Source organism: Vigna umbellata, chromosome 8 (assembly GCF_029865625.1).
Source record: "Vigna umbellata cultivar VRB3 chromosome 8, Vumbellata_1.0, whole genome shotgun sequence".
NCBI lineage: Eukaryota > Viridiplantae > Streptophyta > Magnoliopsida > Fabales > Fabaceae > Vigna > Vigna umbellata.
Window position 1 is genome coordinate 25,603,327 of NC_142172.1, and position 71,618 is coordinate 25,674,944.

At 32.1% G+C, this 71,618-nt stretch overlaps 7 protein-coding genes and 3 non-coding genes across 12 annotated transcripts in view; 5 read left to right on the plus strand and 5 right to left on the minus strand.

The window, feature by feature from the left end:
* Positions 1-11,414: 11,414 nt before the first annotated feature.
* On the minus strand, positions 11,415-15,173 carry TLP3 (tubby like protein 3). The gene is made up of 6 exons (XM_047297343.2): positions 14,391-15,173; positions 13,248-13,335; positions 12,919-13,048; positions 12,514-12,693; positions 11,865-12,352; positions 11,415-11,653 (listed from the first exon to the last, which is right to left on the minus strand). The coding sequence occupies exons 1-5, from the start codon at positions 14,721-14,723 to the stop codon at positions 11,881-11,883; spliced, it is 1,203 nt and encodes a 400-aa protein (XP_047153299.1). The 5' UTR covers positions 14,724-15,173; the 3' UTR covers positions 11,415-11,653; positions 11,865-11,880.
* Positions 15,174-24,285: 9,112 nt separating this feature from the next.
* Positions 24,286-27,653, plus strand: LOC124824825 (uncharacterized). 2 transcript variants are annotated; one of them, XM_047297341.2, is made up of 3 exons: positions 24,286-24,438; positions 24,964-25,098; positions 25,878-27,653. In XM_047297341.2, the coding sequence occupies exons 2-3, from the start codon at positions 25,011-25,013 to the stop codon at positions 27,479-27,481; spliced, it is 1,692 nt and encodes a 563-aa protein (XP_047153297.2). In that variant the 5' UTR covers positions 24,286-24,438; positions 24,964-25,010; the 3' UTR covers positions 27,482-27,653. The 2 variants fall into 2 exon arrangements, with proteins under 2 accessions (XP_047153297.2, XP_087953687.1); XM_088097561.1 differs by having other exon boundaries at positions 24,401-24,458.
* Positions 27,654-28,006: 353 nt separating this feature from the next.
* On the minus strand, positions 28,007-28,874 carry LOC124824826 (uncharacterized). The gene has a single exon (XM_047297342.2). It carries the CDS (start codon positions 28,760-28,762, stop codon positions 28,346-28,348), a length of 417 nt encoding a protein of 138 aa, XP_047153298.1. The 5' UTR covers positions 28,763-28,874; the 3' UTR covers positions 28,007-28,345.
* Positions 28,875-33,309: 4,435 nt separating this feature from the next.
* TRNAL-AAG (transfer RNA leucine (anticodon AAG)) lies at positions 33,310-33,390 on the plus strand. The gene has a single exon. It is a non-coding gene; the product is annotated as a tRNA-Leu (tRNA).
* Positions 33,391-33,460: 70 nt separating this feature from the next.
* TRNAL-AAG (transfer RNA leucine (anticodon AAG)) lies at positions 33,461-33,541 on the plus strand. The gene has a single exon. It is a non-coding gene; the product is annotated as a tRNA-Leu (tRNA).
* Positions 33,542-33,828: 287 nt separating this feature from the next.
* Positions 33,829-45,081, minus strand: DEG2 (DEGP protease 2). Its single transcript, XM_047297335.2, has 20 exons — positions 44,613-45,081; positions 43,994-44,044; positions 43,461-43,534; positions 43,321-43,384; positions 42,698-42,742; positions 41,656-41,763; positions 41,025-41,102; positions 40,846-40,912; positions 40,640-40,698; positions 39,893-39,992; positions 39,130-39,209; positions 37,216-37,272; positions 36,345-36,448; positions 35,458-35,545; positions 35,276-35,361; positions 35,141-35,165; positions 34,978-35,049; positions 34,718-34,768; positions 34,568-34,628; positions 33,829-34,477 (listed from the first exon to the last, which is right to left on the minus strand). Exons 1-20 carry the CDS (start codon positions 44,910-44,912, stop codon positions 34,233-34,235), a joined length of 1,815 nt encoding a protein of 604 aa, XP_047153291.1. The 5' UTR covers positions 44,913-45,081; the 3' UTR covers positions 33,829-34,232.
* Positions 45,082-45,865: 784 nt separating this feature from the next.
* TRNAP-AGG (transfer RNA proline (anticodon AGG)) lies at positions 45,866-45,937 on the minus strand. Its single transcript has one exon. It is a non-coding gene; the product is annotated as a tRNA-Pro (tRNA).
* Positions 45,938-47,347: 1,410 nt separating this feature from the next.
* LOC124824821 (U1 small nuclear ribonucleoprotein C-like) lies at positions 47,348-50,089 on the minus strand. Its single transcript, XM_047297334.2, has 7 exons — positions 49,966-50,089; positions 49,816-49,858; positions 49,687-49,729; positions 48,945-48,986; positions 48,591-48,861; positions 47,853-48,125; positions 47,348-47,699 (listed from the first exon to the last, which is right to left on the minus strand). Exons 2-6 carry the CDS (start codon positions 49,821-49,823, stop codon positions 47,866-47,868), a joined length of 624 nt encoding a protein of 207 aa, XP_047153290.2. The 5' UTR covers positions 49,824-49,858; positions 49,966-50,089; the 3' UTR covers positions 47,348-47,699; positions 47,853-47,865.
* A 13,247-nt stretch (positions 50,090-63,336) lies between these two features.
* On the plus strand, positions 63,337-67,825 carry LOC124824819 (Mitochondrial substrate carrier family protein). Its single transcript, XM_047297330.2, has 9 exons — positions 63,337-63,544; positions 63,699-63,812; positions 64,581-64,642; positions 64,728-64,964; positions 65,039-65,209; positions 65,314-65,363; positions 65,747-65,879; positions 67,156-67,193; positions 67,352-67,825. The coding sequence occupies exons 1-9, from the start codon at positions 63,505-63,507 to the stop codon at positions 67,446-67,448; spliced, it is 942 nt and encodes a 313-aa protein (XP_047153286.1). The 5' UTR covers positions 63,337-63,504; the 3' UTR covers positions 67,449-67,825.
* Positions 67,826-70,481: 2,656 nt separating this feature from the next.
* RBP-DR1 (RNA-binding protein-defense related 1) overlaps positions 70,482-71,618 on the plus strand; it is a 4,546-nt gene continuing 3,409 nt past the window's right edge. The window contains exons 1-2 of one of the 2 annotated variants that reach the window (XM_047297329.2): positions 70,482-70,910; positions 70,996-71,078. In XM_047297329.2, coding sequence (XP_047153285.1) covers positions 70,739-70,910; positions 70,996-71,078 — 255 coding nt within the window. In that variant the 5' untranslated portion in view covers positions 70,482-70,738. The remainder of the gene's footprint in view (positions 70,911-70,995; positions 71,079-71,618) is intronic. The other variant, XM_047297328.2, reaches the window with a different exon arrangement.

Here is a 71,618-nt window from a genome sequence, read left to right on the forward strand (position 1 = left end):
TTTAACCATTTTAACTATTAATAATATTGTAATGATTCACATTAAAATAAATATTATATTTAATTTAGAACCTTAAGAAAATTATATAATATTCGACTTTCTTACACTTAATACTTAAATTTATAAATTCCGATAAAAAAAATATAAAAAAAAAGTTTTAAAAAGTCATAACGTAAGAGTTTATGATATATATAATAAACAGTGATCATAAATACCCTTAAAAAAATATTTAACATAAACATAAAAGAATCAATATTGAAATTACTTTTCTCCTACGCGTACGTGGGTATATATAAATGAGATCCAACTAGGACACCAACACTTGAAGTGACTCTGAAATACGTACCTAGTATTTTGGATTGAAAAAAAATATATATATATTTAAGAAATAGTACGAATCATTGTAAGTACAATAAATATTTCACATGTATTTGTATGAAATATAAAAAAGAAATGATTAAATGTAAATAAAAGTATCTAAAGTGTCTGTGAAGCGTAGAACAAGACACGTGATTCCTTGGTGACACAGCTTTTGTTTTGTCTTATTATCGAAGGCGCGGTTTTGTTCTGTAGCTTTTTACGCTCATCACATGTTGCATAGGAGAAGGACAAAGTTTTTTCTTTCTTTCTTCTCCTAAAATCTTTATATATTTTACTTTTTATTTTGCATTGGAAGGAAGTTCTTGACTTCTTGCACTTTCCTTCTTACCTTAATCAATGGGATCTGTACGCAACGCTATAAGAAATTATTGGTTTCCTGAAAATATTTGATTAATCGCTCATTTGCTTCAAACTGCAACCAAAATTCTTCTTCTTAGAAGAACGACCATTACTACATTACCCCATTGGATAATACCAATATTTCAAATGCAATTACACAAATGGTATGCTACTTGAGAAAAAAATAATTTCCTTCGTTCGAGATTCTGCATAAGACATCGTCGGCTTCTTTTACCGCACCTTTTGTTGGACTCTTCAGAAGAAAACAGTTGAAAATATTTAACATAAATACATTAACAGATCATATCAGATATCATTTTCAATTGAAAACTGTAAACTAATTCTGCCGTCAAAATAGGGTTTCGAGGACAAAGTCCGGTTTGGAGTCACTCGGATGATAACCACACCGTCTGACTATAGGTCTAACTAGCTTATCTTATTATCTAAGTAAAATTTTATTTTTATTTCCATTCTTATATGTATTTGTTTATGCTGAATGGGACCGGGTAAAGTTTCTCCTACCTCCGTCTGGAAACACTCCTCCTTCTCCGATCAGTCCTCCTCCCTTCGCTCTCCTCGCATTTGTTCTCAACGCAAATGGGTTGACATGCAGCAAACACTCCGATGCCCAAGTCAGAATGGGCTCTTGCAAGTCTATAATTATCAAAAGAACAGAGAGTTTACCTTCTCCTTTGACTACTATTTATATGATTTCAGAGAATATTACTCATTAATTTACCTCTTAATGGCTTTAAATACTCGACAATGACCGTTACCTCATTAACTACACATTCATGAGCATTCAACTGCTGTCTCCAGTCCACAATTTCATACATCTGTCCGATCGGATATGTTGAGATGAAGAATTCCGATCGGACTTATGATGTTAGAACACCCGATCGGACATGTTAGCCTTGCTTCCACCCGCTTAACCTTATCCAAACCTTTCCGGTCGGTTGCCCGCCCTCGGTAGTAACAGTATTCTTATTGGCAACGAGTCTACGTATTATCCTTTTACTATCATCAATACTGATTAAATATTTTTTCACAAAAAAATATAAATAAAATAATAAATAAAACATGATATTGTTGTAAAAACTCCTAAAGTTACTAACAAAATAAATTTTCTAAGAACAAAATAAAGTAACTATACAACCAGCAAAACATTACACATGATAATCCCCTAAGAACATCTTGCGCACACAAGTAAATCATTGCTCGTTATCTACATACAAACTACCTCCACAAAGATAGCAATTAAAGCGTACAATATGGAGAAGATCATGGAGCAAAAAGATTTTTCCACACTCTATTTTCATAATAATCTCTCATTGCAAAATCAAACAAGAGTGAAAGAAGAAATCTTCCATCTTACTAATGTATCAGAACTGACATAGTATACTATATGAGTTCTATATTAAAAAACTTAACACAAAATGTACTTGATATAATAAAACTATATGAACCAAAACACCTAGTATTTGTAATGAGTTTATCAATCACAATACACTTACGCAATTCTTACTATTATTATTGTGTTTCGTTCACTAAGTCATGTTCATACCCAAATATTACTCTAGATATCATGTATATATATCATACAAGCTTATTCACTTGACACTCATATAGATAATTTCATCAATCGCATGTTATAAAATCACACACCACCTATAAAGAATATAAAAATCATCACAACCTTAGACTAACATTTTTAATTTTAATTATAAAGTTTAACACCATAATGATGCAGTATGTAACCCAATCACACACACCATAAAAATGAACAAAATTGATTTGAAATCAATTTCAATGATAGCAAAACTAAAAAGTGACTTATTTTTACCCATATAACCTAATTCATTCAATCACAAAGGTTGAATTATTATCACTTATTTGTTTACACGTGGTTTGAGTTCAATCCCTTTAATATTTCTAAAATCATATTTTTTTTAGGAGTTTAATTAATGTTATGTTCGTTTGTAATGAATTCATTGTTTACGTGAATTTGCGCAAACAAAACGAATTGTGAATTAAATTCGTGCTGGATTTCACTAATTTAAAAGTGAGTGATTGCAGTATGTTGATTTTTGCATTCTCTCTAATATGCTGCTATTTGGAGGGAATGAAAAGAAATTTTCTTTTTTGTCCAATAGGGTTGCCATGCTGGTCTTGCAGTTGTGCTTTAGCCATTTCAATTTTAGTCAACTCCTCACTTTCTTCTTCTTCAACTATTGAGGACAAATGTTCTTTCGTTTTTGTGATTACGTATACCACTTATGCTGTAAACTTATAACATTATCTTTATCGATTTGATAACTTTATTTAAAAATATCTTGCTTAATTTTATTTATATTATTATAACAAAATTAACAAAATATTATACAAATTTCATGAACGTGGAACTTTATTTCATTATAATTATTACGTGAATTTATCAATTTAGTTAATTATAGTACATCAATTTTAATTATATTTTATTATATAAAACTTGTTAAACATTTTTTTTATTTTCAATAATAGCACTTTTAATAATTTTTTAAACATAATTATTTGACTTTATTTAAATACAATTTTTTTATTTTAAAAATTAATTTTGATTTTTTTCCTCTTAATAATATTTTTTACCAATAAATATATTATTAATAAATATTATTTTATATTATTTTTATCACTAAGGGCATTTTAATAATCTTTATTTTTATCAACTAAAATATTTTTTTTTATTTGTTATATCGATTAAATCCTACACTAACTTTCACAAACTTTACTTCGAAATCTACTTTCACTCACCTCCAAATCTCTTAGAAAAAACAATATTCAATTTACTCTAAAATCTCTTCAAATTCATTCACTATCTCCCTCAAATCCATTCGTCCAAGTGAATACAACCTAAAGGATCTGCTAGATTTAGTCATGACTTCACATAGTGAGTGCAAAATTATTCCACTCATTCCTAGTGGAATGTTTGTTAAGAAGTTTTTCAACCACCCAACCTCACTAATACTGATTTCAAAAGAAACACTCATATTTCATTATTGATCTTGCAATATTGATCTCCATATGTAATTACACATCCCGTAAGTGTAAATACATAACCATTAATGGATTTTGTCCCCTTTGAATTAGAGATCTAGTTAGCAACATTATACCCTTATAGTATAACGGAAAATCCACTGTATTTAATAACATAATCCATCAAACCTCTTAAGTATGTTATAAGCATTACAAGTGCATCCTAATGTTTCTAATTAGGACATTGAGTGCACCTACTCAGTCTACCTACTACATAAGCAATGTTCTGTCTAGAAAAACTCATTAAATGCAATAAGTTCCCAACTATCTCGGCATACTTTAAGAAATAGATTCTCCTTTATTTTTCTTTAATTTAGAGTTAGTATTATAATGGGTGCCCACTAGTTTGAAGTCATAATATCCAAACTTCCTAAGAAGTTTCCCAATGTATTTTTCTTAGGATAATAATATATTATAACCCTTCTTTATGATTCTAAACTCCTAAAATCACATTGGATTCACCCATGTCTTTCATTTCCAAATTAGATCTCAGAACAACTTAGTTATAGATACTATCTCATTGCATTTACCAAAGATAAATATGTCATCCACATACAAACATATGACACATTCACCATTTTCAGATTTAGAGTAAATACATTTATCAACATCATTAGGTGAAAAACCATCAAAAAGTAACACATTGTCAAGTTTTTCATGCCATTGTTTTGGTGCTTGTTTTAACCCATGCAAAGATTTAAAAGTTTACAGACTTTATTCTCTTGATCAAGTACAACATAACTTTCATGTTGAGTCATATAAATTTCCTCCTCTAACTCAAATTAGAAAAGTAGTTTTAACAGTCATTTGGTGTATAACTAGCTTATGGACAACTTTTAGATGTAACAATACTTGAATAAAGGAAATCCTACTATAAGAAGGGCAAAGGTATCAAAGTAATTTATGACTAGCTTATGGATAACTTCTAGAGCTAACAATACTCGAATAGAGGAAATCCTAGTCAGAAGGATAAAAGTATCAAAGTAATCTATGTTAGGTTTTTTAGTAAAACCCCTTTCTACTAATTTCGTCTTATGATAATTGACATTATCATGTTTATTTTATTTGTTTATTTGTATCTTTTATTGGTATTTTTATTATGATCTTTATAAATAATTAAGGGTTTGTTAAATAATCTTAGAAAAAAATAAGTATTTTATCTTTTATTGGAATATTTATTATTATCTGTTTAAATAATTAAGATTTTATTAAATAATTTTATTAAGCTCAAGTCACCCAACAACTTTACCTCGCTCAACGTATTTCAAAAATCATTAAATAAAGTGCGTCAAAGATTTAGAAAACAATATTTTAGGGAATAAGGAATCAATCCTAAAAGAGAGACGACAAAGGCGCATTATAAAGGTTGGAGTCACTCATCATCATCATTATTTTCATCATTTATTCCTTTTCTAGTGTTCAGAATATCTATGAGTAACTAAGTCTCTTATTCATTGAGATTGGATGTAATGTATCTTTATTCTTTGTGATTTTTGTTATTCAATATACTTTGTTTCCATTACTATTGTGTTTTATTCTTGTTCTTAATCTCATGATTATTGATTGCTTATTTTATGGTATCTGATTATTGAAAAATAATTTAGAAACTTGATTAGAATATAACATAAAATAGATTTTACCTCTAAACATAGAGTTTTATCAATTAGTCAATTTAAACATATGAACTTAATGCGAACTTTTGGTAAAAATATCTAAGGGATTATATTTGATTAAGCATCCTTTGGTGTACCTAGAATAGTCATTTATAAATCTTATAAAATAATTTATACCATCTCTAAACATGGTTTGTTTTAGATTAGCTAGATTAGTATCAATTAATCCTATAAGTTCAGTTTGACGTTACCACCCATTTTCTCACGTTGGTCTCAAGGATTTTTTGGAAAATAACAACAATAATTATATCTTCTCCTTTGATTATGTTTTTCTTATGAGGATTTTCGCTCCTAACTCTATTTACCTTAAAAGTGAGGTTAGATGCATTGGATGGAAATTTGTTAAATTAATTTTACTTTTGTGATCAAGTTTTTTATCATAATTTGTTGGAGTTGGTTTGTATTCTACGATATTTGTTTTAGTAGATAATGCCTTAGCCCTTACAACAACACATTCCTTATTGATATCTTCGACTTTCGAAATATATAAGAAAGGTTATGCAAAAATAATATGTGTTCCAAAAATATTGTTTGACTTTTCCTATGTAGAGGTTTCGTTTATGTCCATCCCGATAGTCATTAAGTCCTTAAGATTGTTGCAAAAGTTAACGAAAACATGAACATATTAGACTTCATCGGGCATGTATATCATTGCCTCAAAGACTTATTCACGGTGTGTTGAGAAAGCTCCCCAAGATACAACAAGAACTTCTCAAATTTTCTGAGAAGCTCAGAGCTAGCAAGAAACTTTAAAAAAATAAATAACCCAAGATATAAAAGAAGATAGAAAAGAACAAAGGATGAAAAAATGAAAGAGGATGAGAATGAAAAAGTGTGTTCTTAGGAGGAGCATAGGAACACATATTTATAACTGTAGGAAAGGCTTGCAGTCACGCGTTTTATGGTCCCTTTATCCATGGAAAGATCTTCACTTGAGGAGAAGAACAATATGATCAAGAAAATGTTACACACAATCCCTTAGAAGCATCTTGCAATTGAACTTCATGATCCACGCAAGTAAACCATCACTCATTATATACATAGAAACTTCCTAATAACAAAAGTGTGGAATATGGAGAAGATTATGGAGCAGAGAGATTTTGCAATACTATGTTTATATAATACATATTATCAATAATTTAATGATAAAAGGATGTACAAATTTGTGTCTTACAAATAAGTTATGAAATTAAAGACAAAAGAAAGTTAGAATAACTTTTTTCTAGATTTCCTAATAAAAATATATGTCTTTTAGTAATTTAAAGCACGATATGAGGACGTAGACATGTATTGCATGAATTTAGGGATGTGAATGAGATGAATACATGCATATTGTTGGGAATCCAAGTGTGATTTTAAGTCTCACATTGGGTAGAAATGAGAAAGCACCATATAAAGGTGAAGACCCATTAACCTATTGCCTTAAGGTTTTAGGTAGAGAGTGATATCAATCTCTTATGTGGTTGAATTTAGGTCTCATTGATGTTGTGTCTCCCTATTAAATTTTCTTCTTGAAAAACCAAACAAATGGTATGTTTGTCCCGTTAAGATGAACGGTATGAAGGGGTACTTGTACTTGGGAATGCTTTCAGAGGAGGAGAAGTGTACCAATGTGGAAGGGACTTACCCTTGAGGGGGAGATTTGTTGAGAATCCAAATGTTAGTTTAAGTCCTACATTAGGTAGGAATGAGAAATTGGAACACCATATAAAGGTGAATACCCATTAATCCATTGTCTTAAGGTTTTAGCTAGAGAATTGTGTCAATCTCTTATGTGATTAAGCTTAAGTCTCATTAGTTTTGTATTTCCTCATTGAACCTTTCTCTTGATAAACCTAAGAGATATTCCCTCTTGATACGAGGATTACCTATCAAAATATGAAGAAAATGTAAAAGCTGAAGAAATCACAAACAAAACTTCATTCTTCTTAAGACATGTATAATTATTGTCTTTATGAACTTCTCAAATTTTATGAGAAACTCATAATTAGCAATATCATCTTAAAGAGTAATAATCCATAATATAAGAGAAGAAAAAAAGAGGAAAGATGAGCGAAAAGTGTGTTTTAGAAAGAGGAAAGATGAGTTATTTATGGGGAGGGGAGACACACTCAAGAGCTGGAGAAGCCTAACATCCTCCTTTATCCACAGAGAAAACACTGCACCCCTTGCGATCCTTATGGCTAAAGTCCAAGTCTTCATGCTTCAGAAAACCACCTCAAGATAATAGCGACAAAACTCCTATGTAAAAGAAAGGTGAACACTGAAAAGAAGAGGTTAGTGCGTGATATTTAAAAAAAAGGAGAATCATTGTGTGAATCTTTTACAAAACGTTGGAGTCTACATAATCATCTCAATTTAGGATAGTTAATTAAATTTTGCATTTGTCTTAACTAGAGAGCTGAGGGTTTGTGTTTTCCTTTTACAATACTTAAACAAAAGGAAAATCATTGTGTGAATCTTTTACAAAACGTTGGAGTCTACATAATCATCTCAATTTAGGATAGTTAATTAAATTTTGCATTTGTCTTAACTAGAGAGCTGAGGGTTTGTGTTTTCCTTTTACAATACTTTTTTTTCACAACAATGTCTATTACTAAAAAAGATTGGATATGAATGAACTTAAGACATGAGTTATAACTAATTCAGTATAGTTAATTTTCCAATTATCCGTTCTAAAATAAGATGATCTCTTATTAAATGATTGATCGTCTAGGAAACAATCTAATAAAGTATTTAAAACGGATTTAGCTAGAATTTGAGGAAAAAAATATTAATTTACTTTAAAGTTAATGATTAACAAGCTTATATATTAGATATTAAACGTTTTTATAGTACTTGAAAATACACAAAGTGACATAAAGGAAAAACAAGTAAAAATCCATAAAACAAACCCATACACAACACTTCATTCTAAGTTAAAATTTTTAACTCAGTCCCTAATCATAATAGTGATGAATTTGCAAGTTTAAATATATATATATATATATATATATATATATATATATATATATATATATATATATATATATATATATATATATATAGATATCTATATATATATATATATATATATATATATATATATATATATATATATATAGATAGATAGATAGATAGATACTATTCATTTTAGAGTGTTTCATCCTACACCTCCAACATCTCATCCTGCACCTCCAAAAATTCCATTTTTAACCTTCTGACATATGCACCTCCAACTTTTCAAAAATTTTATTTTTTAATAAATATATTTTTATTTTCTTCTCTCTCTTATTAAAGACACTTTAATAAATACATTTTTATTTTTTTCTCTTTCTTATTAAAGTTCCTCTACACCATTTTAATAATAATCTAATTTAATTTAAAATTTAAATATTATTTAATATAATTTTATATTTTAATAATTATTAAAATATGATTTATATCATAATAATAGTTATATTAAATATATAAAAATCAAATAACTAAAATAAAAATAATAATGATAAAAATAAAAAATAAAATAATAATAACAATAATATAATATTTGCTTTAATATATTCAAATATATTAAATTATATTAAAATATTACAATAAATTAAAGAGTTATTAAATTTTAAATAAAAACAAAATTTTTAAAAACTTATTTATTGGATAGTTTTTTATTTAAAATATAATATATATTTTTATAATAGTTTTATTAAAATTACTAAAAGTAATAATAATAAAAATAATAATAATAATAATAATAATATTTAAAATGACATTTAATATATTTAAATATGTTAAATTATATTAAATTATTAAATTAAATTAAACAATTATTAAAATTAAATAAAAAACAAAATTTTGAAAACTTCGGATATCCATATCCGATTCATATGTTATCGGATTTCTATATCCGATTAACAAATTTTAAATTTATTTTCTATTTAAACTTTAATAATTATTTAATTAAATTAACATTTTAATATAATATAATATATTTAAATATCTTTTATGTGATTTTCAATACTATTTTTATTTTCATTATTATTAACTTTATTTTAGTTATTTTATTTTACTTTTTTAATAAAATTATTATAAAATATAAATAATATTTTAATAATATTAAATTAGAAAAATATAATAAATAATATTATTATTTTTAATTAAGTTAAATATTTAGTAAATTTAAAAAAAAACTATTAACATATTTTACGCTATCCAATAAATAAGTTTTTGAAAATTTTTGTTTTTATTCAAAATTTAATAACTGTTTAATTTATTGTAATATTTTAATATAATTTAATATATTTGAATATATTAAAGCAAATTTTATATTATTGTTATTATTATTTTATTTTTTATTTTTATCATTATTACTTTTATTTTAGTTATTTGATTTTTATATATTTAATATAACTATTATTATGATATAAATCATATTTTAATAATTATTAAAATATAAAATTATATTAAATAATATTTAAATTTTAAATTAAATTAGATTATTATTAAAATGGTGCAGAGGAACTTTAATAAGAAAGAGAAAAAAATAAAAATGTATTTATTAAAGTGTCTTTAATAAGAGAGAGAAGAAAATAAAAATATATTTATTAAAAAATAAAATTTTTGAAAAGTTGAAGGTACATATGTCAGAAGGTTAAAAATGGAACTTTTGGAGGTGCAGGATGAGATGTTGGAGGTGTAGGATGAAACACTCTTCATTTTATTTATCCCATTCAAAGTGAAGTAGAGTCTTCGGCCCGAAATTTTAAAAAAACACCACATTATGCAGCAGCTACAATATAAAGTTTACAAATCTTAACAATATGAAAATAAAAGAAAGATTCAATTTAAACCATGTCAATTTTGTGATAAAGTTTTGGGATAAAGTTTATCAGCCAGATTACAGAAGCTTTAATTTGACAATCGATAAGATATTAAAAATGAATATTATGCAGTTTGAAGAAATGAGTATTATTATTATGAAGAGTTGGAAAGAGGGGCATGAAAAATCATTTTCTACTAATGTTGGCACTTTAAAAAAATATATATTTTAAAACATCAAAATCAATAAAAAAATTTAAAATCACAGGAAAAAGAATAACAAAGAAATTCTGCAGATAATCTAAATTCGGAAGATTCATAGTTATTATTTAATGAGAATATGTTGGAGAGCTACAAACACAACTTACAAATGAAAATATTCCAATACTTAAGTTCCTCTTCAAAATCCCACCACCACATTCGCTAATATATTTTCAATGCAATTCTTTTTATTATGATTTTGTTCTCTTGTTAAGAGGAATCACAGAGGCCCAAATTTAGTGGTGAAGAATGTTAAAATTGGCCTAAAGATATCTTTTTAAGTAGTCACAAGGAGAGAAACAACCCAAATACCAGCCAATGATAGATGTTATTAGTATAAACTCCTTTTAAGAGCAAAGTAAAATAAAATAAATCTTGAAATTAATTTTTTCATAGATTAAACTTAGTTTGTATATAAAATAATTATGAATAATTTTATTCAAACAAACCTTAAAAAAATACTGTATTTTTTCTTTTGTTACACACAGTAGGTCATTAGTCATTACCGTTACATAAATACTCATCTATAATTCTAAATATAAGTGGACACAGTAACCGTGGTAAATGTTTAATTTGCCAGATATTTATTTAATTTTAAAACATTTATTACACTTAACATAAAAAATTTCTTACATCAATAAGTCATTACAAATGAAATTCATAAATATATGCATATCATTTTATGTTTTATATAATTCAATTAATAAATATATTATAAACCACACAAAAATTACCCTTTCTTCCCTTCTTTTTTATCAAGTATCAATGAACACGAGGGAAAAATTAGCACACAGAAATTATAGAATTTACTAGGAAGCCTTTGTCACTTAAAAACCAGGTACATTACAAAAGCCAAAAACATCTACGCAAAACACAGCCTGAAAACTCACAAACCAATGACAACTAAGGTCATCTACAAACTCACGGAAAAAGAAAGAATTTAGTCTACACAAACAACACAAAGTACAAGTCAACATTGGTTAAATATAATGCAAACAAACAGCCATATACAATAGACAAAGGAAAGGTGATTCTGAAACTTAGCAGTACTAAATACAAGAGTAGAAAATCTTTTGCAGGTATTACCCACATTACTGTTTGTGCAACTCCAACCAGCACCAGGATTGGCAAAATATCTGGCAAGTAAAAAGTAACAACTTAGTGAGCATTTCCATTACACAAAGGTCTAAATGTGAACCAAATATTATTTTGCAAATTGTAAGGTGGCTCCAATAACATTGTGTTCCTACTTGCACTTTGATATTTTGTGTATAAACGACAAACATCTCAAAGCATTAAATAAAGTTTCTGATTGATGGCATTTTTTATTAGAATTAGAATACCTACCTGTTTATGGCAGCAATCATTCACAAGCAATCTTGGTGTCAAAGCTGCTAAGGCATATTGCAAATGCTTCAAAGGCCGAGATTGGATACTGATAATCCATGGTGAATACATCCTTACCAACTTTTCCAAACTGTAGAATAACATTTTCCTGAGCCTGCTCAGAAACTCCATTTTTTGGAGAAGCAACCAGCTGGAAATTTTTAACTGAAGCAACTGTCACACGTCCGTTGAAGTTAAGACACCAGAATTGAAGTTGTTCATGCCACCTGGGGGACTTGTTTTGCAGTACCAGCATCCCCTCCTCTTGACAAGTCAAAGGTTCTGACGTGAGAGTATCCATGCGGGTTGATTTTGATCTGAAGAAAGGGATGGATGGAGAAGTATCAATTCTGCTATGAAGAAATTGAGTCTGTGTTGGGGCCACACCTCCAGGTTCAACAGCTGAGGCAGGGATGGCATCCATAACACAGTGCATTATTCTAGGGCCTCTGTTAACATTTTGACAACTAGTCAATAGAGCCACCTCTTGAAAGGAAAGCTGAGAACAATCAATAACATTGGAAAAGTCACCAAACATATTCATTCACTGATTGACAACCCAAATAATTCTCTTTACCCAAAACAGACTTTTTAGTGACAACGCTAATACCTAGAGCCCAAAACATTCAGATCATACGAGACATGAGCAATGGGGTAGTTGCCAGCAGGAACTCTAGGAGAAACTTGCTTGAGACTGACTAGCCTGGAGGAACGAGACTTTGTAACTTTGGCTCCATAAATTGGAGGGTGTGCATCATACACAGTGAATTTGGTGCCCAAAAAGTTTGACCTATTATTAATGAGAAAAAGAGTCAAGTTAGGCCAACAAGACAGTTCATGTTTGGTTTTAAATCACAGAAATACTTTGGAGAATTCCAATGTAATTGCACGTTCAGATGCATGAAGTGGGAAAGAAAGATTTGTTGCTTTGAGAGTAAAAGTATTTTTCAACTCTCCCAACTTTAATCCAAACATGCTCATAGTAACAAGTCATGTCAAATATCAGCTAAAATACCTCAGCTTCCCAATATAGGTATTACTCCCTCTTGAGACATCATCACAGTTAAGAGAAATGATATAGTCAGTGTGAGTTGCACGTCGACACTTGCGTGCAGAAAGAAGGAACTTGCCATCCTCAGTTGAGGCTGGAAGATTATAAAAATCAGCATCACAAAAGCATCAACGTGGAAGGTTATAGAAGAAAAGAAAAGGCCAGCTCTTCACTAAATATTGTACTGCTAATTCAGTACAGCCTAAAAAGAAGGATGATTGTTCATCGAACCCACATGTCACAATGCTTAGAAGGCATTATACACATTAAATTTAGAAGTAGGTAGTGCTCACCTTGGTTTAAACCAAGAAACAGATAATATGTTTTATTACTGTGATTTCGTTTAATATAGCACTGAAGAAGAGAGCCCCTAGGACCAGGCTGCAAGATGACAATAAGAAGCAGATTAATGCTTGCCAATAACTAGAATATTAAACAGTACTAATTATTTCATGTTATGTAACTAATATTACAACATGAAGCCAATCCTTATAATGTTTCAATGTAGAATGGTTTGTGCTTCCTTTGCATAATGTTATTCTGAAGTTATTTTTCCTAGACATCCTAAGGTTGAGGAGGATATAATATAATAGGGTCTGTTAAGAAGAAAAAATGAAATGATTAAAATTCGCTTATGCATAAGTTAATTTGTATAACCTCTCTCATATAGTTTTTCTTGATTTTATTTTTTAATATATGCATAAGCTAATTTTAGCTTATGGAAAAACTTCCATATTCTTCTGTCCTACAAGTTTTTATGGAAAAGTCTGTTCAAACATGTCTACATAAGTATATTCACCTTAACGATAACACAAATAGTTGCAAAAGAGGCACGCAATGTCGGGTGTACAAATAAGGAAAAGCTAACTGAAAAAAGAAGAATTTCATATTTCATACACTTTAACTGACAATTTAGCGATTTCAATCACAAAAGCCTTCAATTAATCAAATTTCAACAATATTTCTTGCTCTCCCACTCAGGGTAAGGAGCGGTTGGAAATTCATCTCGCCAACCACATAACTCAACAGTACTTACCCGACAAATTCAAGTTTTATTGATTGCAGAGCAGCATTAAACAGTAAACAACTTTCATAAAACAAATGTAACTCATCAATCTTCCTTGATCGAAGCAATTCATCTTAAACCACTGAAAAATATAAGTATATTGTCATCATTAAGATCAAACTACTTAAGCTTAAAATGATGTAAGTAAAAATAAAATTGTCTAAGCCCCACTCAAAAGCATAAAAAAAACACAAGCAAGAAGGCAGCCGACTACGTGAATCAAATTGACTAATTCACAAGTCACAAACAAAATACAGCACACAAACCAAAAGTTACAAATTTAAAAACAAACAACCAAAGGAGCCTTGCAAGAATCTAAGCATAGTCTAGATGATCAAAATAAGTGAAAAATGGTGGTGACAAGTGAGACCTGCTTCAAGGAGATTGGAAATGTCAAGTTGCCAGATACTTGCGGGGATTTGACAATTTCCTTCATGATTTCTCTCCAACTGCGGCACACTCCGGCACAGGCGACGACGTGTTTTCGGGCAGGCCAGGAATCCTCAGAAGCCTCAATCCTCATGAGGACATCCCTCAAAAGCTCAGGGGGCATGTTAGCCCAACAACTCTGCTTCAACCCATCAAGCACCACCAAACGATCCTGGACAATGGCATCACTGTGTGACTGTGACCTGGATCTCATACTATACCCAAACTTAAACTCAAATCCCTTCCTCTCCGCGATGATACTCCTAAACGACATCGTCAACCCCTTTTCTTAACACCTCTTGCAGATCATTCCCACTTCCCCAACTCCTCTAAACCCCTCACAAGATTAACAAAACACCCCAAAACATGGAAATGTGAGAAATTTTTCTGGAAAAAAAAAAAACCTCCTTTTGTCGAAGAAACGAAGCACTACGGGAGACACATAGACATTTTAGCTTCAGTTACGGTGAATTTTGACAGAAATGAACACAAGGGATAAGCAACATGAATAAGTGAATAGTTGACTAAGAAAGGCGGAATTGGGAGAAAAAGAGCGTGAATCCCCTCCCCTCGGAAGCATGTGAGGTGGAAGGGAAACCCTTGCGATGATTGTGTTGAAAATAGAAAGGAAGAAAGCAAAGTAAGAAGCGAAAAAGGTAGTGTGAGGAATGTGGGTTGAGACCAAATGGCCTTTATCCAATACCTATCTATGCATTGGGTTTGGTAGGATTGCACCGGGTCGGGACTGGAATGGTAGTACCTATCCATTTCTTTACAAAACTTCCTATACTTCCTCTTTCACTGTTGTGAGAGATATCCACTAATAAAATAGTAAAGACTTCGTAATATTTTTTAATATAATTTAAATCAAATTATAACTAAAATATTAACGTAAATTAATTTTTTTTCAAATAAAAATTTAAATCATAAAAAATTAATAAATTAATCATTTTAAAAATATTTTTAATTTTATAAGTTTAAATAAAAATATATAAATATATAAAATCAAATTTTAATTTATTTGTAAATGAATCATATTAATCGCATTATTTTTATTATTTGACTTAAAAAAATAAAAATAACTCTCAAATAAAAATTTATTAACAACAATTAAAAGTGACAGGTATTCTTGTGCTGGATATTGTATATCAACATCAACATTGAATCAAATTCATGATATTAATTCTAATACCAAGTGTTTGATTAAAAAATAGTCAAGACAAAAATATTTCTAGTTAAGAGTATGGTAACTTAAGTATTATGGTTTGATTATAATTTGATCTACTTATATGAGACAATTGATAACTTGTAATATTTTTTACAACGAATTGTTTTCTCTCATGTTTAAAAAGGATTTCTTTTTGAGTAATTATGATATTAATAATTTTTTTAATTTGAGTTATATTACGTGAAACCAACTTTTATTAATTGTGATTTAAAAGAAAAGGTTTACAATGAAACAACATGAAAGATTATTTTTTTTAGTAATAGTGGATAGTTAGTTAGCCAGCTTAATAAATATATATATATATATATGGATTAAAACAAATTTTCCGATAATGATATTAAAAAATTCATGAAGTTATATCTTTATTCAGTTTTAAAGAAAATATTATGACTCAAGGGAGTAGAATTTGTTTTCTTAATTATATAAGTGGATGATGTTTTACTTACGACAAATGATAAATATATGTTATGTTAGGTGAAATGAATCTCTCAAAAAATCTTTTATATGAAAGATATGAGTGTCGCAACCGAAATTGCGACAGGACAATGATCTAAAAAAAGAATGAGTTTTGAAAAAGAGATTTGGAGTCGCGACCATAGTTTATTCGTGAAAACTACGGAAAAATCATAAAAGGATAAGGCATGGTCTAGGAAAAATCAGATTCTGGGTTCGGGAGTCGGTTACGTGTAGGGAAGGTATTAGCACCCTACAACGCCTGCCCTAAGGCAGTACCTTTAACTAAATACGCGAATATGATTTGGTTTTCAAAATGCTTAACTATCCCCTAAAATAAAACTCTAAAGAAACAAAATATATTTTTTAGTTTCTTTGGGCCCGACAAGGATTGACCTTGCTCCTACGTATTGTCATTCAGAATGAGAAATCAGGGTTATGTAATTCTTTTGGAAACTGTGTTGGAAATTTTGTTTAGGAAATTGTTTGAGAATTTTGTTTGGAAATGATTTTGGATTTTTGGGAAGTGAACCTGACAAGGACTAGCCTTGCTCTTACGTATCTCCACTCTTGATGGAGAATTAAGGATCACGTAGTTCTGGCTGAAAGATTGCTTGTTAAAAATGGATGTTTTTAGTTTTTGAAGGTATTTTCATTTTTGGTATTTTTTATAAAAGAAAGAGAGAAGATTTTCAACACAAGGACGATGCGGGCGATCCCACATGCGCTTAACCTTTAAAACATTTTTTGGTATTTTTTATAAAAGAAAGAGGAAAGGTTTTTAGCGCAAGAACGATGCGAGCGATCACACATGTGCTTAACCTTTAAAATATATTTTTTTGGTATTTTTTTATGAAAGAAAGAGAAAAGGTTTTTAGCACAAGAACGATCTTATGTGCTTAACCTATAAAATATTTTTTTAGTATTTTTTATAAAAGAAAGAGAAAAGGTTTTTAGCACAAGGACGATGCGAGCGATCACACATGTGCTTAAACTTTAAAATATTTTTTGGTATTTTTTTTTATAAAAGAAAGAGAAAAGGTGTATAGCACAAGGACGATGCGAGCGATCACACATGTACTTAACCTTTAAATTATTTTTTTTGGTATTTTTTTATGAAAGAAAGAGAAAAGGTTTTCAGCACAAGGACAATGTGAGCGATCACACATGTGCTTAACATTTAAAAAACTTTTTTTGGTATTTTTTATAAAAGAAAGAGAAAAGGTTTTTAGCACAAGGACGATGCAAGCGATCACACATGTGCTTAACCTTTAAAATATTTTTTTTGGTAGTTTTTATGTATTTCTCATGTATTATTAAATGGGTAGATATTTAAAAATGAAATAAAAGTCAAAATATAAATTAAATTAAATTAAATAAAAAGAATTAGGGGGTGTGAGGTCTAGCAGAAATAACAAAGTGCAAATAAACTACAAGCAAACTTAAATAAAAGGAAGAAATAAACCCAAAATTATGGGGGTGTGAGGTCTAGCAGAAATCGAATGGGCTTAAGCCCAAACAGAATGGGGGTGTGCATGGGAGATGGGTGTGTGCAAAGGGAGGATAGAGTTTTTTTTTTGTTTTAAAAAATATCTGGATCTGGCCCAAGGGTTTTTTTTCCAAGCAGAAGCATTAGGGGTTCTGCCACTTCTCTCATTTGTGCTCAACATCTCTTCCCCTCCACTTGAATCCAAAGGGAGATAAACTATACAGTGAAGCAGGAACCCTAGAGAGGCACTGGTCTCCTCTCAGGCGTACTAACAGGGCAGCCACGACAACGGCCGCCGCAAGCCGAGAGCCAGGGCGTCGGCGGCGCCGCCGATCGCCATCAAGGTGGTTGCTAGCCACTGCGCCAATCTCTCCCTCCTTACCTTTTCTCCGCGCGCGAGAGAGACTCTCGCCTCTCCGTGCCACGTTGACGCCGCCGCCGACGATGCCAACCACTGCAAGTCGTGAGCCAAGGTTGCGCCAGTGATGCAGCTCGCCGTCGAAGTCATTGTCGGTCACGGCGCCAGATACTCTCCTATCCTTCTCTTCTTCGTGCGAGAAAGAAGCATCGTGCTCCTTCGCGCCACGTCTTCACCGTTACAACGAGGCCGGTCGACGCTGCCGTTGCTTACTTCAGAGGAAATCGCGCCGTGTATGGCGGTTCAACCTCTACCTTTGCTAATCCTAACCCCGGGAGACCATTGTTCCCACCGCAGCCAAACAGAGATATCGCCACAACGCCATTACCTTCTCTGAACCCTAAAAACCCTATGGTAAATCCACTCCTCTTGGCGTCAATTTGATTCTAGATGACTTGGAGATTGAAGATGGGTTTTTAGTTTCTGTTCTATGCTTTTGTTTGAATGCAGGGAAAAAAGGAAGAGAATGATAAGGGTGGGAATGGAGAGAACGGTGAATCTGTTGAGTGAATGGAAGAATCCAAAGTTCGTTGAGAAGCGAATCATTGATGTTGTTGGAGGTGAGGGGAGAATACCCTCTCTTTATGTGCGTGATGATGGAAAATAATGAAGAGAGTCTGAGATCAATGATGGATTTATTGGAGGTGGGGAGTGAAAGGAAATGTGGTTAGGTGGTTACGGGTTGTATGCCGGTGTTAGAAGGAAGAATGAAAGGTCAAGCCCATAGGTACAGTAGTTAATCATGATCGGGTGATGAGGACATTACGATGCTCAAACAGCCGAGTCAAAATAAAAATATAATATCATGGAGAAACATAGATTCGGATACATAACAACAACAATCTAGACAAACAAGCAGAAATGCTAGCTCTTGCAATGAAACACAAACTCATACATACAAGAGCGAACAAAGAACAATGGCAGTAAGGTGGAGTTGTAAGACTTACCTCTATGTACTGCTTTCTCTTTTGTGCTATGCTTGTAATCGCCGGTCAATGCTCCTTGCCTCTTCTCTGTGGCCTTGTATCGTGTCTTTTGTTGTAGGTGAAAGACCGCGAAAGGTTAATGATGATGGTGTTGGAAGTGAGGGGCGTCTAAGAGTTTTGGGGTTCGGCTGTGGTAATGAGAGTGGATTATGGTTGAAGGTGGAGGTGAGGAAGGGTCAAACGTTGTGTGGCTAGGCTTTGCGTGGGTATGTTCGACGGGAGAATCAAAACTGAATCCTGATGAAGGGATCCGCTCCCCTGTCATTTAGCCCATAAGGATCAATTGAGAATCAAGAGTCGCCTGTCAAAGTTGCCACTCTTGTCCAAACGTCATTCCCCTTTGGTGTATAATTAATAGCAGAAACCATGATGCACAGAAGGCTCTTTCTAGAAAACCGAAAGAAGTTGATTGCGTGTAGAGGTGTTTACTGTGTGTTGGAAGCATTGTCTCATGACATATCAAAAGGCTTAGTTGACTATCTCAGACCTGCTTTTTTCATTTATCTTTTTTCCTTTTTTTTCTTTTTCTTTTTTTTCTTTTGTTTTTTTTTTCTTTACAAAAAAAAACTAAATAAAATAGAGTAACATAAACTAACATAAAAGAGAATAAAATAAAAATAAATAAAAATTTATATTATTTAGTCACTTAGACGAAATTGGGTGTTGGCAATGAGAAAAACATTTTGTTAGGAATTGTGATCTATCAAAAAAGATTGAGGTATTTTGGATTTATCTCAAAAGATCAATATTAGTAAAGGGTTAGAGAGAGATAACATAAAAGAGTGTTCACTAAGTGTGATTTCCATTGTAAAGACCCGTAAACTTCAATTGAATAAGAAGAATAACTTTAAACATAAATAGGTGAAAATTATTTCAAATTAAACTATTGAAAGTCTTATGTATGCTTAGGTTTGTACCAGACTTTATATTACATTTGTAGTTGTAGTTTTGGGAAGATGTAAGAGTAATCCATGTTTTGAACATTAAAATACTACAAAGAAGGTAATGAGATTTCTTAAAGAAATAAAGAATTTCATGTTCATATAAAAGACAAACCAATAATTCGAAAGTGATAGGATATTTTTGGTTCAAACTTTGGTGGTTGCACTAATACTAAGGAATCTACATATCTAATAATTGTTATATATTAAGGTGTTTTGTGTCTTTGAGCAGTAAAAAACAAACTTTCACCATATGGAGATTGAGTTCATTTCTTATTTTGTGACTACCTCAAATGATATATGGTTGCATAATTTTATGTATGACTTAAAGTTGTAGACTCAATTTTTAGGTCATTGAAGTTATATTATGGAAATTTTGATGCATTATCTATAACTAAGAATAACAAGAGTGAAGTCAAAGTAGATATATTGACCCATGAATATTTAGTAAAAAAAATATATGGGATGTCAACACCCAGTTTTATTTGAGATGAATAAAATTTGATTTCAAAAAATAAACAATGGTTAAGTATATTTGATGGAATCCATTTTAGGAACTAAATGGAGATCCATGAAGGGAGCATCAACTTAAGCTAAGGCTAGGAGATTGGAAGAAGAAGAATTTCAAGATTATTTTTGCTTTCCCTTAAGCCTTAGAGGACATTGGACCTCTCATAAAGAGACATTTTGGAGAATCTCTTCTTAAAGAGAAAATTTTAAAAAAAAAATAGAAAAGGAAAAAAAAACAAAGAGAAAAAAGAAAAGAATAAAGTTAGGCCTGGTGGGTCAACTCTCTCTAAAATATAAATATATATATTTGCTATTTACAACTTCCATTTTTACCATTTTGAAACTCATCCTTTAGTTTTTCATTTGTTTCCCTCGTTTAACTAAACTCAATTGGTTTTCACTGTCTACACTGTGCAATTTCATTTTTACGACCCTTTGGACCAAGCCCAACGCTTTTTAATGCTCAAACTCCCTATATTTCATTTTCAAATTCCTTTTCTACATTAAGCTTGCAGAAGAACCCATGGCACATCCCATCACTAATACATTTAAAACTCTTTCCACTCCTTCTTACTAACTCTCATACATGCAAGACAAAAGGAGAAGCAATTAACTAAGGCTTAATACTATTATTGGTCCCAATTTTTGTGAGCTTTGTTTGAAATAATCCTAATGTTTTTAAAATGTTCAATGTAGTCCTAAAGATCGTAATTTGTGTTTAATTTAGTCCTTTTTGCAAACGCCGTTTAAATCGTTAACGACCAAATTTCCAGTTGTGCAATCAATGACATATCACCCTTGACACGTCATCATCATCTCCTACCTCCAGAAACCCTAATTTTCCCCTACACAGAAACCCTACCCATCACCTAACCCTAACTGTCGCTGCCACGCTCACGGCCAGCCACCATCTTCGCACCTCTATCATCTTCTCCGTCCAGCAACCACCCATGGACACCTACCAGCACCTTCATTGGTGCCACCCGTGCATCCAACAACAACCACTACGAAACCCATTATCGCGAATCAAATGAACCAAAAACAAAAAAACAAATTCATGAAAAAAGATCAAGAAAGGACCACCCCTAATCGTGATCACCAGAACCAACATCCTTCCAAAGAACAAATCAGATACTTACTCCAAAAGAAAATTCCAAGTTTAGAAACCCTAACATTCCCAATCTGAACCCTCATCCCCCACTTCGCAAAACTCAGACCTGTAAGGAAGAAAAGAATCCCTAACCACTCGTAAAACAGATAAGAACCAAGAATTTCCCAAATCAATTTTAAAACGAAAACCATATATTCCAATTTACAAAAACCATATAACACAACAAAAACCCCAAAATGGAAACACTCAATCGCGAGTCCTATTGTCGCGAAACCGCCTGAGAGAGGTGGGCTTCTTGCATTGTGATGACGTCGGAGATTGAACCTTCGCGGAGGCACCGCCGCTGCAACCCTCACCGCGCCGCGAGAAAGGAGTTCGCTCTCGTTTTTGTGAAACTCCAATAGACCCACAATGGTCAATTGGACCATCGCGAGCTTCATCTTCGAGTAGCAACATCACGAAACCCATTCAGTTTTCCTTTGGCGGCGCATGCGTAAGGAAACCTTTCCCCCTTCATTCAGAAACCCCAATTTTTTGGATGGGGAAGGGGCTGCCACGTGGCAGTCCCTCATTGGCTGTGTCATGTTTCAGTCAAGGCAGGTCAACAGTTAAATGACATGTCATTCACTTATTGCACAGCTGGACATTGACCGTTAGCGATTTAAACGGCGTTTGCAAAAAGGACTAAATTGAACACAAATTACGATATTTAGGACTACATTGAACATTTTAAAAAAATTAAGACCATTTCGAACAAAGCTCACAAAAATTGTGACCAAGAGTGATATTAAACCATTAACTAATTACGACTCACAGCTCCATCAGCCAATTCATGCAATTTAAAAAATGTATTTAAAATTTATTCCTACAATTTCCTTTTATTAAATTTTCTTTTATTTTTGAATTTTAATTTTTTTATCAATAACAATTTTAATATTATTTTAATATAATTTTCATTATTTAAATTTAAATTTATATCAAATTTCTACATAAGGACAAATTGATAATCATTTACTTTTTCAATCTATTACATCCATCACATCATTCACAAATTCTCCAAAAAATATTTCTTCAAATCCCTTCATCTATCTCTTCGAATTACTTAATTCAAACAACACAGAGTGTCTTTTCTATTTCTTCAAATTTATCTGCACAGTCTCTTTCACATCCATCTCTCAATCCAATCCGAAACAAAACTTATTTAATTTTGAAATAAGTAATTTTTTAGAAATTATTTATTTAAATAAAAATTTATTTTAAATTTAACCAGATGAGTCATTATTGAATTCCGCAAGTTTCAATGGACGTGGTATAGTACAAGAAAAAGAAAAAAAATGAAAACAAGCCATTAAAGAAAAAAAAAATCACGAAAACACCGTATCATTCATATAATTTGTTTATAAATAGGTTTTTAATATAAAATAATCTAACATGCTTACCTTTGATTTTAAATATAAATAAAATTTGTTCATGAACCAGAGCATAGTAATCTATAACGAACTCAACAATTTTAATACTATTATTTAAAAAATATGTTTATAATCAAACTAGTCCTTTTTTTAAATTAAAATAGTATAATTCTGACACACTAAGTATTTGCTATGAATTTTAACACTAATATCAAGGAAATAACGAAAATAGGATAAGTGATGGAAAGTTAAAACAATTTGCACACACAGAAACACGAAAAAAAAAAAACTCATGACATCACTTTCATTACAATAACCATCATACTATTTTTTAAGTTATATATTTTTAATCTTCAATAATTTCATCAAACTCATTTCTTTAATATATATTTTTTTCAGAAACAGAACAGGCTGAACTTTGTTACATGTTATGTGTATCTGGTTTTACTGTATTCCATGTTCATTCCACACAGAAACTTGAAAAACGTAGATTTATACATAAAAGTACGTAATAAGCTTGAAAACGACGAAAATATTCATCAGCTTCGAACTTTCATGACAATGATATTATAAAATATAAATTTCTTAAGTTATATGTCCTTTTATAAGATATTAAAGAAAACACGCTATTATAAAATACAATCTCTAATGCATGTCTTTACATAACATACAAAAGACAAAGATGAAAAGATCATTAAACAATAGAATTAGAAACTGAAATAAACCAAATATTTAAGCTGTAATGAAGATATAAAAACTAATAGAATTTCTCTAAAAGATAAATAATAATTACTAAAAGTTAAATAAGCCATAAAAAAAAATAATTACTAGTCAAACAAATTTTATTGCCACCACAATAATTTAGACTCAAAATGAAACAGCCACCCAAGACAGTGTCACCACAAACTGATCTGTCACTAGAAAATGCGTTTATTTTGAATTAGTTTGTAGTTTGGGTTCGACCGTTGCACCAAAATTTTTGTCTTCACATCACGCTCCTCCGATTTTCCATCCAAGTCCCACGCCAGATACTGCTTTTGCCAAATCAGAATTATCGCTAATCATCAATTTAAATAATGAATTCGTCAATTAAGCACTAGTTATTGCATTAGTGAAGCTCTAATTTTTCTCATAATCTTCGTGCTTTTCAATTTAAACCTTCCATAGATTATGGCAGCGGGATCATTGACTGAACTGTAGCATTTTGAATTTGAGTGTGTTTGTATGAATTATTACTATTATTTTTGGTCGAGGCAAAGGGTTGATTGTGAAATGTTGAGTAGACGTGTCGTAAGATGATAGGTGGAGGGTTTCAGATGAGACAAATCAAGAATTTCAAAACCGAAAACAACAGTATATATAAAATGGTTCTATTCTAATCTCTTGCTCTTCGTGAACTCTAATTCCATCGCAGGCGGTGGTGGCAAGCATTGCATTAATTCATGTGAGATTTTCTCTTTCCATGTAAATCCTCTTTTTTCTTTACTTGTGTTTAATTTTGTCTTGATTTGTTTGTTTTTGTATTTGTATGTATGTTTTTGTCTCTGAACTTTCGAATTTCGAGTGTTTTCTGCTAAAGGAAGTGGCATTGTTCGGGGAAGTTTATGTTTGTTTGTATGCGGTGCCTTGTGAAAGACGAAGTGGCAGTGTTAGTGTGTCTCAGTCGGCGCATTTGTCATTCCATCGAACTTGATATGTTTGTTTTTTCATTTCTATATTGTCTGACTTTATTTTTTATGCACTGTGAATCGATTAATTATGGTTATTATTTGGAACGAAACGGTTTCCTTTACAGTAGTTTTTTCCCCCGTATTTTCTATTGCAACTTCTTTTTCTGACCAAGACATACTAATTTAGTGATTGAGACGTCATAATTGTTTATGTTATTATTATGTATGATATTTGCGATTTTTGTTTGGAGAAATCAAGGTTTTCTTTTTGTTTTTTATTATGTGTTTTGCCATAATAGGCTCTTGGTGTTCGTGATAACATAGACAACTGAGGAGGAGGGCTAAAATGATGAAGAATCAACCGTCACAGTGGTGGTGGCTTGAGAGCCACAGTAACACAAGACGATCCCCTTGGCTTCAATCCACTCTCACAGGTACTGTTTCCTTCCTCTTATATTATTGCCTTTAACAACTTCTATACATTCTGTTTCAGATTTGTTAAATAGTTTAAAATTTTTTAGTCTGAAAATTTGACAAACATGTTACTACTTGATTAGTTCAACAGTGAGTTAAAAAACAAATGATTTCAAGATTTTACTGAAATCCTGATTTCTACAGTTAGATGTTTAGTGAAAATTAGATGCACGCAAAGTCCATTAGTGCAGCGATGGATTGACTTTAGCAGTAATGTTTTTCATGGCTTATCATCATCATGCAATGATGGTGTGTAATTTGTTACCCACCTGCCCTCTAATATTATGGGCATAAAATATTTGAATAAACCAAGGTCCCCATATCATTCTCTGGTCTTTTGTTATTACTTTTGCGATACAAGTATTTAGACCTATATTACATGTCTCTCTCTACTTTCTCCACTTAAAAAGAATTACTTAAAAAGAATTACTTAAAAGAAACAGGCCCTTTTCGAAAGAAGATACAAGGTTTTTAAAGAAAGTACTAGTTTAGAAAAATGAAAAACCTTTGTTTTCTTATATTTCATGAGCTTTACTTTTTAAAACCTTTTTCTCTCACTCCCTTTTGACTTTGTCCCTATGCATTTGTTAGTTCTAGCAATCAGTGTTTAGTTGGATTATATTTTTCTTTTTGGTAGTGGAAGCTTAGTGGATTATTATTATTAGGCCGTGCGTATGATGTCCTGGCCTTTTTGTTAGTTTAATAATGTAACGTGATTTTACTGTACTTTTTATGGCAGAGCTAAATGAGAAGACAAAGGCAATGTTAAAACTAATTGAAGAAGATGCAGATTCCTTTGCCCAACGTGCTGAGATGTATTACAAGAAGAGACCACAACTTGTGAGCATGGTTGAAGACTTCTATAGGACACATCGATCATTAGCTGAGCGGTATGATCAAATCGCTGGAATTCGTCAGCAGAAGACTGGAGGGTCCCCCTTTTCTCCACTCAAGCATCATCAACCAGAGAAGTTGATAAGTTTTGCGAATGACTGTTATGATAGCTATTCTGAGAGTTGTGATGTAGAGGAGTCTGGGGAATCTGAAATTGATGATCCTGAGCAAGAAGAGGATGAGGATTCCATATTCAATAACTGTGCAGAACTGGAGGAAGTTCAGTTTGAGAGACTTGGTGAAGAAAACAAGGATCATAAGGGTCAGAACAAGCAAAAATATAACATTTACGAAGCAGTGATGTTGAGGGAAGAAATAGAGCAACTCAGAAAAGAGAACAGGGTTCAGAAGGATGAACTCGACCGGAAAAGCATCACTTTTGTTGAATTAATGATGCTGAGGGAAGAAATAGAGCAACTAAGAAAAGAGAATAGAGCACAGAAGGATGAACTCAACCAGAAAGATATCATTTGTGGTGAAGCAATGATGTTGAGGGAAGAAATAGAACAACTCGGTAAAGAAAATAGAGTTCTGAAGGATGAACTAAGCCAGAAAAGTATCATTTGTGGTGAAGTAATGATGTTGAGGGAAGAAATAGAGCAATTCAGAAAAGAGAATAGAGCGCAGAAGCATGAACTCAACCAGAAAGATATCATTTGTGGTAAAACAATGATGCCGAGGGAAGAAATAGAGCAACTCAGTAAAGAGAATAGAGTTCTGAAGGATGAACTAAACCAGAAAAGTATCATTTGTGGTGAAGTAATGATGTTGAAGGAAGAAATAGAGCAACTCAGGAAAGAGAATAGAGCGCAGAAGGATGAACTCCACAAGAAAGACAACATTTGCAGTGAAATAATGATGTTGAGGGAAGAAATAGGGCAATTGGGAAAAGAGAATGCAGCGCTGAAGGATGAACTCAACAAGAAATATATCATTTGTGGAGAAATAATGATGTTGAGGGAAGAAATAGAACAACTCAGGAAATATAGTAGAGGGCAGAAGAATGAACTCCACCAGAAAGGTATCAAGTGTGAAGTAACGATGTCGAGGGAAGAAAAAGAGAATAGAGTGAAGAATGATGAACTAAACCCAGAAGACAGCGTTTGTGGTGAAGTAGTGATGTTAAGGGAAGAAATAAAACGACTTGAAAAAGATGAAAGAGCACCAAAAGGTACCCTTTCTGGTGAAGTAATGAAGTTAAGGCAGGAGAATAGCGCGCAGAAGGACCATCTTAAGCAAAAAGACCAAGAGAAAATAGAGGTGATAAGACACCTGAGTTTAGCTATAGATATGCTGAAGCAGGAGAACATAAGGATGAGAAGCTTCATTGCTAAGGAATCTGCCAACAAATGGAAGAATCCATTTGGGTTAAAGAATTTCATGGGATCATTATCAGAGCAGTTGTTTAATGGAATTACAAATAATCAACCTAGTCTTGTAGCTCTCTAGATAAGGTTCACAGAGTAAATAACTAAGTTTTGTAGAACAATATTAAAAGAGACCTATGTACATGTTATGGGGACCTGCTCAAGTAACCTACAGATCTTGTATACAGTTTAGTATATTCCTAACTAATCCAAGACCGAGTATCTAGTGGATTTCCTAGACACTTGTTTTTCTACATACTTTGTTAGCGACATATGCATATTCTGGTTGTCTCACTTTTTTGTTAGTTATCTATATCGTAGCCCGCCCAATGTGCCCAACTCTCCTTTTCATGCCAAAAATGTTTTCTCCTATATAATAATGCTAAGTGCCCACGATGCAGAGTCACTAAAAGGTTCTTTTTTCACAACAACAAAGTGATTTGTGGTCCTAATTCCTAGGGGGAAAAAAGCCTTTGATTCAATTAATTGTGGAGGCCAGTGGTAATATGTATAAGTAGGAGAATTCCCCCTGCGTCTCCGAGTTCTACATCCAGTATATACTATATATGCAGAAGTAAAAGAAACTAAGAAAAACTACAATAAAATATACTAAAAAATGAAAATAAATGTAACCAATACTCAGAATTAAAGAGTAAAAGAACAAACATCAAAAGTTTCCTATCACATTACATTTCACGAGTTAATTCCGAACTGATATAACGATGAAAACCATTTCCCCTCAACTGTGATTTCTACACTCAAATATCCCAGAATATCAGATAAAAACTTGAAAATGTTTACAAGTCTTAATGTTTTGAAACATTGTACAACTGTAGCACTTCAGGGTACTCGCAATGGCTTGTGGCACTTGATATACAGACTAAAAAGTAAACGCTGACAAAACATGTTTGGAGAAGATATGTAGAAACTGCAACCACTATTCACCTCACATGCCATGAAGCTGCATTATGCAAAATACGAGAATGGCAAGATGAAAAAGTGAATAAAGAGGGAGAGATACACCGTGGGAAGATGGGGCCAAAGCTGGCATAGACTCTGAGGGTGGAAAAGCCAAAACTGAGCCTGGATTATTGGTGACATCAGGGTTGGGAGGGCTGGGGCTTGAAGGAATTGTGGGGATTGAGGACTCTGAGGGAGGGAAAGCAGCACTTCCAGGGGTTGGAAACAAAGGCTCAATATCTGGTGACATAGCAGGAGAGAATTGCAGAGGGGCACCTGGTAATGTTGTTGGTGCTGCTGAAATGGTGGAAACATGCATGTTTTGTCGAAAAGCCAAAGCCAATGAAGAATTGCATGCCATTAAGGCCATCAGCATTACTAAGAATGACCAAAAGGAAGCCATAAATGATGATGATGATGATAGGAAGATATGAATTGGTTTATGATGAAGCAGCCTTAATGAATGTGTCTCCAGAGAGAGAAGTGTTTTGGAGAGTGGTGAAACTGAGGAGGTCCATCATTGAAGTAGTTAACTTTAAAAGGGTCTACAAGAAGTGGTGGTGGGGCTCCAATTTTCAGTGGCAGTAGATCATTGGAACCTTTTCCATCTTCCAGCTGCACACTGTTTGCTACAAGACAAAACTGATAAGTGAAATTACCTTGTGGAGCACATGAACATTAGGTGTCACTCGCATAAAAGTAAACACAAAAAATAAGAACAAAACATAAAGGAATTCTTACAACTTAGAACTCAGCAACCCAATTACTAGGAATTTGTGACATTTAATTTTCTCAGATACTTTTTTAGACTGAATTTTCCTTCCTTTTATGTTTGTCCCCACTTATTTTCTAGAGACACATCAGGGGTTCACCTGTGTGCTTCACCACTGAGTCCATGTGATATGTCCCAGTCTGAAAATAAAAATAAAAAACACTAAAAGAGTTTATGGAAGAAAAAAAAAAGGACTACAGAAATTCTTAGGCATGAAGTAAAGTTCTTTTGCTTGATTCTAACTTCCTGCTAAATTTTCAAAATCAAATCATGCAAGCTGGTTTATGTTCGAGTAGATGCAGATAAAGAGAGCTTTATTTACACACAACGAATCATTAGAAATGCAGAATGCTGATAATAAAAAATTAGAAATGCAGAATTTAACTAACAACTTTCAATATTAATTAATTGTTTGCTTCTTGTTATGGCAAAATACGATAAGATGTAAGTTTGTATTTTCACAGGATATTTATATTTTATATTTCAACCTGATTCAAATTGCAAGAAAATTGTTAAAGTGTAAATCAAAATCTCATGTTAAATAGAAAAAACAATAATAAATATTATAAAAGATGAAAGATTTATAAATTATAAATTTATTATCTTAAAGTTTTAAGTTAAAAGTAGTATTATAAAAATAAGACTCAATATTATATATATATATAATATATATATATTATATATATATTATATATTATTTTAATAACCCTTTGATAAAAAATAAATTTATTAGTGGTATATGAATTTAAAAGTATAAAATTATTTTCATAAAGAAAATCATGACTTTTTTTTTCATAACAAGCCTGTTTTTAGCTATAAGACTTTTAATTATAAAACTTAAATGAAATTAATTAAGTGTAAATAGAAGCACTAAATGCGTTTAAGATAAGACAAAATTTTCATTGCAAGACATTAAAAAAAAAACTTAAAGGTAGTTCTTCAATTAAGACTCAATAGAATAAAAATGCAAGACATGTGTCTTTATTAAATAAATACTTTAAGATCCAAGACTAAAATAACAATTAGATGCAATTTATAGATAAGTGTAAAAAAGACTTGTTTTTCATATTTAGTAATATTCTTTGTAATTATTTATGAATTATTCTTTTTCTCGTTGAAAAATGTAATAGTTAGTAAAAAGTATGTATATTGTACAGAAACTTGATACATCATGGAAGATTTGTCATCAATTTCTCACTAAGCCACCTATGACTTGCTTAGTTAAAAGAAAGACTACTCGCTCAGCGAGTAGAGTAGCTCGCTTAACAAGTGAAATCAATTAAGAGCGAATCAATTCAATTTTCGCTCAGCACATGCATATCTGTGTGTTGAACGATTTATATGTTTATGGAGTGATTATTAGCTCGAGAAAGACAGAAAACAAAGAAGTTATGGTTTAAGAAAATACGAAAAAATTTTAGGAACTCTAGGGAGGCTACTTCGAGACATCATGACATCACTCTTCATCGATTTTCATCAAACGTGTATGTTTAAGATTACTAGTAATAGCTAGATTTCTCTTTCGTTGGAATTGGATGTAATGAACTCACTGTGATGTAATTTTCTTATTCAATATATCTTTGTGTTCATATGCTCTTCTTGATTTTACTGTCATTATACGAAAGTATGATGTAATCTAAATGTTTATGAGAACTAGAAAGCAAACTTGAACGTGGACATCAGATAGACAACCAAAATGAACGATACTAGGAATGTTGTCAATTCTTCTGGTAATTCTTGAACATCATATTTTAATGTAAATTATATGTTAAATGAGGAATTAATGATTTAACATATATATTTAGAACTTGATTTAAGGAGTTAAACCGAGTATACATTAATGTGAATGTTTGAACACATGATATGTTTTCTAGAATTTTACTCTAACGTAATTCATGAAACCCAATTCAAACGAAGCTTTTCATAAATTTTCAATAATAATCTTTAAATCTTGTTATTTTAATTCAAAATCATCAATATGAATTCAATTGTTATCATTTCTAAATTGATTTTGTTAAATAATTCCGATTAGACAAACAAACCACAAGTCCCTTGGAAGAACGATACTTGAACCTTACACCTATTACTTGAAACGATTTGCTTCACTTTACAAAAACTTATCATCTATGCAAAGTCTCAATGAAGACACAAGAGACACCTAATTAGAAGAATCATAAGACACAACAAGCTTTAAACTATTTACACATCTTACATATATTCAATCCAATTCGCATTATAAATTATAAAGTATCTAAGACTTATAAAACACTTAATTAAAACTAATCCTAAAGATGATTTTGACATAACATAAACGATTTGAAAATGTATATTTCATCAAAATAATAGAAAAAAACTTTTAGAATAGAAAACATATACTTACCAGATTGATATTGAGTGTGGTATTAAAACATGTCGACTAAAAGTCAAACACATTCTTACATAGTGTTGACACGAGGACAAATCTACAAAATAAAAGTTTTAACAATTTAATATAAGACACTTATAAAAGGAAACTTTTGCATGCATAATAAGCTAATGAGATATAGATGCTATAAGATAAATTCTTGAATGTAAAAGTAGAATCAAACTCTTTGATAGACCAAACTTTAGAAATTACTCATGCTAGTAAATCTTTCACACATCAAAGTTAATAATTTCGAAATAAAAAGTACTTTTTGTAATGTTTTTGTAATGTTGTCTAAGATTGAGTTTTCTTATTATACTAAATAACTTGTTGAATTTATATACTTAGAAACATGATGTATTAGATGTTAAAAGAGATTAACATATAACTAGCCTAAAGAAACTTTATTTATTCTTCTAAGTTATGATAAGAAAACAATATTTGTGATCTTGAGATTAATAAAACCATTTAGTAATTACTAATGATAACTTATTGTAAGTCATGTTTCGATAAATTAATATAAAACTAAGTGTTCACTATCCTTTACATTATTTAAGTAATTCCTTTATATGATTATCTTAAAAAAATGTGTAAACTTATTTTTAATAACATCAAAACCAAACCCTTCAACGACTAATTGAATTAGTTAGTAAAAAATTTCAAAAATATTTTTGAGTTCTATAATATTTTATTTCACTTCTTACCCTTACTCTTGTAACTCTTGTAAATATTATTTTAGATGTTAATGTGGTAAAAGACTATGCTTAGTATTAATGTAACATTGACACTATTTATTCACTTTTTTACATTATATATAGTTGTTGTATGGTTGGAAAAAAAAATAATTTGAATGCGTGAATTATTATTTATTGGAAATAGTAATTATACACAACAATAACTTAACTACAAGAATTTGATCAACTTGTTTTCAGAATATTAATTGCTAATTGACTTAATTTAAAAAAAAGTTGAATTATATAAGAAAACACTTCACATCAACCATTATTCAAGAATTTGATCACCACTATTTTGAAGTCTTTTTTTCTCAATTAAATATTTTTATTTATTTTATTCATTTATAAAATTCTAAAATTTTAGTTTAAAATATGAACTAGTTTTATTCAAATTGAGAGACTGTTTCACATTATTTATTCTACTATCATATCATTTCAACTGATTTCACCCATCATCCAAAAGAAGTGGCATTTGAGGTCCTCAATATGTCAGAAGATGTCAGATGTCATACAAACTTTATAGCAGAAAGGAGGAGTGAAAAAAATTCAACACTGTCCCACATCGGAAAAAAAAAATTATGGATGAGTATTGTACAATCATAATAACAAATATGCCAACAGAAATGGTATAGCACTGGTAGGGAATGTGAAGTTACTGCTCTTTCTTCTTCCATTTATGCCTTCTTTTTTTCTTCTTTTAATCGGGTGGTTTCTTTTGTAGTGGGTCACTTTGGTTTGGACTATGTTTTCCTTGTGAACTCATTTTGTCATTGAAGGACCGCACATATGAAACAAATATTTGTTTTTGATTGTCTGCTAGTAATTAGTGTTGGCTTCACACTCCATAATGGTAGGGACAACAAATTGTGAAGGTGCAGTGACAGCTCATTTCACCAACTTCCATTTGGATTGCACTTTCTATCCTATCTCTCAACAATTTATTTCATTAAACTATAGATTTATTCCTCAACATGTATTTTCTCTTTTTATTCCTCTTATTTATCATCAAGAACCAATTTAGATACCTTTGTTTATGTGAAGTTGAGATGGCCGAGTTGGTCTAAGGCGCCAGATTAAGGTTCTGGTCCGAAAGGGCGTGGGTTCAAATCCCACTCTCAACATAAATATATTTTCTTTTTATTCCTGTCATTTATCATCAAGTACCAATTTAGATATTTTTATCTATGTGAAATTGAGATGGCCGAGTTGGTCTAAGGCGCCAGATTAAGGTTCTGGTCCGAAAGGGCGTGGGTTCAAATCCCACTCTCAACATCTCTGTGCTAGTCCTTTCAGATTTGGTTGGGTTTGAATTTATTTAAGTTTTTGTTGTCAAGATTGACATTTTGTTTTTCTTAGTAATGCCATTTTACTTGCTTTAAAGAAGGATAATGAACTGCAAATATTATAGCTAATAAAATTTTGAAGTTCTGATGGACTGATAAATTCAAATGAGTGAACAAATCTAAAGACAAGCGGCTCATTCAAATTGAGCATTACACTTGATCTCAAAAAGAGATGCACTGATAATTTCATAAATGAGACATTGATATAATTTTAACTTCAATCAGAACAAATGTAAAATCAATGTATTGAAAAATGTTACATTGATTACATCAAAGAGATATTCGAGTCACTCCTATGTGCACTATTTCCTTAAAAATATAGAATGTGTGAAAAATTTTAGACTTCAAACCCAAAGTGATCATTCAGGATCATCAAATCAAGAAGAGTGACACAATAATAAAACAACAAAGAGAAAGAAATAACTATGAGCTCTCTTTCTTACAGTCCTACCCTAATAGGTCGCTGCTGATATGCCCCCAGTGTAGCATAAAAGCATTCATGTCTTCACATTAAGGTTGCTTCATACTTATGCAGCTCATTCTGCAGCCAAAATTGAGATTGCTTGCTTCGAATAACACCGCCACGTGAAATTTCAGTGATATCTTCAGATGCAAGTTTCTTACGCCCAGAGTAGTCCATCAGAGCCAATTTCAAAATTTGAAACTGGGCTATCACCAAATTCCTGGTTCGCTGATTGATCACCTTCTAGTGTATCCACAAAAGGTTTAGAAAGATCAGAAGATCTTCCAGATGGGATTCCATAATCACTCAGTATGGAGGATGAAGCACCAGCAACAGCTTCTCTGTCTAAAACAGCTACATAGCTATCTTCAAATTCAAAACGCAGATACCTGTCCTCGCATGCTGAGCAAGAGAGAAGTAATAGAACCACCCTGAGACATATTTTTAAAGAAAATGAATGCACAATAATAGATCAAGAATGTAACAACTTACAATCAACGAGATGCGCAAGGTGATGAATGTTTTTAATTCGAGTTCCATTGAATTTTACAACCTGAAAAAAAAAACATCATTTTAGAGAAACATGCATATGCATTAAGTATTGGGTATGTGGGAGTCAATTCACATATGGACATGACTTGCCTGCTGATTGCCCATGTCTTCATAACCTATGTTGACTTCATTTGCCAAGACCTGTCAAACATAAAGAAGCAAAGCAAACTTATATCACACAAAGCAACTAAATGTTCAATTACAAAATGGTAAATGCTGTCAATGTTGAATAAATTAATAAAATAGATCAAAGCATGTATAAAAGTAAATGCCATATGTGATGCAAGAATTCATGAATACAACCAAGCTATACATATGCATAGGATTTTGGAAGTAATTCAGCCCCCAACCTGCGAAAGAATTACAATTTGCTCCCCTTTAAACCTTGCTAATGAATAACGCGCCCTTGCCAATAATTTTAGCTGACAAAGAAAATAAATGTAAAACCGAGTCACAAACTAATTGGATTTCAACTTTTGCTTTAAGATTAATCCATACAAATTCAGAAGTTACCCCTATAGAGTCTTCACATTCTTCCCTGCCAAAATATTCATAATGAATAAATTAAATACTAACTCACGACACCCAACTAAAAAAAGGAAATAGAAAAACACTATAAAATCTGAAAATATAATAAATACAACATACTCAATCAATGGCTCTGAGAGGGGTGTGAACACTAAACCAGCAATTATTAGATAAGAAGGCTGACCTTCATCAATGTGATAGGGAACCTTGAAGACAGGAAAATAAAGTTGCAAAAGAAATAGCATCAGATCAACCATATCATGAAAACGATTGATGCCAAAATTCAATGATATGTCACATACCAAATGAACTCGTGAGTTTAAAACAATTTTAGTTTTCATAAATGATCCTGCTCTGATGATACCAAGCTCTGCAGTATCACCTGAAAATCTGTATAACACCATTACTATAGGCTTCAATTTTAAGAACATCAACAGCCAAGAAAAGCAAATGCCAAAGGCTCTGAAACTTGTCTAATCATATTGTCAAATGAAACCTTTCAGAAGCTTCCCAATAAACTACCTAACGAGTATATCCTATCTAGCATGCATTAAATAATCTTTGCACAAAATTGTGAAATGTGATATCCTCAATAACTGAAAAATTTAATGTAGCAAAGCATAGAAAAGCTGGGGAATGGTTAGCAACGAATACAAGGGGTTGTTAAATTTAAGAAAATATTTCTTTTATAACTTTTAATTACAGAAATGTCACCATATTTTTACTTTATTTTCTGTTTCCAAAAGTTCATAGGAAACGACATTTTTTATTCTTTTTTGTTTCTACTATTTCCGATAAAAGCTTTTGAAAATAGGAAAAAAAGTGAAAATATGATGACATTTTTGTAATTAAAGTTGAAATAAGAAATTCCGAGGGTACTGAAATTGCTGTTAGAAGTGTGTGGTTTAAGTATCACATGCTAAAATGTATTTAATGCTCATACTTATTAGAATGTAGGAAGTTGAATCACTTACTATAATCCTAGGGTATGTCTTCTTTATTATATATATGGATGATAATGTAGAATCTATGTACTACATTCTAAAAGAATAAGAACATTTTTTCAATCAATAAATTTCCCCCTCTAATTTCAGCAATTGTCTAGTTGACAGCTCACAGAAACAGTATTGGTGTAAAGTTTATGGGCAAACTACAGTATGAAGATTATGGGAAAAATGAAAGCCCCTACTTTTGACTAATGAGGAAGTGGAAGGCTATTCGCTCATTTGTTCTGAATGGGACTGTTCCTTCACTACCAACACGAACATCATCAAAGCTGACAATCACATCGCCCTGTAATGGGAAGTTTGTTAGAAAAGTTAATGCCTTGATCAATGGGACTTAGAATATAAAACAGAATTCACATTAACACCAAAGCGTGCATCTTCTAGACTTTACTTTAAAATGTTAATGACAAAAAATTACAAACTTTTTTACCTGAGACGACATTAATGATTTTTAAATAAGGAAAACAAAGAAGACATGCACACGTCAAGACAAATTAGACACCTCACGGGTAATAACTTTCAATTTTTTTAATGCAACCAATTTCTGTGACAATGGAACAGTTTGTTGAAACTTAAAGTGTATTTGAAATAAGTAATTTTTAAAATAATCACTTAAGAAGCAAATAGAATTTTCTTGTTAAATAAGTAGATTAAATAAACATATAAAAAAAAAGCAAAAATCTGTTTATTTTATTAAATAAACACGTTTTTTTTTAAAAAATAAACACAAACAAACTCACCTAATATCCTAAACCCCCAAGCTAGCCCATCCTTTATTCCAATAAACAAATACCATTTCTTAAATTTGTCTGACCCCTTACCTTACTAGACCGTAAAGAAGCGTAATAGAATATTTTAGAGGAATGATTCAAGGTTTTAGTTGCCTGTCCCTTATGGTTTCTGTTTATGAAAAATTCAAATGAACTAAGGATTTTATGCTTTCCACTAGACTGTACAGAAGCTTAATAGAATATTTTAGAGTAATGATGATTCAAGGTTTTAGTTGGTTCCCCTTTAAGGACAATATCCTGCAAATTAAAATATCCTCATTACCTCTTTTAATACGTTAATTGCATCAGAAGTAGGTTCAACTCTACGTACCAATACCCCCTGCAGATAACAATGTGAAATATCCAAATTAGTGCTATGAAATTGTTGAAAAGTGAGGGTGAAAGAGAGAACAGAAAAAAGAACACTCAAAGCAAAATTTTGTTGATAATGCAATCTGATTGTATTAATAATCAGATCAATAAACAGATTGCATTATTTACAAATGATATGAATCAATAATAAACTTGGAAACCCCTCCTAAGGTATCATCTAACATACTCCTAAATATTCTAATTTATATAATGGATTTTTTTTTTTATATATTCTAACATTCTCATTCAAGCTAAAGCATGCTAATCTTTTATATTATTCACAAATGAACAATTCAGAAAGAAAATAAGACAACTTAAAATGGGATTCCACAACAAAGTGTGGGAAGGAAACTGAAAGATGCCAGAACAAAGTAGGATGAGCCTTGTAAGACAGACAACCTAGCAAGACGGGTAGAATGATCATCATCTTGAAAAACTGGTTTGAATATTGTATGACCAAGGAAGAGACTTCTCAAGAAAAGCTGCTCAGAAGAAAGTTTCTGTGATGACAATAACTAAAACTTCTCCAGGCTAGTCAAGCAGTAGCATAATTGAGGAACTCAGAAATGGAAATTGAAATTAATGGTTGTCAAGACTAAACAGAAACAGAAAATACCATGACTATTATTCATGATTGGAAGAGAAATTACCAATGTGATATGATATGATTAATGGTGAGAGGAGAATATCGCAGCAGTGATTCATCTGTGGTTAAAAATTGCATCTTTATTTCATATACCAGGCGAGTATTGGAAACCAATAGGCCAAAATGAAAAATGAAAGAAAGCAAAGATGAAGACTTCAATCAAGTAAATTGGAAAGGGCACCCAGGAGAAGATCACTGTAAAAAGAATAGTGAAACAATTTCATGTAGATGGAAGAAGATAAGAGTTTTGCCTGGTGTAATTGACAAAAAAAAATCATGGAGATCAAAAATTGTCAAAGTGTAATTTTATATTTTAGTGACAAAATCAAGTCATAGAAGATGGTACTGCCATAATGCTATGTTGAAATTATAGGGCTTAGGTATGGGTGGAGAAACAAGATAAAGAATATTTGAAAATAATAAAATATTATTGATATGGTGTGAAATGATATGACAACACTGACTTAGTGATTCGTTTTACATTGAGATACTTAAATCAAGAAAGTAGCACAAGCCCAAGCACACAAATGCAAAAAGACTACTAACTAATTATAATGAAATGTGGAAAATACTCCTAACAGGTTATCTGAGATGCTCTAAAGTGTTCTTAAATGATATTGTGAGCTGTTTTCAACTCTAACAAATACAAACATGATATCACAAAATCAGACACATCATAAGAACAAAAGTATCTGTTAACCAAACTTCACCACACTAAAAAACCTTAAGCCTTGGAACAAAAATTATTGCACAGTGCATTTTTCATGACAAAATGACAAAAGTAGTTGTACTACATCACCAGAAACATTCGATAAAAGCAAGGTCCTACCAAGTGATACTGAATCATATTAAAAATCTTTTGGCAACACCAGAATATCACAAATATGTTCATCAAGCAACTAACGTTGCAAGTGTTCATCTAAATACTCTCATTTTCTCCCCCCCAAGTCTTAACTAACTCCTTTGATTTTAAGTACTCAATGAATGATCCACCTCATACAAGCAAACCCCACATGTGAAATCACACTGTAATCTTAAGAGCTATAAGCATAACACTAGTTAGATAATGACAGGTCTAAAATGAAGATAAGAGGAAGGTTTCAAAAGAACACGTGGCTAATGGATATTGGCATCTGCAAACAGCACCATTCAAACAAATCATCTCCATGCATATCATACCTCATTGGACTGTACTTTCAACCATGCACGTAGTGCAGGGTTCTCTAGCTTCTGGATAAGTACTCCAAGGCAAGGGAAACCTAGGAGTAAAAGTACATTTTCAGACTATCAGTATAGTTGCCATATTAAGCTTGATCAGGAGGCATAATTTATGATAGAATATAACATGCTTTGTGAAATACAATAGTAACCTTTTTTTCTTTTTCAGGAAATTATAAGTGTGTTTGTGTGTGTGCATCTTTGCAGAAGTGAAATTTCAGTAGCTTATAAATTTTAACATACTTTCTGAGAGTTGGTCAAACAAAATGATATTCACATTACACAACACTGAATTTCCCTGTAACCATATGACACAATGTCTGTAGCATAGCAATAGAGATACACCTTGGAAAGAGTGTGTGAGAAGCGATAAGATGCAAACAAGGCTCAGTTGGAGTGAATTATGGTGTTTGTGCAGCAATGGTTTCCTTAGGCAGTTATTAAGGTAGCCTCGAATCTGTTTCATTATTTCTGCTATTTCTGTATTGAGGCTGCTGCTATAAAATGGTGACTGTTACTGCATGATGCATTATGCGTATGGGGCTAGGATGTGGTTATTGATAGGCTTGTTTACTAATTGCTGGACGTAACCATTGGTTTTATATCCCTTACCATAAAAAAATCAAATGGTTTTCTATCCCTTACAGTTCAGTGTGCTTACTCAAATAACACAGTGCCATGCCAAATCTATCAAATATAACAATATTCTAGAAGAGCTTCTTACCAGTATACCTGCCATTCTTTTCATAGTCGGTCAAAAAATGAGATACAACAGTTGTAGGAATCACATATCCAATATTCTCAGCCTCTTCAGATCTGAAGACCTAAAGGTAATGTCCCATAAGAAAATGCCCCAGATTAAAAAAAATACAATATCAAAGAGTTTATGTTGTTGTGTTAATCACACATGTAAATCGTTTATTTATAATTTTATTCAAAGTATAATTTGGGGAAATCTAATAATGGTTAATAGTGGAGAATATCCCTAATTATCAGTTGTATATATTTCCCTAATAACTAAGATCAAATTTATCTGTTAAAAATACAATGAAATTTGTATCAGTTATCATAAGATACACATATCATGGTATGTCAAGAAAGAACCCACTTCTTAGAAGCTTGAGTTGTAAAGGTCTGTTAATGATTTTATATTTCACAAGCCCCCTCATGCTAGAGGCTTTAGCCTATACTAAAATTCAATTTATAATCTAGACAAATGAGGCAAAGAATGTTCACCTGACCACTCTCCCAAAAGCATAAGTTGTTCAGGAAGAATCATGAATAATTTCATATTTATAACGTAATATTATTTCTTAATTAAAATAACTAAAGTAGTCATTCTCTCTAACAGGATTATCTTAATGTCCAAGTTCACAAATGTTTAATAATTGTCTTACAAAGAGAACCTTTCCTAGCAAAGTATCCAAGCCAAGTAATGATACATCGACTACTTGCATGCCAAACAATCTACCTGAAACGCTACTCCAATGCATTCCCCTTGGTCATTGAATGCTGGGCCTCCGCTATTACCTAAAATTTAACAATTTTGAGCAGTCTATAATAAAAATATTTCAATGGTGGGTGATAGCTATACTGTATAATAGGAAAAGATAGAGTGGAAAGAGTGTTTGCTAGAGGAGGCAAAAATAAAATTTAATCATTTTCAGACATACTGACCAGGATTTATTGCTGCATCAATTTGAATGCCCAGCAAATCAGACGATCCATGAGCATATGATGTGACCTAGTTAAAATTTATTTTCAAACAACTGAGCACTAAGACCATAAACCAAAAAAAAATTGATTGATTTGACACAGATGAAATGGTGCTATACATCTAATTTAATATATCAAACCTCTATACGAGATACAACTCCCTTTGTCACTGAAATTGTGTCTCCTCCAAGAGGATATCCCACAACAGTTACAGAATCCTTCAAATCAGAAAAAAAAAAAACAAATATAAATTTCAGTATGAACCATTTGAACAGAAATATTTAAGAAAATTTATACAAACTATATAAAATTGGCCAGTTAAATTTTTTTTTTTCATTTTTAACACAGACACATATCAAACCCCACATCCTTTGGGTAATTGGTGTAGATCACTAGGAAAATAAATCACTTACTATTTTTGTAAATAGAATTGGTGGGGAGGGCGTACAAAAGGAGGAAGTGTGAAAATTTACCCTTCCCAGCACCAGTTAATCTTGTGGAACAGGTGTGTAATAATTTATGTTATGATAACAAATATTGACCTCATGATATAAATCAGAATAGTTCCCAATACTTCATAGCAAGAAAGAAAATAGAAATATAGTCGTGTACTAGACACTACATGAGAAAATATTATTTCAACCTAGTTCTCTAAATCCATCATCTAACACTCCCCCAACCAGTTTATACATAATTCATTAACAAATCACTTAACACCTTTCTTTAGGGAAGATTACAAGTCAAGAAATACCAAGACAGAAAATTTTACACCTGAAGATGTGGCAAACGTCCAAATCTGAGAGGTTCCACATCTCTCCAAAACTCATCATTTTCTACTGAAAGCAAAGCTATATCACAATCAACACCTCTAGCCAAAACCTGTACATTCCATCTATTAGTAAAGTAAATATATGAACAAGTGCTAAATATTGATGTCTCAAAGTATTTCTGTCGGCTGAATAATTTCATTTGGTTAAAAGTACTCAATATACTACTTATATTTTGTCACAACAGGGGTCTTAGATGATTATATATATAATGTCAAGGCTTGAAATATATGAAATAAAGGCCAGAGATTTATAATCTAAATTTTACTTACAAATACATGCATTTTCCGTATTATCAATAAATTATGCTTATCATGAATACATTTTGTGAATCAGGAAAGCATTTTACCTGATAGTATGCTTAAACTTGTTAGAATAATTACTAAGTCTACTTGTTAGTGTAGTCAATAGGACTAAAATAGGAGGTAGTGTGTTGGGTTATCTCTAATCATTGTACCTAGCAGTCTAGGACAGTGACTTGACCTTCTATCTCTCTATTGTATCAACTCTTTATCTATATAAATAACAGAACATGAGAGGTGTCTTTCAAGCCCTCAAGAACATATGTTTATCTCAAGTAAACTATTGAAAAGAATCCTTTGCAAGTCACCTGAATTAACCCATAAATTTATAAAAAGTTGCACCACCATTCCAAGTTGTAATTGGGTGGGATATACTTTCCTAAGTTCACAAATGACTATAAAATTTTACCCATGTAAAGGTGACTTGTAGTCTACAGTGTACAATTGAAATTTTTAGCAAGGTATAACTTAGAAAGTAAACCCTAAAAATAACAACTTTTTTCTGCACTTAAATTATTTTACAAACTAATTTGCTAGTATTTTCTGTATTATCGGGTCTTAGTATCAATGATAAATGAGATAATATTACGGAGCCAGATAATTCAAGAAAATTGTTCTAGAGACCTAAAATTTGAACAGATAATAGAATACAGAGAAAAAACTAAAGCCTCACACCAGACACACCTTAGCCACATATTTTGAATCATCCCCTCTTTTCTTTACTTTGACCTGCAATCATCCCAAAAGAGAAAAAATTATAACCATCGAATCTTCTTAAATTGCTTTACAAATAAGACCTTACAAATAATTAGATAAAGTAGAAACATATGAATCTAAAGTTTTAGTTTCATTGGCCACGTTATTAATAGCTCAGATATACCAATTTGCAATATGTAACACAAGTTATCTATCAAAGACAAGTTCTATCCATTACCTCTTCTATATTTTTTCTCTTCAATCTAAGTATCAGGAAATTGACTAATTGAAGGTGAGCATTAGCATAAACACTAAGGTAGTTGCTTAGTAACATGGCGGTCACTAGTTAAAATCTTGGAAACAACCTCTCACAGCATGCCAGGGTAAGGTTATGCACCAAGAATCCCACTAGGTGGAAACTCATGCATTGGGTTGCCCTCTTTTATATCTGGAAATTTCTTTTAGCTATCCACTTTTGGTTGGCTAGTTTGTAAGGTCCATTTAGCACAAAATTATAAATTATAATAACTCGTACTAAACCCATTAATTAATTTATATTACAAATTACAAAATCAACATTATACTGAATATAGGATAATTAAGAAAATTACCTGGGTATCATGTTCCACACAATGTGCATTCGTTAATAGTTTCCTGTCTCCAATCATAAATGCACTGCACAAAACGTTGCCTGTAAGATTAATAAATAAGGACTCTTACAATTCTACAGTCAAGGCTTTCAAAAACTTGCCTTCCAGTGCTAGTGTATTGTCTCTGTTTTTGCCAAGGAAGTGAATAATCCGGGGCAGTGTGGGTGCAGTAAACCTAAAAATGTTATAGGAACAAGATATATTATCAAAGAAAATCCATACATGAGCAATGCAAATATAAAGCATAGCACAAAAATATTATACGAAATTAACAAGGATGATTGCTTGTTGCTAAAAAAAATAGACACTGTTTTAAGGCACTTTGAAGGGAAAAACTATGGGCAGTATAGAAAAAATACTATGTTGACACTAGGTAAGGAGTCAGATCATATTATGATAATGAATAAGAATTCAAAAACTTGACATCATTAGATAACTCAGAAATGTGAGAAAGTTCCACACCAAGGAGGCGAACTAGCCAGAACACATACAATCAAACAGAGGCATGAAGTAAACAACATTTGTTTTTGAACTTTGAAATTTGAGGTGCAACTCTTCCCCCTCACATCCAAAGGTTTGAGACAATAAAAAATAAAAAAATCTTAACCAGGAATATAAAAGGTTTAAACTTCACCTTCACAACAGCATTTAGGAAAGCCGAGTCTTGTAAATCACTTGGTTCAACCTGAAATTATATAATTAACTGAAATTAGGCTAACCCCATAAAGAGAAACAATCAGTTTGACTAAGTATCTTAAATATAACCAGAAAAAAAAATTGCCACTTTCATAGAATATATGCCCTTTTCTAATATCTTTTTTTTAAATGCATCTTCTGACATTATATCCATCTCGTCATTTCCCCACCGGTGTATATTTGCCGCACCACAACTGAAAAACCACTGCTTCCTGTTTCGACTTTCCACAACACAAAATAGTGATTAAATTTTCACGCAATGCCTGAAGCACCTCAACCCAAACTTAACTTCCTCACACAAGTTACACTACAGTATGTTGGAAGGAGAGGGAAGGATATTTCTTCCATCCAAAGTACAAACACGCCCTTCCTAAAACACAAAACCCAAGTCCTTAAATGTCACTGCAATCACATAATTCACTACATAGCCGCCACAATAGCACCTCCAAATATGAAGACAGACACAACTCACCTATTTCAGCATTTTACACGCTGTTCCAAACACAGCATGACAATTTAATGCTAAAAAGTAAAAAGGGTAGGACTTTGTTATACACCTGCTGATCCTTGGAATCAAACATCTCTTTATTTCTCCTAAGAATGCCAAAAGCTTTAGAAGAAGTCGGTTGGGGTTCCACAGCATTCCCTCTTGAAGGCCTTTCATCTTTAGAGTGCTGCTTCTTGTGGCCTGCACCTTCCTTTTGACGATTGGATTTGGAGGAAGAGGAGGAGAGTCGGAGCGAGTGATTGCAACGAATAGAGGCAATGATGGGTCGTTGGCCGGATGAGCAACGGAATTTAACGGTGGAGAAGAGCACAGAGGATAAGGAAGTGCAACTTGATAGTGCAACAGCCATTTTCACAACACAGTGAGTGCAAAAGAAAGAGAGGTTGCAAATTGAGTTTGTCTGAGTTCAGTGTTGGCGCAGCAGCATTTCTACTTGTTCGTGTTTTTGTTCCTTTTCCTTATCCTCTCTGCATCCAAATCTTCAAACATCTTAATTTTATGTTTCACCGGTTTGGAGTTTCACTGTTTCTGTTGATACGTCTTCATATAAAAACCTAGAGCCATTTTTTAAATTCATTGGGTAAAATAGTTTATATTATTATTATTATTATTTAATCATTAGGATCTGTATTTTTGTTTTTTATACATAGTTATCTCAAACTCATATTAATAACCTAAGAAAAGTTCATTGATTTTTACAAGAGTAATGCTTACAACAATTTTCAAATATCTTATTTTGAACACTCTTTATTATTGTATGAAATTATTAGAATTGTAAATAATATCATCTTAATTTTAACAAGACTTTCTTCTTATTTTATAATTTTATATCAATTTTAATTGAACAGTAAAATGTGTTAGAAAGTGATTAACGCAAGTTTTTTAATAAATTTTAATTTATAACAGGGTTAATAAATGAAGTAGTAGTAGACCTATTAAAGTGTTGGGGTTAATAAATTTTAAGTGCGTAATACTTAAATTTTTTTAACTTAAGTTTCATTATAAAGGAAAATAGTTTATGTGCAAACAATGCAAAAACAAATTTATAGTATCAATTAACAATAATTCATTTTGTTTGATAAAATTATTTACTTTTGAAATAATTATTCTTAAATTGGCATTAATAATAATTTTGTATTGATTAATAATATAAATTTATTTTAATAGTAAAAGTACATATCATTAAACTCTTACTCCAAAGAAAAAAAAATAGATAATTTGAATTGAAGGTAAATTGGAAAGAAAAACAGAAAAATTATTAAATATATCATTTTAATTATCGAAGGCAATGATAAATAAAAAGGGGCATTCCGAGAATTGAACTCGGGACCTCTCGCACCCTAAGCGAGAATCATACCACTAGACCAAATGCCCGCTTGATTATACCCGTATAGTTAAATACTCATGACAGAAGAAGTTATTTTGCAGATTGCATGTAAATATTATATTTTAAATTTTATCTTCCTTGAAATACATTTTGTATATTCTAATCTGCCTTTTAAACTCTAGAATAGAGTATTTTAAAAGATATTGAGAAAACATCTCCTGACTATTTTTATTTTTTAGTTCATACAATTGTTTTGAAACAAGGTTTTCAAAACTCGGTTTTAAATAAATTAAGAAAATTAATGGCTTACTAATGTGAAAGCCTTTTTAAACCATGAGAAAAGAATGTCACCAAACTATAGTACAAAATTTCGTAGTCCGTAGTACTAAATTAGGTGAGATATTTCCATATGACGTAATCTACAAACTTTTCCTATGAAAAAATAATTGCTGAATTATTTAATTTAAAAATGTTTTTTCATGTTAAATTATTTTTTAATTAAGAAATGTAAAAATAAGAAGAAAAGTTTTCAAATTGAAGAATTTAAAAGCAAAATTGACTTTTCAATTATGTAATTTCAAAATTATTTTCAAAAGCAAAGAAAAGGTTTTCATATTTATAAACATGCAGAAGAAAAATATGGAACGTGCAAAAAGAAATCCCCAATTAAGCGCCATATCCAAACGTTGGGTGATATCTAATGTCTGCTAGAAATGACCTCTCTTAAGTGCAGGATTTTTATATAAACTGTATAGGTCTCGTTCGGAAATTATTTAACAATACTACACACTACTAGAATAGTAAACCAAGAAAACAAACCATTTTTTTGTTTCATTCGTTGCCCCTATTTTAATTTGAAACTAATGAAGTGGGAACTTCTGTTTCAATTTCCCATATATTAAACACGTGTAAGAATGACGTATATTATAATGTTATGATTGATGTGTGATCACACAAAAAATGATAGGGTATGAAAAAACTATATAATGAGATATTAGTATGACAACTATTGATGAAAAGATGACAAAAAAAATCAGTAGAGGTCGTTTGAACATTACAAATAACATAAAAATGAGGAAAATAGATTGCATGGCTTTTTCAATCCTTGAAAAGGGAGAAGGGAAGGGAAACTAAGAAGAATATTAAAAGAAGTTGCTAAGAAGGATCTCGTGGTGAGTAAAATCTACGAAGATTTTAGCCTTAACCGAGGAAAATGGCATGTGTGATCTATGTAACTGACCTTACATTGTGAGATTTCATGGCTTTTTCAATCCTTGAAAAGGGAGAAGGGAGACCAAGAAGAACATTAAAAGAAGTTGCTAAGAAGGATCTCGTGGTGAGTAATATCTATGAAGATTTAGCCTTAACCGAGGAAAATGGCATGTGATCTATGTAACTGACCTTACATTGTGAAATAAGACTTTTGTTGCTGATTAACAGGTAAAGCTTTTAGAAAATTCAGAGCCAAAAACACAATTTGAAATAATGGATTTTCCTCCAAACCTACAATACAAGTACATTTATCACTAATGCAACTCAGTTTAAAAATAAACTAATTGCAGAATAGAAGCTATCATCAACAAGCCACATTGGAAATTTATGGCGATCGGCACTTAACATAAATCTTCCATCAAAGACGTAACTTATAAGATTTTTTTCCGAAATCAAGCTGATGGACATGCTACATACCAATGATTACTCTACATATGACCACAAATGGCAAGTCCTTGTTTGACGAACGGCGGGTAGGGAGAGCACAAATAGCTCTAGTCTTAAGATTCCAATAGAGATAGCATTCTACAGAGAGAACTGCATAGCACAAATAAATGAAATAGCAAAAAATGTTAATCAGTTGAAATTCAGTGGATACGTGATTCCAGCAACTACAATGCTTTCACCCAAGTTATAGTTGAACAAGTATTTTATTTCATAAAATTCAATAATTAATATTAAATAACATACCATTTTAACCAGGTCAGTGATTTCCCTCAGGTGCTTGAGCACTGGCATTGTAATTATCATAACCTCCAGATGATGGTGCTGGTGGATTGGCTTGGTACACTGCTGATGATACCATAGAGGGAGCACCATTGGAAGCTGGGGCAGCAGTGCTACCAGGAACAGTTGGAGGGGGAGCTAATGAAGGGGGTCTTGGTAGGGTATTAAGTTGACCTGACACCTGGGGAGCACCAGGTGGGGGTAACATTGGAGGCATCGTAGGTGCAGAAACATATCCTATATATTCCAATTGAAAATCAATTACATCAGATATTGGGTAATAAAAGAACAAATTTATAATGCTTGAACATGACTATCAAATTTTTCAGAACTTCAGCATTAGATAAAATAACAACTTAAAGAAGAAACAGATAAAAGCATAGATAGGTTTTCTTGTCCAAAACTTATTTTATTTATTTAACAAAATAATTATTTTTATACAGAAAATCCAAAGAAGCTCCATATAAAAGGAGATTTAAATAACAATGTCGTTGCAACAACAGAAACCAAAATTAATTTGTGGTTAGCCCTTGGCATATGCATAACAAGAGTCACTGTTAAGATAATAATTGAAAGAACCACATATCTGCAAGTAAAATGCAAAGACATAAATATGACAGCCCAAGCTAGATTGAATGTTTCAATAAGAAGAGATGGAAGCTTTATGAACTTCACAAAAGCAATGTGCAAAATAAAATTCACCTGGTGCCCCAGGAAGTGGTCTAGGAAAGACAGGTGGTCTCATCCCTGGCATTAGTGGTTGGCCTCCAGGTACTTGTGTATTTCCAGGAATAGGCAGTCTTGGTGGCGGCAACACAGGAGGAAGGTTTGGCCTCTGAACCATCAGATGATTATAAGCTACACCAACCTGCTGAAACGCTGCAGCTTGCCCAAGATGTTCTTTGATCCTCTGATCAATTAAACTCTGTGTTTGTTGTTCTTCAAATTGCTGGTAGTAGGTTCTCACATTTGCCTGAAGATATGATCAGATACTAAACGCCATGAATATGGTGTACATTCTAGATTTATTCCAAGAAGTTAAAAATTTCATGGTACCTTGTGTTTGTAACCTGCATTGTGCTGCTTTCTAACAGATGGCTGCAATAAGACACAAACAATGTGGCTAACAGACCTTCATGAAACACTAATGGTTAAAGTACACTTTTAGTTCCTCTACCGTAATTAATGTGTAATTTGGTACCCGAATAACATCAAAGTTAATCCCCCAGTTTTTATTTCATTTGTCACAATAAAACCCTTTCATAAGTTTTCCTTCAACTAAAACACTAAAATCATCATTTTCTAAATAAAATATCCTCAAAATCACCTATAAAATCATTTCAAACCCTCTTACACTCAAAAATCACCATAAAAACATTATATATCACCCAAAATCAGAGAATCCCAATTCCTCATCCTTCTTAAAATCATGGCACATCTAACAAAATCCTTCAAACGTCTACCTCAGTTTGTTTTGCATCCCAAATTACACTCCAACCCCAATTATTTGAGTAAAAGAATGAGGATTTAGGGGGTTTCAGGTGCAAAACCTTAGCCATAACAAAGAGGTCACTACACTTGAGAATCCCACATGACACAGGAAACAATACACATTCAGCTTGCAATTGCATCTTATTAATGCCAGGTAGAAAATCTTTCTAGCAGGCTATGACAATGACACAAATAATAAACTATTTTCAAATGCAGTTTACTGGTACAACAAAATGTAACAAATTCACTAGACTAAACTAACTCAGAGTAAAGGGGGAAACAAAATTGATGAGGAAAAACAACTTACAGAATCATGGGTCAAATAGGTGTCGCAGTAGTCACAGTAATACCTGCAATGCAAAATCGATCAAGAAAAAATGAATATCGTGGATTCATGAAAACTGAAATATAAAGGAATCCACAATTTCATATGTACCGAGGCATGACTGTTTCAATGACAATGAGTCCCGTCAAAAACCCTAGAAGTGGAGCAAATTATCAAAATCGTGAAAGGAGAAAAAACTTAAAACCCTACAAAAATAAAAATAAAAAAATAAGAAGAAGAAGAAGAATCGAAGTTAGTAACCTGTGCTTGATGTTCCGGATGGAAAGGGTGAAAAATCGATACAATCAGCGATTAAAAGAGAGACAATGTGCCCAGAGCGCGGAAGTGTCCGGATTCCACAGAGGTATTAATTTATAGTCTCGTTTGATCTTTAACTCTTATTGAGTAAATACCAATTTAATTCCTATAAAAGTTTCTAAATGATTTTAGATTTTCTAATAATTTTATTTAAATGGAGTTTTAACTTTTTTTACTGAGTCTTTTTTTCAGCGAGATTTTTTATAAAATTTCACATTAGTAATTAAATATTATGTGAGATAAGGTGATGCGTTTTAAATATATATATATATATATATATATATATATATATATAAACGAATTTATTAATAATTTATCACTTGTATTTGGATTGGGGAGAAGATTTAAAAATAGTGAATGGATGTATTTGAAAAAACGAAGAAGGGAGTAAGGTATTATTTGAATTAAGAAAAAGATGGTATGATTTGAGTGGATTTGATAACGAATAAATTTCACCAAGGGTGAAGGTATCGTGACATAAGCATCTTCAGCTTTATCTCATCATTTCTTACAAATTTGAATAATTATTAATACAAACTTTTATTAGAATCATACAGCAAAATGTTGGCATACAAACAAAAACCAAGGAGAAAATTAGTTTATTTAATAAAAACTATACTTTTTAAAAAAAATTATAAATTGATTTTATAAATAAAATCAATTCTTCATAAATAACAATAATAAAGATAAAGAGAATAGAAAAAGAAAAATTTGTGCAAAGAATTTTATACTAGTTTATATCAAAACACTCTATCTCTCTAAAAAGGAATTAACTAAACACTAAAAATCACAAATAACTTACATAGAAAATAAAGTTAAGATTAAAGAAAACCTCTCTTGACACACAAAAGAGGAACAATACAATCTTTCACACACAAAGGATGAACAATTTTCCTAGCAATAATAGTGGCACTCGATCACAAGACACACTTAGTGAAAATCACTCCATCCACACTATTTTTTTCAAAGCCATTTTTCACAAATATTGAGAGTTTCTTTAGCACACAACTCTTAAACCTCTAAGTGAAAAGTTATTTTAAAATTAGGTTTAAGTTAAATATTTATAGACTTGTATTTTGAAAATTATGTTAGAAACTCAAAAGTCCATTTCACAACTATAATTGACAATTTATTATTAGAAAAGTCCATTTCACAACTATAAGTAATAATTTATTATCATAAATGATAATCAATTATTCTAAAAACTATTTCAAATTTATTTTCTCTCTTTGATTTTGATTATCATAAGTGGTAATTGGTTATTACAAAGTTGAAAAACTAAAATTAATTGTGATAATCAATTATTACTTATGATATATCTCACGTTTTAATAAAAAATAAAACTTTCCTGAGTGTTATGGTATTTGGTTTTACCTATTGACTCTTGATCTACTAATTTAAATAAAATACAAAAATTACAAGACTTCAATATCTCTTGAATCCAAGTATTCTTTAAATCTTCAACACTTCTCCATGAATCATCATCATCTAAACTTTTTATTGAAGCAAAATGTTCAACACTCTTTTGCCTTCTATAACTCAAATTCCTTTGTCTTCTTTTACCACTGAAATTCTCTTTAATACATAATAAAGAACTCTAGTAACTTAAGCAAACAGTGAAAAACAAAACGTTGTAATAACGAAATCTAAACTCAAGAGGTCAAAAAAATATAAAACTATAGACAAAACTTTAAAGAATTTTATAAAACACAAAACAACAAAATTAGAAAATGTAGGACAACAAAAAAGATTTAAATGAGATAATACGAATACTCTAAGAAAAAAATTGATTGCAATTCAATAAATCAATAACCCACCAGGATAAAAAAAAAAAAGTAGTGAAAATTTGGGTTGAACTCTTTAATTTTTTTGTTCTTAGATCTTTATTGTTTTCTTTTCTTTTCATATGTACTTGTTTCCTATTGACATGGATCTACTATTTTTTCTTTTCTTTTCAATTTTGTAGTGCAAAACACAAGTAAAGAAAATTAAAGAGATTGTCTTTCAAACACCAAAACTCATGTAAAATCAAAGTAGACAATTAATTGATTAACAAAAAAAAATATTTTTTTCAAATCAAATGCATAAATGCACAATTATAGACAAATAACACAAAAAACAAGAAAATTTTAAAACTCAACGAAATTGGATAAAATCTTAGAGATTTTACTCCTTAAAAAATTCTAAGAATAATGAACTTAAAAAAAGCTTTAAAACAAAGTGAAGAAAACAAACATTCATTTGTTTTTTTACTTTTCTTTATATAACAAAAAATATTAAGATAGAAAAGAAAAGGCTTAATATCACTTTTGATCCTTATTTTTGTCGACTTTGTTTAATATAGGACACATTTTTTCTAGTGTTCAATGTGGTCTAAATTTTTATAATTTATATTCAATTTGGTTCTTTTTCATGACGACGTCTAAATCGTTAACGATAGAGTGTACATGTGAGCAATGATTGAATGACATGTTCATTTTTAGTATACATGAAGATGTTATAAAAGTTTATACTTGGATTGAAGGATTGAGTAGAATTTTGGCCTACCGTTGATTCTTCAAGAATCCTCAACAAACATATTGAGAAGAAATAGTTGTTAGTGGGAGGTTTAAAGATGGATGAGCACCTCATCCATTATCTTATAGTCTGGATTCTCTCTCCGAAAGCAACAAACCATGCCCAATGCTATGAACAAGATTTACTAATCATTCATGGGCTACTGCATAACACCCCAATTTTTGGGATGTGAGAGGATATAGTTAAAAAAAATTGTTTTTGCTTTGATATAATTGTTTTGTGTCTGTTTGAGTAAAATAGTCTTTGTTTCTGAATAAAATAGGGGGTAAATTTTTTTTTCCGAGTTTGTTCATTTCAGGTCTGTTTGAGTTTGTAAATAGCTAGCTCATAGGTGTAAATAATCATTCCTGTTTTAGTTTGTAAATAAGATTTAGTTTAGTTTTTAACTTTGTGGATAATAGTTCTTAAGGTTTTTAAAGTCCATTCTTTTTCTTGTTCAGTTTGTTTTAGCTTAGGTTCCTTTCTTTTCCTGTTTCTGTTGTCTCTTCTTTATGTTAATTTCTTGCTCTGTTTTAGTTTTTTATTAGTCTTTATTCTTCATTTTAGTTTCATGATTTGTTTGTAGTATTCAATTAGGTTCTATTTTCTTTTTGCTACTGTCTGAATCTGTTTAGTTTTTTTTTTCTTTTTCAATTCTTTGGTTAATTTGTCCTTGTATAGATAACTTATAGGAATAGTTTAGTTTTACTTCCTGTCAATATATTAGGTAGTTTAGGACTAATTCTAGGTTCTTTTTCTAACTTTTATTGTCCTGTTTTAAATTCTTTTAATTGCTTTAGGACCTATTTAGTTTCATACTTCTTTCAAGATTCTTTCCAATATTAGGTTTTGTTTTAGTCTGTTTAAAATTCTCTTTAGGTTCTTCTTTCTTATACATTTTTGTTCTGATTAGTTTAGTTTCATTGTTTTAGGTTTCTTGTTGCTTCTTACTTGCTCATTTCTTTTCCATTTTATTGTTTCTTTTTGTGTAGAAGTTGTAGTTAGGAGAGGTTGTAGGTCTTATTTGAATATGATTTAGTTGAGTAGGTTCTGTTTAGGTTGCATACTATTTTGTTTTAGTCTGTGTATATTGTAAATAGCTTTAGGCAATTTTGTTTAGGTATTTCTAGATTTTGTTTCACATTTTACTTAACTTTTTGCTGATTTACTTAACTTTATAGCTTTATTTCTTTAAGATAGATTTCCAATAGTGTCTTTAGCTCTAGATTTGAGTAGATGTAGCTCTAGCAGTAATTTTTGCATTTAGTTCAATTCAAGTAGGCATTTTTTGCATGATAGAGAGTAGCAAGTCCATTTTTGACAACTTTTTACCTAGAGAGTTTTGGGCCAAATTTTTTCTTTCTAGTGTGATTGCATGCATGTATAGTCATAGTTCTGATTTTGTATTAATTCTCTTTGAGTGTGCTTGATCTTGATGAAACTTTAGAGATGATCTAGGCCTTCTTTCTTCTCCCCATTCACATTTTTTTCCATTGTACCTTCATTTGAGCCGCAACCTTTTCTTTGCTTTCCATCCATTATAAACCTTGAGAGATTTGTAAGAAGTAGGGATAAATTGGAACTCAGAAAGTAGAAAAGAGTGAGGCTAGAGGTGAAATTGAGAAGAAAAAAAAGCTCTAAAAAAAGAAAAAAAATGATTGATCTGAAAAGAGAAGAAAAAGTTTGGAAAAAGAGAAAATGAGAAAAATAGAAAGAAAGAGCTGAAAAAGAAAAAAAAAAGAGAATTAAAGTCTGGCCAAGCAAAAATGATATACCTGCATTGAGTTTCAGATTCTCCCTTCTTTCTTGCATTTTCCTAGTGATTTAGAGTTATCTTGATTCAAGCAGTGTTAATTAGAATTTCTCCAAAGTTGTGAATTGTGGTCTATCATGTTATGTGGAGTGAAACACAGGTTAACCTAAACACTTGAGTGCTTTGAGTATAAACACTTTATCCTGTGAGGTTGAAATTGGGTTGTTACATCTCTGAATTGTATCTTTCTACTTGTTTTGTTGAATCTAATTGTTCTTTGCTTGCTAAAGTTGCTGAAACTTGGATTTGAAGTTGATGAATCTGTTTGTGCAGTTTTGATTAGAGAAAATAGCTAGTTGTTGTGTGAATTGGTAGAGTTGAGTTGAATGTGATAGAGTCTAATTTTCCTAGGTGTCTTTCATCTTTTCCTTTTTATTTGAGTCTTTTCTTTTTCTTTTTAGTTTGTCTCTGCCTAGGAGAGCAATTGTCTAAGTGTGGGGGTGTGATAACTCCCTAGTATTACACTTTTAATTGTGTTTAGAAGTCTAGGATAACATATTTTTTTCTTTAATTTTGTAGAATTAGGTTCGTTTCAGGTTTTTCTATTAATTCTTTAGTTTTATAGAATTGTAGTTAAAAATAGGTTTTTAGGTGTAATTTTTGGTTTTTGTTAATAATTAGAAAATTTTATTTCTTTCTTAGAAAATTTTATTTCTTTCTTAGAAAATTTTTGATAAAAACATTTCTTTGTTAAATTTCCTTTTCTTTTCTTTAATCTTGGATTTTTTTTTCTTTGTTGCAGAAATGCTCCTAGTCAATTGGGCTGATTTTTGATTGGGTTGTATATTTCTTTTTTTGTTCAGCTGCTAATATGAAGAAGATGCATTGGGCTGATAATGATCTGGGCGACTGAAATTGGGTGCTGCAAGTGAAAATTTGAACGTTGTTGTTGCATTGGACTTGGCCGCTTGGTCTGATGCACCCACACTTAGGCTGCTACTAGAATTGGGCCATTGCATTAGAATTGGGTCAGCGCTGAAATGGAAAAGCACCACACCTTGGCCACTGGGTTGGGCTCCAACTAAGTGGAACGCTGCGTTTTGAGGAGTGGCAGCAGCTGTACTCATGAGGGGTCTTGTTTTAGCATTTTACTTAGGCACAAAATCCCTTCAAGCTAGGGCTGAGAGAGAAAAGAACACGAAAACAGGAAAACTCTCAATGCTCAAGCTACTTACCCAGACACGTCTTGCCGAAGAAGAAGCACGTGATTGAGGCTGAATCGAAAATGAGGTGGAGATAATCGGAGGGCTGGCGATCAACGTGGACAAAGAAGGTTAGCCGTCCGATTGAAGTGAAGGAAGCGTTGAAGAGAAGCTTCAAGAGTTTCAAGGTTCCATTGTTTTCTTTTAATTTTCCCTCTACTTCTTCAGACCCTATATAAAGGGCTTTCTTCCATGTAAATACATTACACACATACTTCACAGTTTACGCTCTTTAGATTAAGATTTTTGTGCTTTCGTAGAAGTACGGTTCTTGGCTGTTGGATTTCACCTTGAAGCTCGCGTGAGTGACAATCGTGAGTGGTTCGGTGAGTTCAGTAGTATGTAAATTTCTTGTTCATGTTAATAAAGTTCAATTTCGTGCTTCTTTCTCATTTCTTGTTTGCGTTTCGATTTTGTTCTTTGCTTTTGATTCCTGCACTTGTTATGTTTTGAGAAATCGAGTTGAACTCGTAAATATGCACATCTGCAATTCCTTTTCGGAATAGTCACCTAAGGCAGAACAAAGTCTGGTCCCCATTAATGTAACATAGGGCAACTAGAATATCAGTTCTAGGACTCAAGAAAAATAAGTTTTAAAATGTAGAGTTAAGTCTTGTATTTATTTACTAATTATTTACTTACTAACTACTAAACAGGTGAGGACATTTAAAATGAATGAAACTAAAATAAAAGAAAATATAACTCTAAACTACCTAAAACAAAAATAGAAACATACATGATACAATCTAAAGAAAACTCAAATGCTAAAAAAAAAATAAGGAAAGACAATATTTGAAATAGAAATGCATAGCAGAAGCAAAACCTAAGTCTAAAAGAATGCATTAACAGTCAAGAGATATTCCTAAACTAAGCATCAAATCTGAATTAAAATGTAAAACATAAAACCTAAAATGAATCATCAAATCCTACTCTAAACAGAAGTAATCAAGAACAATCATGTTAGTATTCTCAACTAAAACTGAAATCAAATGAACATACACCTAAATTAATGAGTAGAAACAGAGATTCGTTGATTAGAACCATGAATCATAATAAAAAAGGCCAAAGTGAGTGTAGAAAAGTATTCATTTACCACTCAGAAAGACATCCTGGACAGTTATACCCATTGTGTGGTATTTAAGTTCCAAATCAGAACTTAGATTGTGTAAATGTCTACTTACTATACCAAATTACAGCAAATTCAACTCCTAATTCAAGTTTCTAATCATCACCATATGCAAAACCTAATCTAAATGCAATTGAAACATGCAATATAATCTAAAACATATAAAATTCTAACTAAAATGAAATGACAACAACAAAACATGAATTACAATATTTTTTTTTTACATTAGACTCATCTCCAAACTCGAGAAAACGTCTCAGTAAGTCATGCTCACTATGGAGTCATGTAATTCCATAAAGAATTTCAACTATGTGGAGTCACAGAGTCTAAATCAGATTTTTCAAGAATTGACAGAAGCTAAGAACAATATTTTTTTCTCGTTGAACTCAACTCTGATTCGAGAAGACATCTCGGTCATGCACGCCCACCTCGCGATCGTTTAATTCCAAAAAGGAATTGCAGATGTGCAGAGTTACGAGTTAAAATTGATTTCTCAAAACATAACAAGTGCAGGAATCAAAAGCAAAGAACAAAATCGAAACGCAAACAAGAAATGAGAAAGAAGCACGAAATTGAACTTTATTAACATGAACGAGAAATTTACATACTACCGAACTCACCAAACCACTCACGACTGTCCTTCCCGCGAGCTTCAAGGTGAATTCCAATAGCCAAGAACCCTACTTTTATGAAAGCATAAAAATCCTAATCTAAAGAGCGTAAATTGTGAAGTCTGTGTGTAATGTATTTACATGGAAGAAAACCCTTTATATAGGGTTTGAATAAGTAGAGGGAAAATTAAAAGAAAAAAAATGGAACTTTGAAACTCTTGAAGCTTCTCTTCGACGCTTCCTTCACTTCTTCTTTGGCAAGACGAGTCTGGGTAAGTAGCTTGAGAATTGGGAGTTTTCCCCTTTTCGTGTTCTTTTCTTTCTTAGCCCTAGATTGAAGGAAGTTTCTGCCTAAGTAAAATGCTAAAACAAGACCCCCCACGAGTGCAGCTGCTGCCACTCCTCAAACCGCAACGTTCCAATTAGTTGGAGCCCAACCTAGTGGCCAAGGTGTGGTGCTTTTCCACTTCAGCGCTAACCCAATTCTAATGCAATGGCCCAATTCTAGTAGCAGCCCAAGTGTAGGTGCATCAGACCAAGCGACCAACTCCAATGCAGCAGCAACGTTCAAATTTTCACTTGCAGCACCTAATTTCAACGGCCTAGATCATTATCAGCCCAATGCATCTTCTTCATATTAGCACCTGCACAAAAAAGAAAACATATACAACCCAATAAAAAATCAGCCCAATTGACTAGGAGCATTTCTGCAACAAAGAAAAAAAAACAATCCATGATTAAAGAAAAGAAAAGGAAATTTAACAAAGAAATGCTTTTATCAAAAATTTTCTAAGAAAGAGAAAGAAATAAAATTTTCTAATTATTAACAAAAACCAAAAATTACACCTAAAAACCTATTTTTAACTACAATTCTATAAAACTAAAGAATTAATAGAAAAACCTAAAACTAATCTAATTCTACAAAATTAAAGACAAAAATATGTTATCCTAGACTTCTAAACACAATTAAAAGTGCAATACTAGGGAGTTATCACACGAGTTACAAAAACTTTTTAAAACTTAACTATGATACCATTGCGAAATACAAATTAAATAAAAACTTCTATTTATTATAACTGAATTTAGAAAACTTTGTAAATCAATTGTAACTATAAAACGATCATGGAATCTCATTACAAAACTATTAACACTGAATTTAAAACCCCATAGTTCTCCCATGTATATTGTTTTTTCCCAACTCCGCTTTAGATACATCTGTAACAACATCTACTCCCGTACAAGTACGATCATCGCAGGTGAAAACCACAAACACAACACGCAAGGGTGAGCTAACAGAAATAAGTCATATAAACATACATATGTAATAAACATAAACTTAGAGTAAGATTTTCGAATATTGTATATATCATCATACACCTACACACATCTCAATACGTCATGAATAATCAAATTATTAACAACTTCACTATTATAATCCAAAATCACCAGTATATAACCACACAATTATTTCGTCACGTAACCAATTCACATCCAGACTCACTCAGCCATTCACCAACTCATACCCTAATTTGTTTGAAACCACTCACTATATATTGAATCACCACCGAGTTACAGACATTCATCATAAGGTCGAGTGTCACCTCCTACCACTCTCTTAAAGAGCTTCACCGGCCTAGTACACTTTATCACGCCATTACAACACGACATTTCCCACCACTCTCTGGAAAGCTTCACCAACAAGTACACCACTTCCCACCACTCTCTTAGAGCTTCACCATGCAAGTATACACACCACCCTCTTAGAGCTTCACCGGACAAGTATACACCCCCACCACTCTACCCTTAGAGAGCTTCACCAGGCAAGTACCAGTGTGGCTTACACCACTCTTCCAGGAGCTTCATCGGGCATGACAACATAAACTCAAATTCACAAGAAATAAACAATATCATACTCACATAATCAAATGACAGACTCGCATTCTCAAGATAATAATAAAGCCATCATCAAAATAATAACAAGTCAACCAAACCCCTAAAATACCATACATTTACCCATGTCAACCAAATAAAAACAATAGTTAAATATAAGGTACTACCTACAACCCCCAATTTCTAAGCTCCACCACCAACCTTCTTACACACCCAAGTGGACCCCACTTTACCTATCCAAAATATTAAACTAAGTTATACATACCCAGGTGACCCCACATGGTTCACCTATTCTTCTAAAACTCATTATATAAATTCTTACGTAAACACCCACCATTTTCCATACTTTTATTTTAATTCATTTTAAGTTTAAACCCTCAAATGATCATCATATTTGTATGAGAATCTCAAGTGAGTCCTCATATTTGCAACTGTTTCAGTTGGGTCATAATATTTGTAAAATTGAGTCAATTTTGCCACATCCGTTAAGTTGTCATAGATGGCGTTAATTGGTGCTGACATGGTGCACACTAGGGATGACAATGGGTCGGGTCGGGCACGGATAGTGCCTACCCGCAACCCGACCCGACAAAAAAAAATCCACCCGCTACCCGACCCGCTACCCGCACGGATACCCGCTTAAAAAATATCCGCGGGTATTTTAAAACCCGTGGATATCCGCAAATATTTTAAAAAATATATATTTTAATAAATTATTAAAATAAAATTTAAATAGAATTACAAAAAATATATAAAATATAATATAAATTAAATTAAATATAAATTTAAATTTAATTTTAATTAAATTTAATCTTGTAAAATATAAATTAATGTTAATTTTAATTAAATTTAACTTAATAAAATATAAATTAAATTTTTATTTTTATTTTTTGCGGGTAGCGGGTATCCGCGGGTACGGATAGTATAATACCCGCACCCAATCCGTTTATAAGCGGGTATTAAAATATCCGCTACCCGCGGTGTTGCGGGTAGTAAATATCCGCGGGTATCAACTATTCGTCACGGATTTTATCCGCAGATATCCGCGGGCGCGGATTTTTTTGCCATCCCTAGTGCACACTGATGTAAAAGTGTTTTATTAGGTGATTTTTTTTTTAAAATTAAGAGTGTTTGATGTGGCAAAATTTATTCCTAAGCCAAGGAATTTGTTCCTAATCGAACCTTATAAGGATAATCCATATCTGGTCAATCCCCCATGGACCTCGTCGCCGATCGTCGGTTACCGGTCACGGAGCTTCACCGATGCCAGTCATTAGCAGAGCATACCATTGATCAATCGCGACCATCAATCCCACAGGATGCAGCGAAAGTGCGAAAGCATTACAGAGGATTGTTAAACCCTCTGTGTGTGCATGACATTGAGGTTGTTTCTGCACCTTTCATCGAGAGACATGACAGGACTTTCATTGAGATCCTTGTGCCGAAACATCGCGTGGGACCAAGTCGCGAACACCATCATTAGCCACCTCAGCTGATTTTTAACGCCGTTAATTTTGGAGGACGAAAAATTATCATATCTTTAAGGAGAATGATCAAAACTTAGCTTAGTTTTGAAAGAGGGACGTTAATTTTGGAGGACGAAAAATTATCATTTCTTTAAGGAGAATGATCAAAATTTAGCTTAGTTTTGAAAGAGGGACTAAAAATAAATTCGCATGATAGTTTATGGACTAAAAACATATTTAACCTGAAAAATAATGACCAAGCGAGGAAAAACACCCCAACCAAGAGTTGAACTCATGACATGTGAACCCCCACATCATAGCATCACCACTAAACCAACTCACTTTGAAACATAAATGTAAACAACCATATATAATTCTTATTTCATGCATCACATAAAGACCAAATAATATAATTATAATTAATTTTTATTTACCAATTTATCACTTTTAACATACAAATACACTACCGAAATAATTTATCTTAGAATAATAAATAAATAAAAATATAATTTATTTTTATTTTCTACAGGTCTTACATACTGAATCATGTCATTATTGATTGACTAAGTCTAATAGTTGACACAATGTTGAAGGCAAAGATATTTCATGTATACTACCTTTCTTATGCCATCCCAATCTTCATAATTTGTGACTATAAAGAAGTCAACATTGAAGGTGAAAAGGTCAACAACACTCTGATTTCAAATGAAATTGGCTAAGGGGCACTAAAGCAAATGGGGTTTATTCCTCATGGAAATAACTTCATTCACAAGAGAGATGTGTCTGCTAAAGAAGGGGAAGAAAATGCTGAAATCTTTGATGCAACTAATGTAGCGGGATCATCAGGTGCTTACGCAGGTTCATTTTCATCCATGGAAGAAAATATTGTCAACCTAACTAGAACGATGGAAGAAATGTTCAACCTCCAAGCCATTAGGCATGAAAAGCTGCTCACACTTCAAGCAGCTAGACATGAGGAAGTTTGTGGCTTAATTGGTGATTTAGATTATTGGTTGTCCAATATTGAACTTGGTTAGAGGAAGAATTAAATGATGATGACAGTGTTGAATTCCTAGGGTTTTATTATTCCCAATAACAAGAGGAGGAGGAAGAGAAAAAAAAAGGAAAAAAAGGGAAATTATGAATTTCTTTCCAGGAAAAGAAAATTCAGTTTTTGTTTTTTCTGTAATTGTTGTTATTTTTGCTTGAGATGGCTCAGGTTCAGGTTTAGCCTCAAAATGCAATGCCCCGTCCTAACGGTAGTGCTGCTGTGGAGGGAAACCAGTTTGTGACGACATTGCTTTACGTCGGAGATCTCGACCCTAACGTCATAGACTTATAACTTTATGACCTATTCAGTCAATTGGGCCAAGTTGTGTCTATTAGGGTTTGCAGGGACTTGACTAGCAGAAGATCGCTCAGTTACGACTATGTTAACTATAGCAATCCGTTTGAAATCATAAAGAAAGAAAAAAGAGAAATGTGGCACACACTTAACATGGAAGTTACATAACATGTGGCTCACCGTTAGCCACTTTACAGAAAATCTAACACGGTTGCTTTTTAAGGACTAAAAATACGAGTTTTCTAACTAGGACGAAAATGAACAAACCTTTCGAAGAAGGACAAAACCCAAAATAACATGATAGTTTAGGAACTAAAAACATATTTAACCCTATTTTAAATTATGTAATTTTTGGTAATTATAAATTTTAGCAAGAAAAAATTGAGGTGTTATAAACTGTTATAAGCATGGGCACGAGAGCTTATTATGAGGAATGTACAAGGTAACCATAGCAAAGACGGGGAAGCAAGAAATTCATTAATTTTTATTGATTATATCTTACATGTGTTAATATTCACTAATTTGAAAGGTTTGTTAAATCTATCAAAATCATGTATGAAGGATATACTAGAGGAAGTTCAAATTATGTAAACTTAGTCTCTTCACGAAGTACGAGGAACTATGTCAAACAAATCAAATACATAACTATTTTTGTATATGGATTGAACCATACTAGATGCTCTAATATAATATTTAAATATATTTATACTTTGTCGTTAGAAAAACACAAAATTACTTACACCACTTTCTCAAATCCATAAAATCAAATACAAAATCTTAAAAAGAACATGACAAATAATCAAAATAAGTTCAATACTTGTTTATGTGTAATTTTTATTCATATTAAAGGTCTTATGGTAAATTAATATAATTTTTTTTAAAAAATGTTAATACACCATTTGTTTTTAAGAGGGATGAGAAGTGAAATCCATCATAATTTTGTTTTTTCTTAATAATTTCTATTAATATAAAGACTGTATTACTAGCATTTTTAAATTAATTACAATATCTATGAATCTTAGTCTCTCTCATCACATATAATTAAAATTTCTGAGAGATTTTGTACAACTCTTTTTATTGTAAAATCATGGGAAAAATTCTATACACCATTACTAAAAGTATTTTCTTCCATTTATTTTCTTCTCACTTTCTACTTTTTTTTTCCTGTAGAATAAATCATCGATTCTACTGTTATTAATGGGTCCCCGAATTAAAATAATCTAAATAATTAATCCATCCTTCAAATATATTTTTGAGAAGAGATTGATGGTTAATTCATTTATTAGTTGTTTAATTTCAACAAAAAGAACATTATTTGTTTAGTCATATACTTCTCCTTTCCCGAACCCGCAGGAGCAGGTGTTTTCTCTTCACCTGGGGATGCATGTGCCCAGTTTCGAATCACGAATCAAAGAGTAAGATCTGTTAAGGCATTTCAGTTTTCGCACACAGTGATCGGGAGAAAGCTACAACATGCCTGAGAATTCAACCTCCAAAAATTCCACACCTTCAGGTTATGTTTGCTTCTATTCCTTTAACCAAAATACCAAATTGAACAAAATGATTTCGTTCTTTTAAATGTAACATCGGGTACCCGTGATTTCTTCTGCATGTCAAGTACAAAGTTTTAATTTTGAATGATGGGTATTGAGAAGAAAATGTGTCAGGACTCGAACATGATGAGAAGCAGAACTGGGCTGCGTCGCCTTCCACTGTTTTCAACCACTTTGCTACCAGTGGACTTTCCGTGGCGGTTGCAACTGGAGTTACTCACCCTTTAGGTGCCTTGATTCTCGCTGTATTCCTTGCTACTACTTTATGTTTATTCTGCTAAGGGCTGTTTTGATATTAACTTGGGTTTCTAAAGTAGTATTTTCATACTTCACCTACTACCTTGCATCAAGTGCTGTCTGTGACCCTGGTTTGTGCATAATTGCAATTTGAATTCGTTGATTTGGTTGAGTATAAACTGTTTATCAGTATAGAACCACTTTTCAGCTTCCTTTAGTCTATGCATGTCATCAGATTGGTCCTGCAATGGTCAATTTGAATTCATATTAATGTACATATTAATGGGAAAAGTTGGACATTTAAGCCAATTTTAATGTTCAGTATATCCTATAAAGATGGGGTTTGAGAGTGAATTGAGTTGTATGGAATATTATCTGACTTACAGAAAACGTGGCACTGTGTGCTTGTAGAGATTGGATTTACTTAGCTTTAGTGGGAAATCTTAACTGTTGATGAGAGAATAAATAGTTAGTTTCAAGGTTCTTTAGAATAGAGGTTGGTATAGAATAGAGGTTCTCAAAATCAAGATCTCAAAGTTGAGAATGAATAGTACTAAAATAAAACTTACTCACATGCATAAAAAATTATGAATTTGTTAGAATCCACTTACTCCATTTTCTCATCAATGTTGAAAGTGCTATGACAAAGTGGTGTCTAAACTGTATAAGCGCTTATATCTTGAGGACTGGTTTGATGTATCTATGAATGAAAGAACAAGGTGATGCTGCATATATAATATGTTTCTATGTTCTGTGCAGATGTATTGAAAGTAAGGCTACAAATGCAACTTGTAGGCCAGAAAGGTCCTTTGAGTGGAATGGTAGTTTGCTGAGTACAATCTTTCGTCTTTAGACCTTAGTTATCACATTATAATACAAAAGTTTATCAGCTGCGCATTTGTCCAGGGAAAAATATTTATAAGTGCGGTAAAAAATGAAGGACCAAAGTCTTTGTATCAAGGTTTGACACCTGCTCTTACAAGGTCACTTGTTTACGGAGGACTCCGCTTGGGCCTTTATGAACCCTCTAAGTATGCCTGTGATCTTGCCTTTGGCTCCTCCAATGTTTTAGTTAAAATTGCTTCGGGAATGTTCGCTGGCGCAATTGCAACTGCGCTGACAAATCCAATGGAAGTTCTCAAGGTGAGTCTCATATCTTTTAGTATTAAATTAAATGTTTTTTTCCTTTTTCTTCAAAATCATATTCCCACAATCAGGTTCGTTTGCAAATGAATCCAGACATGAGAAAGAGTGGACCAGTTTCAGAGCTTCGAAGGACTTTATCTGAAGAGGGAATCAAAGCTTTGTGGAAGGGAGTGGGCCCTGCCATGGCCAGAGCAGCAGTCTTGACTGCATCCCAGCTGGCTACATATGACGAAACCAAGCAGGTCAACTTTTAAAGCGTAATTTTGTTTTTCTGCTTCTCTCCCCGGTTCATTTTTGTCTTCGCTGTTAACCTTTTTATCATTTGTTAAATTTTGTTATTTTGCAGATTTTAGTGAGGTGGACATCTCTTGAAGAAGGATTTCCTATACATTTGATGTATGACACTGCTACTAATATTGCTTCTTCTTTACATCTTTTCTGATGCCAGCGGATTCAAAGTAAATGGAATATTTGTTAAGGTCTGAAAATTGATCGAAATCATTGGTGACACTTAGAATAATAAGACTAAAGAAATTTGAACAAAAAATTATATTATTAATGTGAATAATATAATATGATTTTATTGTGTATCAAAACTAAAGTACATATCTTATGGAAGTTGTCTAACCTGTTTTGTTCATCTGACAAACTGAAACACTCTTTTTTCTAGATTGGCATACCACTGAACTTGTGCCTTCACAATTTATCATTATTTTTTAAATAATTTCTTTTCCATTATCTGACCTTGCTGAAGTAATCACGGTTTGCTCCTTGTATAGCTCAAGCTCTGTTGCAGGCATACTGAGCACCCTTGTAACTGCACCCATAGATATGGTTAAAACACGTCTCATGCTGCAACGAGAAGCCTCGGGAATTAGAATATATAAAGGAGGGTTTCATTGTGCATACCAGGTATTAATTTTTTTTATCTTTTCTTTTATCCCAATCTTTGGTTCCTTTACCCAATTAGTTTATATTGTTGCCCAATATAGATTTATCATTCTTCATACCTTCACAAACTTTTGTGGCTGAACCCTGAAATGATATAAAGGGACAGGCAGTTTTATTTGATGATGATGATGACTGCTTGATTGTAGCAGGGTCCAAAGAGCATAGCTCAAATTTTTTCTAGAATGGGACATCGCGTAATATCATAGTGTTATGTGAGACGACTCCCTGACTCTCAAGGGCGAGGTTTGATGGACTAAAGGGAGTTGGGGAACAAAATTTTTTTAATTCTCCTTGCTGGAACTTGTAAAAGGAAAAGAAAAATTCTTTAGTGGAGGCCATAGTTGTGCATTTAAAATCGTTATTCTTCGGAAATATTAAGCAATTGACCTTGACCTTTAAATCAATTTGTTCATTGGGCTGGGCATATTTAGTCTTCTAATAACTTCGTTCCTGTGAGGTTTATACAGATGTTGTAAGTTTATTCTATTGCTACCTTCATTAAACTATTTCTGACGAGCATTTCTTTGGTTAGCATATTGCGAATCCGGTAAATTCTTAGTTTGTCTTGCTTTGAAAGGATGACTTTAATTGATAATTTGGTGCTGTTACTTGAGATTAAAAACTGATAAAAAATATATTCTAAGGGCTTAACAGATCCCTCCCATTCTCTTCTATATATATTGAAAAAGCAAGAGTACATGGAACACCAAGAATCTGCACTAGACCTCTAGGTACAAAACTAAGTACTACTCATTACTGGTCTACCAGACTAGCGTTAATGATGATATAAAATAGTAATTATTCTAACAGCCTACAAGTTCTATGTTACTTTCATGCATTCATGAAATCATTTCTAGCTTGTCCTGATTCTTTTTTGAGAGAAAATCTGTGCTGGCTGCTTATGTAATAACACCTGAAAGGTTCAAGAAGAATGATTGCATTGTATTTTGGATTAGAAAATTCTTGGCCTCCCTCCTGTGTCTATAATGAAAAATATTATTCAAGAAAGAGCGAAAGATACTTAACAACAAAGAAGAAGAAGCCCTAAATCAATTCTCTCTGAATGAGTTTAGAGAATCAAAGTCAGATGAAATTGTTTACTATAGTAGTTTGTAATAGTAATAAAGAAATGACTTCCATAAACCCCAACTATGAATAGGATGCCATTCATATCTGCATAACTGCACGCACTATAAAATTACTGTTGTTATATGATGCATTTCTTATTTGGTACCAGGTACTGCTCAGTGAGGGTCCAAGGGGACTTTACAAAGGGTGAGTTTATGTTGGTCAACATGATTCTTGTTCCTTAGCTCTTTTTTTTTTTCACATCATAAAAAATCTTCTATGATCAATGACTTACTGACATTTTCACAAATCCCAACTACTGTTTGTGTATTAGTAGTTTACTTATGCTGTAACTTTTGTGTCAGGGGCTTTGCAATTTTTGCAAGATTAGGGCCACAAACCACAATTACATTTATACTGTGCGAGGAGCTAAGGAAACTCGCTGGATTGAAGGCAATCTAGTGACAGGAATCTCCACTGATAGCCAGTGCCTACACCAACTAACCACTACAATTAATGAAATGCTGAAGAACTAATAATTCCTTTGCATACAAAACCCCTCCCAATTGGAGAAATTCTTTTTTGTTTCTCGTTATTTGCCCAGTCACTTGAAGTGCATTCCCCCGTGAACCAGATTACATTTTTGACCTGCAATAACGCAATGAATATTATGAGATTCATTTCTCTACCATGCAGTTGTCATGCTGTTTTTTTTTCTCTTTCCAGGCTTACTGCATTGTGGTATTGACCAGTTAGAGAGACTCAGAATTGTTGTACTTTCTCCCTTACCACCACAATTGTATTAACAAAAGGGTATTGAATATTGGTTGTTTTTTGCATGGATGGTTTGGATCTTTAGATAGTTTTATCCTCTCTCAAATAGTGTGTGCTTTTACTTCCTGTTCTTGTTTTGTATTCAAGGCTATTTAATTGTCGGGGATTTTGATCAGCAAGTACATTTTTGGAGAAACTTGATAAGATACATACTCTTAGGTATAACGTGCAAGACATTCCTGATTGGAATTTTGGTTGCAACCAACTCATTTGCTTTTAAGGAAGTTTCTTTCTTTAGTCTGGTTTCGGCCGTTGTGATTAGCAATGCTATTATTACGAGTAATTTTCTCTCAATTGCCTGGGTAAGGGAAAAAAAAGCCTCTGACTCACCAATTAAACCAATAGTACTGTCTAGTTTCTTCTCCACATAATCTCAATAATGATATTGGTGTTATGTAGCGTCCAATATAATCCCAATAATTCTGTGATTAACATTGTCTAATTTATCAGGACAAGATAATGACTTACCAAAAAACCTTATATTTTTTTTTCTGTTTTGACACGATCTTAACAATCTAATTTATGTATATTTTAAGCATAAAAAATCCTTATTACCATAGCATGCGCATGAGAAAATTAAATTTGGAGTATATGGTCATGGTTTTTCCTTGAATAATAATGTAATTTTTTTACAGTGTTTGTGCATTTTGGTTTCATGACAATTTTCAAACATGTTTAACTTACTTTTCAAAACTATTATTTACTTTTTTGGCTGTTAAAATAAATTTTGAAACAATTTTCTTTCATTACTATGGTTAACCACTTTTCATATTGTTGATACTTAAATAAGTTAATCATTCCAATTGTTATTGTTATCCATGTTTCAAACATTATTATTACCAACTTACTTTTTCATGTTAACTATTAGAGTCATTTAGAGTTTAGGACTAAAATTAATTCAATATAGTTCTCACAATTGTTACAATTACATCTCACAAAATGAGATGGATTCAAACTAAAATACTTAAATTTTAAAAAAAAGAAGCAAGATTAATTAACTGTCATTGCTGTTAATCTGCCTTACCATACAGAAAAAATAAAAGTCATCTGGTTTTGTAGTTTGAGTAATTGTTACTGATTAAGGTTATAGTTATGTTGAAATTAATCAATCAGACAGTAAACATTTTGTCTTGATTCTTAGGTTCCATAACTTTCCAAAAAAATGATATTAGTAAAAAACATGATCTATAGTAAGAATTTAATAATAATAAATTACAAAGGAATGGAATTTAAAATCTTAGAAAGCAAAAGAACAGTAAGTAAATGCAGATGTATGGTAGAATAGGGCCTTGTCGAACTGGTCTAACACTTTAAAATTCTCTTTTGGAGAAACAGGTTTGGCATGAAAAGGACAAAGTTCAGCTGCAGCTCATGATTAGAAAAAAATGCTATGTGTTCAATGTACTTTAGATTTCTAAATACTCATTCATTGCAGAAGGGAATTGCTGTGTGCATTTTTTTAGCAAAAGTTATGAGTTTCTTGACAAGACAGGTTCCAACGTCTATGTCCAACTAGCATATTTTGTACAAGTTATTACGATGTTGTTGTTTTGTTGCTTTATTTTCTTTGTTTTCCAAGGAATTAAGAAACAATGAGAGTATTTATCATTATCTTTGTCTCATTAACCATCTGCAACTAAATTTGATTACTGAAATAAGACAAGGTAACTGCTTTATGGGACGCTTTCTAATTCTGCCTAACTCGTTTTAAACTAAATTATATTATAAATTTATAAAGGGACAACGTATAATTAACGGACCTTGATATGGATAGACAATTTTGTCTATAGCGATTTTCAAAATTCAAACACCATATTAAGATAATATTATAAGGAATATGAGAATTTGATACTTTATTGTGCAGTGGCCATGATTAAGACTTGGATTGGTGTGAGTTTAAAGTAAAACTAAATTTCACTTGAGTATATTTAACTGGGTTTGTTTATTTAAGTTTTAAAAAGTTGATCAATTTAGATTAAATTAGTTCAGTTATGATTAGGTTAATTTATTAGAGTAAACGTAAGTTTTGTAATTTTAAATTTTTATTTAATTTATCCAAATTAGTTTTAATTTTATACTAATATAAGATTAAAAAATCTTTTAATGAATAAATATCTGTTTATTTAGTGGTAAAATTAATATTTATTTCTCTTTTAGTTTACGATTAGTATAAATGGTTTTGTTAATCTATAAGAATTAAAACTATTTAAAATAAAAATGGTGTATTTGATATATTATGAATTTATCCGATCCATTTCTTCCGGGACACAAAAACCTATAGATTAGGTGATAACAGCGTGTATAATGACATCGATTATTATTTTTCACGTGAATGTTTAGACAGTGGTATTATTATTAGGAAGAAAATGATTAGAATTTGGATTAGATTAGATTATAAGATTAGAAGTTTAATTAATAAGTTGAGTGAGAATAAAGATTGAAGAATGAAGGGCACCCACCCCACCAGCAGCACCCACTACGCCACTACCACCACCACGACGAACCAACAAGCCCACTTCCTGAACAGCTGTACCTGGTGGCATCTTCGTAAAATTTCCAACATTCCAGCCCTTACTCAAACCATTATTCACTATTCACAATGCCATCCTATTTTCTAATTTCAAAATAACTATACAATATTAATAATATTTATTAATGAAAATATTATGGAAGATCTAAGTTCGCGTCTGCTATTCCTATTGCAATTGCTGTTGCTATTTCCCTGCGACCACTCCAATCCAAACCAAATCACACGACACGTAGAGGCACAGGCGCCCAAATTTTCGAAGCTACACGCCAAGATTTTGGAGAAAGAAGCGTAGCGGAAGAAGAAAAGCAAGAGAGAGTGTTACTCGGAGAAAAGCAGAGAGAGAGAGAGAGAGAAAGAGAGAGATTGGTGGTAGTTGTGGCTGTCATTAATGGCGGAGGTGAAGGAAGAGAGTAAATCGAGTAGCGAGGAGAGTGTGAAGCTGTTCGTAGGTCAAGTGCCGAAGCGCATGACGGAGGATGAAGTGCTTGCAATGTTCAAGGAGTTCGCGTTGGTTGACGAGGTCAACATCATCAGAGACAAAGTTTCTCGTGCCTCCCGAGGTACTAACCGTCCCAAACTCCAATTTCAATTCAAATTCAAATGTGCGTGGTCGAATGCTTCGGATTTGTGTTTGTTTGCTCGCAGGATGCTGCTTTCTGATTTGTCCGTCCAGGGAAGAAGCAGATAAGGCGGTCAATGCCTGTCACAACAAGAAAACGCTGCCTGGGGTGAGTGGGCTTCCAGCATCTTCGTTTTTCCTCTTCTTGTTGTTGTCTGCTTTTGGAGAGTGTTCAAAGTGGAATGTTTTGATGGCATGGAATTTGAATCCTAGTGTGGAATAGGTGGCTGCTTCTATAAAAGTCGCTGATGCTGACCACCACCCCTTGATTTGCCCACTACATCTCTCTATTTTTAGCAATTTGAATCTATCCATATATCTAGTACTTGCTATGTTTGATATTTGGGCAGCCTACGCACACTATCACGGTTTAACTAAACACCTAATATTATTAGGGTAGGCCTCAATCTTTGCTAACTTTGAGAAATCGAATAGAAATATAAATAAGATTTATTTTATAGTTTATTTTTATCATTATGAAATATATGCCTGTTAAACTGATTTAAGCGTAGGGATAATTGGTCGTCAAAGGGTTTGCACTTTGCAACTTGAAGTTGAAGTCAATCGTGTAATTCTTTATAAGTTTTCTGAGATTATATGCACACAGTTCAAATTTGTTTTCAAAGTTGCGGTCCGGTGAGCAATACGT

Excerpts from the sequence above, each read along its gene's own strand:
- LOC124824825 (XM_047297341.2), top strand. The coding sequence starts at position 25,011 with ATGATGAAGAATCAACCGTCACAGTGGTGGTGGCTTGAGAGCCACAGT. Across the intron at positions 25,099-25,877 it reads GCTTCAATCCACTCTCACAG|AGCTAAATGAGAAGACAAAG; the intron begins GTACTGTTTCCT and ends TTTTTATGGCAG.
- TLP3 (XM_047297343.2), bottom strand. The coding sequence starts at position 14,723 with ATGTCGTTTAGGAGTATCATCGCGGAGAGGAAGGGATTTGAGTTTAAG. Across the intron at positions 13,049-13,247 it reads GTTTCTTGGTTTAAACCAAG|CCTCAACTGAGGATGGCAAG; the intron begins GTGAGCACTACC and ends ATAATCTTCCAG. Across the intron at positions 12,353-12,513 it reads CTGAATGTTTTGGGCTCTAG|AGGCCCTAGAATAATGCACT; the intron begins GTATTAGCGTTG and ends AAATGTTAACAG.
- DEG2 (XM_047297335.2), bottom strand. The coding sequence starts at position 44,912 with ATGGCTGTTGCACTATCAAGTTGCACTTCCTTATCCTCTGTGCTCTTC. Across the intron at positions 43,535-43,993 it reads TCCTAAATGCTGTTGTGAAG|GTTTACTGCACCCACACTGC; the intron begins GTGAAGTTTAAA and ends TAACATTTTTAG. Across the intron at positions 39,993-40,639 it reads GCATTGGAGTAGCGTTTCAG|GTCTTCAGATCTGAAGAGGC; the intron begins GTAGATTGTTTG and ends CATTACCTTTAG.
- LOC124824826 (XM_047297342.2), bottom strand. The coding sequence starts at position 28,762 with ATGGCTTCCTTTTGGTCATTCTTAGTAATGCTGATGGCCTTAATGGCA.
- LOC124824819 (XM_047297330.2), top strand. The coding sequence starts at position 63,505 with ATGCCTGAGAATTCAACCTCCAAAAATTCCACACCTTCAG. Across the intron at positions 64,643-64,727 it reads AAGGTCCTTTGAGTGGAATG|GGAAAAATATTTATAAGTGC; the intron begins GTAGTTTGCTGA and ends GCATTTGTCCAG. Across the intron at positions 64,965-65,038 it reads ATCCAATGGAAGTTCTCAAG|GTTCGTTTGCAAATGAATCC; the intron begins GTGAGTCTCATA and ends TCCCACAATCAG.
- LOC124824821 (XM_047297334.2), bottom strand. Across the intron at positions 48,862-48,944 it reads ATGCAGGTTACAAACACAAG|GCAAATGTGAGAACCTACTA; the intron begins GTACCATGAAAT and ends TCATATCTTCAG. Across the intron at positions 48,126-48,590 it reads ACCACTTCCTGGGGCACCAG|GATATGTTTCTGCACCTACG; the intron begins GTGAATTTTATT and ends TGGAATATATAG.